Genomic DNA, 67,203 nt, shown 5'->3' with positions numbered 1-67,203 from the left:
CAAACTTTATGGCTTTTCTGTAAATTTTAACAGCTGTTAACAGCTGTCATGGTGTGAGTGTTTCACTGCAGATATCTGCCAACTCTCCCTCTACTCTATTGCCTTCTGCGATATGATACCATGTTCATCTAAACATGACGAGTCCTGAAGATTTTGATACAATTAATTACATCGTTAACACCAAACTAAGCATGTGATTAACTCAGGGTGGATGTCTCCTCTGACAGAACACGGATGAACCTCACTGTACCAGTGTGAAATAATATATTCTCCCCTTTCCCCCCATGTTTAAACCCTGTCCACAACACAACAGCGGAGCATCACTATCACACACTGGATTGGTAACTTTCCACTACATTTGAAAACCTCTCATCTGTCGTGTAAAAAAAGTGACTGTTTCTGTGATTTCCTGTTCTACAGACGGCAATTTAAAAAGGTTCACAACAGATTCTGTTCCCTTACAGCTTTCCAAATTTGGCTTCATAGCGAACCACTGTGTTCTTGTAGCCGCCACACTCCTTGCGAAGGTCAGCAACCTCAGTGCGCAGTGCTGCGTTCTCACGCTCCAGGAAAGCTGCTCGGACAGTGATCTGGTTTTCCTTTAACCTGCGAGCGTCACGTGACCGTTTGGCAGCCAGATTGTTCTTCTTCCTCCTCTGCCAGTACTTCTCATCCTAAGGAAAGAGAGAGGAGAGAAGCAACAGGTTTGACAGGAGTCCAAGAACAAGTAGTAGGACTTTTGGAGCATTTCTTCCCTATTGCCAATAGCATTTTAAAATGTCACATCACACACATAACCAACTTTGATAAGTATGATATATAAACACGAAATATTAGTGGCAGAGGAGGTAGCGCAATCGTCTTTGGAACCGAACATTCCTGGTTTGATTCCCGGCTCCTCCTTGTCTGTATTAGTGTTGCTGAGCAAGACACTGAACCCCTAACTGCTCCCCTGGTGCTGGTGACCGGCAGCCTACTACTCATGGTTCATCCATGATGGGTTAATTGCAGAGAATGAATGTCCCCAAAAGAGATAAATAAAAGATAAATTGTTATTAAAAACAAATTTGAAATTGTGACGGCAGTTGAAAGTTTGTATTCTAGCCTTTATTTGTATAGATCTGCAGCAGGGTTTCCACCTTCTTTTTCGCGGGGTCTGGTGTGCTTTGCTTAAGCAGGCACCAAAAAGCCTTCGTTTAAAACGGACAGCAAATCTGTTACAGAGAGTCAAGTAGAAGGCTTAGACAATTTAAGATGAAATGTCTATTTGAAGGCTGATGGTCTCATGAGGTTTAACTCAGTATGATAACCAAATATCTGAAGTGACCCTGGGATGACGGCTTCACATAGTGTTCTTAACATGACCTTGACTAATGTGTCAACAGTCGGACAAACCTTATGAATGGGCACTGAAAATGGTCAAGAGCTAACTTATTCAATTAGACTGCATGTTTACCAAATACTTCTGCAGTTCAAAAGTGCAGAGATTCTTTATGGATGATTTCATTTTTAATTCTTGTGTCAACAGGACTTTCATTGTTGACATATGAACAGAGTGTTTAATGGAGCAGCATTCTGGTCCCTGCCTGACTGTAAACAAACAATGACTGAAAGGAAGGAACACATCCATTTTGGGGAAGCTTTCGAATGCTGAGTCATAAGAGCAGATCCATCGTGACATGGCTTTTTTATCCTATCCTGCAAGTCATGCACTCAAATGTGTCAACAGGCCTTGCGCTATTCTTGCCAGGAAAAACTGACTTAAAAATAAAACAAGCTCTTTCAACCTGGTAAATGAAGATGTCTTAGCCCTCTTCCTTAACTGCACTTTAGGTTAATATCACAATATTCAGAAAATCCACATCTTATTGATAATTATAACACTGGATTATGTACAATGGGTCATGGTGTCTGAATCATATCAAAAGTGCCTTTGGAGTGGTTTGACTTTTTTAGAGAGGGGACTGAAAACAGCTGCAGACGCACACCTTTTGCAGGCACTGAAAAAAGTAGGGTAGAAAACTTCAGGTCTGATATTCAGATTTGCTCTCTATTCTTTAAGTCTCCCAGTTGTGACTGCTTCCTAATTTCTATCAGATTCTCAAGGACTTGAGGACTCAAGGACACCAGTCAGTTTTTTTTCAGATTTGACAAATTAGTAGCAAAAGTAGTGGCTGACACTTTATCTGGTTACTTATATTGATATAAATGCAAGGTTTTGAATGGTGGACATGTATAGCTCTTTGATGTTCTTCGACCCTAAGAAAAAAGGAAACCATGTGTGTATCTCTTGACACTAGATCATCGCACCAATCAGGTTCTTCTCCTTCAGCATACCTTCTGTTCTTCGGGAACAAACACCTTCTTGGCCTTTTTGATCATGGGTTGTGGCTTGAGCTCTTCTTCGCTGAATTTGTGCTTGCGTGGATCAAAGAGTTCGCCCCCCGGCACGCTTGACAGGACCAGGTCAGTGGGGTCAGGCTCATAGTTTACTTCGACCAAGATTTCATCTGGGTCAGCTTCCTCAGGGCTTGCTTTGTCCTTCTCGGTGGTCACTTCTGAGCAGAGCAGGAAGAGAAAATGTTATGCCCCTGCAAGTAAAATTGACACATGTGGCACTGACAGCACCTACTTTAAAAATAAATAAATAATAATTTTTAAACAACTTTTCCTCGGCTATTACTGGTTTTAAATCCATGTCGGGTTGAGTCGGACTCTGAAGGAAATAAAAACAGAAAATGTATTTCTGGTGTCCTGCAGTAGCAGGCTACATTGCCGTCATGACAACAGTTTCAATATCTGGATGAAAGCCTGTAATGAAGCCAGCAAAATACAATCAATTAACAATACACCATTTGTGAATAGCAGCTTTTTTTTGTATAGACACAAAAGGTAGACTCTGGAGGGAATATCAACAAACCTGTCCAGCCTGGGACTATTGCACAATCACTCACCTGCAGTAACATCACAAGTGATTTCAGTCTCGCTGCTTGTGATTATCACCACTTCCTCGCCACTCTTGTCTAACTCCTGGATGGGCAGCAAGGCCACTGGGGGCACCTCTGTAATGGCACAGGTGAGGGTCTTTGGATCCTCCGTTTTCACTACAGCGGCGTCCTCTGCATTACTCTTCATGGAGTCTTCACTGGGAGCGGTGGGGATGCCATTCTCCATGAGAAACTCTTCTAAGTCCATGTACTCCAGATGAAAGTTCTCCCCATCATAGGGAATGGTCTTGTCCCAGATAGCAGGGGTGAGGGCTGCTGAGGGCCCCATATCTCCAACGCCTCCAACAAGGTTGACATCATCATCCAGACACAGCTTTGCTTTGTCAGCGTCTAAGGTATGGGATAGATGCATAATCAAGATAGATTTAGACCATTTGGAGGACAGTGTGCCCTTTCACGTACTCTTTTAGGCATTTATCAACAGTAGAGATCCAAGTAATGGCTGACACTCATCTAATGTTCTAGAGCAAGGTAGATGTTGCAGATACCATCCATGAATCATTTAGTTATCTCCTTTAAGACCCAGATATGCCATTCAATGATGAAAAAAATGTTAGCTATTGTACATTTTTTGCTTTTATACATGTCACCTTTATAGGAATAAGTCAACATTGCCCACCATGACTCAATATTCAAAATTTTATTTATGATATATCATCAGTCTGAAAACATGTTTCGCTGTACAATCATCTCCTTTTGGCTTTTCCCTTCAGGGGTTGCCACAGCGAATCAATCTTATCCATCTAACCCAAGTCTCTGTATCCTCCCATCCCACTATGTTCATAAATCTTCTCTTTGGTCTCCCTGAGACTTTTCCCTGTACAATGATATTCTGATTTTGCCTAAGATAGCAAGCTAAAAAAACAACACTGCAAATACACATATTATTGCAATAAGATGTAAACAGTATAGAGAAATGTAATCGGTATTAACAGGATGAAATATTGCAGCACATATTGTGATATTTATCTAAACAAAGAAGCACTGATTGCCACGTAATGACATTTCAATGGTCACATTACTATTAGTTCCACATCTTCAGGTTTTGAGACCACACTTTTACCCATGACAATATAACTGGCAGGACACACTTAAACTGACCCACTTTAGCAGAGGGATTTCTTAATTTCCCCAAGGTTTAGATTTACTCAAACATTTTCACAAACAGTCCCTGCACAGCAACAAATATAAAAGAGGAAAGAAAAAAAAAACACCCCTGTCCCCTGTCAAACCAGCATGCGGCAAAGTAGTCAGTATGATCACTATTCATGGTATGTTGTGCTAGTTAAATACTAAATGCTGCTCTTCTGCTCACTGACTAGCTCCAAACAAACTTCACAAGGCGACCTTTATATGGGAGCCTTTCATTTCTTACGCCATTGAGTCTAGTATGTTTTTTTTTCAACATTTCGTAAACATGTAGAAGAAATAGAACAAAAACATTAAGATGGCAAGTGCTTCAAAAATAGCCGACTCAGTCCAGACACAGGGCGGAATTATTTGCTGACCTGAAAAGGCGATCAGAGGTGGCATTTTAACTCCCAGTGATAAAAACAAAAACAACAAGCTGGACAAAAATAAAACACAAAGTCGGTTGAAACGTGAAAAATCGGAGTTTTTATTGCTTTTGATTTGAGCCTTGGTTTTGGACTAGTCTCGTGGAAGTGAAAGGCTCAGTGTGACGAGGCGCGTCCCCGGCCAGAATCGCTACTCCGTGAGAGCCGCACCAACGTGATCGTCACAACTCGCTCTTACCAGTCTTATCGCAGAGCCCTAAATTTAATGAGTTTTTTATAGTATCATCCGGTATTTCCTGGCTATATGTGTTCTGACTCGACGGCCTTACCGTCGTCGCCGTCCAGTATGTTCGGCGGAGGCATTTCCATGACTTTCTTCAGAACGATCGGGAACGAGCAGGGGGGCCCGCTGGACGCTTCCAGCGTCGAGACCTTCGGCTCTTCGGACATTTTTCCTGTCGTTTTATAGATCAGCCCGGGTGGAAATCAAGAACACTTTGTACCCCAGCGCCAAGCTTTGTTTTCGGTCTGCGACGATAGCTTTCCGATCGCTTTCAGACTCCTTTTAACCCGCGTGTGAAAGCAAACGTCGAGAAGCTTTGGTCCACTTCGAAAATACCCCGGTGAGAAAAGGTCTGTTGATCGAACAACTGCACCTCCTGCCCCGCGCTCATTGGCAGGATGGTCCCGGGGGCGGGGCATCCGACGACGAGCCAATAAACGCTTCCATTTCCGCTAGCTGAGCTATCATTGGTTGACCGAGTTATATATGTTGTTCTGAATAAATTAACGTAACTCGAGTTCAGTACCGTCTTTCCGCCTCGATCATCACGTTTTGACCTCATTTTTTAAATTTATTTCAAGGTAAGTTCTTCAGAGTGTTGTTTTTAAATTTTCCATTAAATAAAAAAAAAACAACGATAAAACTTTAAAGTTTCAGACTTCACAATTTAATCCTGTTATCGTAAAGAAAGTGCATCAAATCACAAACTATTAAATACATGATCCCGATCGATTTCACCTCGATCGGATCCCTCCCGCCTAAACAATGCACTGATCATGCATGGCGCACACATGTTTGTGTAGGAACCAGAAATCACGTGCAGGAGCACGTGTACGCGGCCCGCAACGATGCCGTGCACGTCGGGCGCCTGCGGGGAAGGCGGCGCTGCAGAACCGAGAAGCAACTGGTGGAATCGAGGCGACGCCCTCGGGTTTATGTTACAGTCGTTAAGGACGCACTGCAGGGCCCAGTGGACGTCCCAAGGGCGTGCATACATGTGTGTATATCTCAACAACAGCTTACCTCACTGACATTATGACCAAATGGTAAGTAACAGCATAGGCGGAAACTTACTATAGATAGGTAGCAAGATCATTCATTAAATTTACTTTTGAAAAAGGGGTATAGGCTACAAGTAAACAACAGAGTAACAGGCCAAAAACAGCAAGTCATTGAACACCGAAAAAAAAAAAACACTAACAACCAAACATTCAATTTACTTGTCGCAAAGCAAAATATCTGCGCGATTGACTCTTTACAAAAACAGTTTGAAAAAAAATTAAATTGATCAAAAAAAAAAATGATAGGGAGAGTGTGCAGGTGGCGTAAAAAAAGGTTACAATCCTAAATAGTGTCATACTATGTCATATGATATGCATGTATGTATGTGAGATGAGGACAGGGAAAAAACATTGTTAAGTCTGTGATGTCATATGAAGGTAAACCACAGATATGTCTTTCAATATTGGTAAACAATAGTTACATTTATTTGTACAATGTAGATGTTTCAAACCTGCTCCAAATTTTATGGTATTTTGATATTACTTGTGCCAGCTTGAGAAAATTGAAAAAAATGAGGGGAACCTGAACTCTTTGTGCCAAACAAACCATCTTGTATATTTATTTTAATGTTATTTCTATTTATTCTTCACTGAGCCATATAACCTGGGTATACACTTGACACTTGTGTGGAAATCTACAATTTGGCATCGTATAGTGCATCCAGCACTGAGGATACTATAGTCAAAACATATATTTCCATAACAAACCAGGACGTGCAGGCAGTTGATAAGCAACTTCAAAAGCCTGGTCGATAATTCCTCCAACGCGTCCCTATTTCGGGTGAAGTGCTGACATCTATATGAACATGGGCATGTGGCCAGTGTAAATAAAGATGCCAGAGATGGGATAGGGCAGGCTAATACTCACGTGTTGTTTGGATGTGACAAAGAATCGCAACATAATGACTTAAAGGTCATCTCCAAACGCAGGGATCAGCAACCTTCACCACTCAAAGAGCAGTTTGGACCTGTTTCCCCTCAGTAAAGAAAACACCGGGAGCCATACAACTCTTTTGAAATTTAAAATGAATTAACACGGCATAGAACGTGCCTTTTTTCCCTTTATGCTCGGTATAAACAAAATGTGTTGCATTTTTTTTTAAATCAATGAACAGCTGCAGAGAAAACACAATGTAATTTCTGCATGCAACAAAATATTTTGAACTCTGAAAAAAAAAGTGTTGATGGTAAGCAAAATACTCAATGTCTATTTGAGTCCTTCTTGTATTAATGAAATAAAAAAGCTGACCTTAAATTATCAACCAGCTGCAAACCAAAAATGCCTCCCTCCTCTCTGTGTGCTGTCACCCTTTTATTACCGCATAAAGTCACTTATTAAGAGAGACAAAAATATGTTAAACACATTTCATTAAGATGTTACAAGATCGCTGAAAATTACATTTTAAAAATGAAATAACTAAAATAAAATACATTTTAAATGAATAACCATGATTATCTTCAAAAGTAACAGTCAGACGCACGTTGGCGACCCCTAACCTAAGGCAATGTAAAAATGTGTACAGGAGTTTGGTGAAGGTTGTTTGATTTATACACGGCATCACCTGTAGGTGCTGTTACAATCTAGGATCATACATCTCATAATTCATATGTGGGGATTAATCCAATGATCATAACAAAGCTAGACTTTGACAGCAAAGCAACCCCTTCAAGATGACATTTTTTGTTGGGTGAGCAGAGAAATCTGGATCAAATTGTTAAGTCTCTTAATTTAGTTTTGTGAGTCACGTCTCATATCTATAGCAACTGGACTATAAAGGAAAAGACAGGAATACCAATAGATCTATAAAAAAAAAAATATATCGCTATATAGGTACAGATGTAAAAAAAAAAAAGAATTATATTCAGGTAACAAAATCCACATATCAGACAAAATCAAAAGTAATTTGTCCCAAGGATTAATAGAGGTAATTCAATATCACTTTTATAGAATTTAAACCATGATTTTAAGGTCTTGCTGATTTTTTTAAAAGTAATTTTTTAATTTAAAAGGTAATCTTTTGTTGATTTTTTTTCCCCGAACTTATGAGAGGCATTTCACATAAAAAAAAGAGTGAAATTAAGAATTTCTATTTTCATGCCAATCGAGGAAATAAAAATCTAAGTAATTTCCACTTTGCTGATTGTGTTTGAAGTAACCAAAAAGGCATCAGAACACAAACTCAGAATGCAGTTCAGAATCACACCTCTTCACAGAACAATTCTCTCAGTGTGTGTGTGCACCCGTCCCTGCCCATAGGTTAACACAACCCCCTTCAATAAATACCACAGTTACAAATTGGAGCACATTCTTATTGGATGCGTTCCCTGACCCCAAACAGGGTCTCTGTGTTTGTGTGTGCCATGTGCCACAGTGACACGTGCTATTCCCTCAGAGATTGCACTTCCGCCAGCGATCCAATGTTGTTTTGGATCTAATTACTGAAGTTAAAAGCAAGGGGACCTCAAAATAAAAAGGGACTGACTCATTAATAACCCAAGATTAGGGAGCAGTGACAAGTTTGCTCCCTCACTGTCAGTGTATAGCGCGTGAGATGCAATTCACGGATCTTCAGTCACAAATCAGATTTAAGAGCAATTGAGATAATTTAACAACACATACAGATGAGTTAGTGATTACACTATCTTGTTAAAATGAGACGGGCAACCATCCTTCCTGTGAAATGAGATTACTGGACTGTAATCCAGAAGACTCCTATAATTCAGACCGCAATAGGGCAGCAGACAGAGCCATCTAGTGATCTAATTACAAAGCTACAGCAGATGTTCACGTACACGCGCACACATGCACATTTGTGATAAAAAGCAAGCCACAAAGACTGGGTATTTATCTGCACAGCGGTGCTCTTGGGGTCAAGCTTACAAAGTATATTTCAATAAGCAGTGTATCTGAGTTTGAATCAAATACACTTCTACAGCACTTGATGTTTTGCTGTCAGTCAACGGAAACTATATTTCAGATTACATTTGTCATTCCCCTCTTTGTAATTGAAAAACCATAAATGATGAAATGCAATTAAATGCATTAAAGTGTTTCGGATGCAGTGAAAGTTGCAAACATTCTCTTTGAAGGTCGTATGCGGTCGTAAGCATTGTTGTACCCCGCTTGTTGCCAGTTTTAGCGTGTTTATATTGGTGTATTATTGAATTTTCCAACTTAAAATATTCTGATATATATAGCTACATATATATATTTATATCGCTGCTTCTGAATTATAAAACTACCTCGACCGCTTTCTGCTGTGTGAATTGAAATTTCCCAACAGTGGGATGATAACAGATACACTTTATTTCTTTGACTTTCTAAGCCTAATTGAAAAAGGTCACACATAAAAAGGTAAAGAAAAGCTTTTTCTGGGTAAAAGGTTCACACTGTGATGACCTGCTTGCAGATTAAACTAGCCTCTGCACTATGTAGTGCAAATGATTGATTGTTTTTGCCAAAACAGAAAAATGTAACTACTTAATCAACTTTAGGCATTATCGTCTGACATAAAACTGCATTGTCTCTAATCTCGTACTATTCTGCTTACTTTACTCAAGCTTGGTTTTGAATGCATGACTTTAACCTTTACTACCTACATAGTATGCTATTGGCATTCTGCCACCGCAGGGAGGACTTTTGCAGAAGCAAAACCTGCTTTTCTTTTCTCCCCAGTTTGCAATTATCATTGCAATGACACTTCGTTCAACTAATAAACAAGCCTTACCTCAGGGGACATCCCCCTTTCACCCCAGGTATTATGTCACACTATCTTTATGATCCTGCAGACTGCGGCCACGTCACGTTGTGCAGAACGTTATGTTTGACATGCAATACACAACATATGCATTAGAAATATATTATATTCCCCAGTGACTGTGGCCTGAAGCAGCCTTGTGACCCTTGGATTCAAAGTGAGTTAAGAAAGCTGATCCTTGTGGCCGTCAGCTGATTTTAGTTCCTGCCAGCTCAGCTGACCAGGGTTATACAACACGTGTTTTAACGTGGAAAAAAGGTGTAGAACCACTGAATCCAAACGTGGAGGGGGGGGGGTGCAAATATCCAACGGGCTGTTAAGACTTTGACCAAACAATAAACTTACCTTCGAAATTTGGAAGAGTAAAAGGATGCTCCAGGAGAGCCTTGAAAATCTCCGGCATGTCTGTACTCATGTTTCTCTCCGTCGTTGACTTTGAAAGCGGAAAAACAGGTGGATGTTCGAGGCTCGGAACAGTTTGCAGGTGAAAGGCGAGGTGAAGAGTCTTTGCAGACGTTCCGGAGGTTTCCGGTGGTCTGACACCCTTCTAAACCGTAAAAAAAAGAGCGTCTAAAAAAGTTTGCGGTGAAGTTACTTAACGACGGCCGCCCTCTCCTCGGCGCTACGCCCCGGGCCAACCGGTTACACACGTTTGTCTTGCGTTCACGGAAAGAACGCTGATTGGTTACCGAGTCTGTCCATCTCAGCGTCGACAGCCAATCACGAAGCGGAGCTGAGGTTACCTAAGGAGAGAAAATGCGGAGCCGCTGAAGGGAACGATTACGCAAGAAATAATTACAATGCATAGTTATCACCAGTCCAAGTGTAAAGAGTTAATTATTGGGTAGCTAATTAAATTCTTTACTTATTAAATTCTTCTTTTTTTTTGGCTTGTGGGGAGGGGCCAGAAAAACGTGAGATTGCATTTGCACGTGCAGTTTGTTTGTCACACTATTTTAGACACGTGATTAAAACGCGCTCAAAGCCAAGCAGGCTCCAGAGGTGAAGTTACTCTCCAGAGTAGCAAGATATCCAAAATAATGAGTGTTTTATAACGCTCTCATTGTTGAATGGTTCGACAGAAAACTTCATTTACACATTCATTTCAGACAAAAAAAATCTACTCCTCCATGCAGGTTAATGCTATATATTTTCTTAATGGAAAAAGCATATCCTTGCATTAAGAAGGCACCTGTCACTTCTCTCACAAAATTCCACAGCATGAATGTGAAAACATGTACCTGACTAAATGAGTTGGGGGGTTTCCAATTTGCATGCCGTGCCTATTGACCACTAAGCGCTGGAATAGAATCGGCTTCCGTCCAATCGAGATGTCAATAAATCAAGCTCACAAGTCCGACTGTAAAACAAGACTGTCAGTCAGCCCACAGGAAACATGCATGTTTACACGAGCATGTTGAAACATCTCCTGATTTTAAATGAATTGTTCTCCTCTGACGCTCAAATATCAACTCAAAAGGACAAGGAGAAAAGCACATTTCACCTCGGTGACATCTGCTCAAGCATTCTGTCTGAGCCAACAACACACTTTTAAGACCTGGATAAAGTCCGATGAGCAGTTTCCAGGCATTTTGTTTTTTTTCTCCAAGTTTGCTACCGTTTTTTTCACTTGATCTGACAGATGTGAAATTCCAGGAGGGTTTTATGGAATACAAAATCTTCACCTGACTTTCTCTTGGGATTCAGTCAGTAGACTGAAGTATCAAGACCAAGAATTTCAACAAGAAAAACTCATCTTCAGAAGAAAGAATAAAATCAAACACTTTCTTGATTTTCTTTTAAACAGTCTGTTTATTAAATGCTTTGAAGAGATTTGGTCCATTTAAGTAATTATGAACGTCCAACCAGGGAGGAGAGAGGATAAAACAAAGTCGGTAAGATAAAACATAAAACAACAAAATGTAAAAATACAGTACAAAAAGAGGCCTTGTTTTTTCCACTTCATACAACCCTGGTTCATCATCGCAGTTGCTGAAAATAATTCAAATAATCCATAACTTCTAACTGACTTAAAAATCGACTCTTAGAGGATTTCAACGTGAATGTGAGAGTGTGTGTTGCTGGCGATTTAAATGACAGATCGTTGGTTCAAGGAGGACGCTCATGTGCCTGTTGGCTCAGAACTCAGAATGAACCATTAAACCGCAGTTGGGAGCTATTTTGCTGAAAGATAAAATATATTCGAGCGTGGTCTCATCAATTGATGGTTTTTAATCCATTGGTGGTCTGACACACACAGTGCCAACAGGTATTATGTGAAAATAACAGAGCCCGCTTATGCTCAAGATACTTCAAAGCTCTATGTCTGCATCATGAGGAGCACAGCAGGCACTAGAAGACTCTGCTCCAGTGTATCTTTATAGCCCAAAACTGAATACTTCTAATTCAGGCGGCCAGTTTCGGCAGCCGAATTTACATCCCACACATACACACACACACATGCATACACACACACACATGCATACACACACACACACACACACACACACACACACACACACACACACACACACACACACACACACACACACACACACACACACACACACACACACACACACAACAGGCTCTTGGCTTGCAAAGTGTTTTGTCAGTTAGATTTTAAGTACAAACTGTAATAGTACATTCAAACAGGGCTTGAGACGGTAACATTGAGTTCTGAACATTTACCCCTGCACATGAATCACATGGCGTGATGCCTCCCTTCTACGTCTGGAGTAATAGCCTGCCTTAAACGGCATGCGCGAGCACACACACTCTCACATAGAAAATGCAGCACAGGTACCCACTGGTAGTTTTGTCTGTGCATGTCTGAGAGAATGCTGGTCTTTTTTTTTTCCCAAAAAACAGAGCAGAAGCCTTGCCTCAAATGCTTCACATTTCAGTTGGTTATTACGGTTCTTTTCATATCTTTTAAGGCAGGAATGCACACATTCATTTTTTTCCCTCGCTGCAGCTTTTTACTCGCAATTCATTTCATCTGTCTAAAAAATGGCCCAAACCAACCTTTGAATTGAGCATCTGAGTGTGGCAATCCCTCTTTACCACTTCTTTTCAACTCTGAAAAACAAGATGGGGACACATTCCTGACCACAGCAAACTTTTTTTCACAGCCACAGAAAACAAAAAGAAAAACATCTCCACCATCTCTTATCTAAATTACCTTACAGGGGTGTCTAAGTATTATTATAGGTATCATGTATCATATACTGTATATAGTAAGCAGGATTATACATTAGGGGTATGTATCGTTTTATAGGTGTAGTATATCGAATAAGGCGCCATACGAGAGTATATAGGCCTCCGTGTATGCTTCGGTTTCCAGAACTGTCCTTGTCAACTGAGTCATCTCAAACAATAAATGTGCAGCACAGGCAGTCAGTTTCTCTTGTAATATCACTATCACACTCTTCTTTGACAAGCATCCATTATTTCCTCAAGAATATTAGCAGAGCTCATTTAGCAATTATATAAAGGGTCTACCACGCTGAGAAAAACGTCTGGATCGCTGTTGCTGCTCTCCAAACAGAACTGTGCACGGCTGCATACACAGACGCATATTTACTTAATTATCATATTCATACATGGATACATATATAAAGATAGAGTTATACATTGCAATTAACATACATATATCAATAGCATATAGAAGAGAAATAGAAATAGTCAATAGATAGCAATCATTATCGTCATTATATCCATAATACTAGGAGTAGTAATACGATCCCTCAAAGAAGCTAATAGCTGGGCTGCTCAAGACAAGGGCGTCCTATCAGTCATCCCTGAACTGATGCTGAGTGATCAGAAAACTGATCAAAATCTGCATATCCAAGTCTAAATCCTTAGACGGTATGAAGTCCGGTGGTGGATTTAGTCTATGCGGCCTGAAACCACTGAAATCATTCATGTAATATTTGGTTCACTAACAAATCAAATAGGCTGCAGAGTAAGATCACAACTAATGGGTCATCTGAGCTTTTTGACTTATCTTCAGACTCTTAAACAACATACTCTCACCAAAGTAATTACATTTTAAATTTGTAAAATTTTCTACAGAAAGCCAATTAACCTTCCAACTACCTCAAATACAATGTGCAGCGCTGCGTCTCTTGAAATTATATTCCAAAACTTGCAAAAACAGTATTTCGTTTTCTCTACTCGGACACTAATTTAGCGGTTTTACCCTTTTATCAATTTCAATACTTTCAACCTGAGACAAAAATCAAAACTCACCCCTGTCTGGAACAACCCACAGAGAAGGAAAAATTACAACATAAAGAGAATAATAAAAAAAAAAATTAAAAAAAATCACTATATTCATCTAGTTCAGCGATACATGTCATATAGCAATACCTCAATAACAAGAAGTTCTTCTATGTAATCAATACAGGTTTTTCAGGTTATATAATTATTAAGCTTAACTGCTAATTTATCAATTATCATTAGTAGTATACCATTATTTGCAAATATGTATAATATGTGTGTATATGCATCTGAATATAGACAAACCTCCATTGTTTCTCAATCTACAGTGAAGGCAAGATAGAACAAGATGGCAACAGATATCCTACCTCCAATTATGTGTGTATGTGTGTGTGTGTTTATGTGTGTACATGTGCGTTTATGTCTGTATGTGCATATTTATGTCACATGTGAATGTGTTGTTTATAGGCACAAAACGGGGTGTGAATCCCTGTCTCAAGCTAGCAGGTGTCCCGCAATGAAACCGTTCTTGGGGCTGCTGTGAGCTATCAGGAACACTAAAATTTGGGAGCACGTGAGGAACAGAGGTTCTGTTTGAAGGCTGTGGGAGTGCGACTGCTTTTTAGTGAAAAAATGACCCCAGCGTGACTGAAAGCGTGACGGCTTACCTTTACTTTCCAATTACCTTTCATATTTTAGCAATCAAATGCCTTAACAAGCTGTAGTCTATTCATGAATCACTTTATCCAGCAGCTTTTCAGGGTATTCACCGCTGCTCATCCATAATGAAAGTCTCAGGCATGCTAACATTTACACTGGGCTTCAGTCACAGTGAGATCAAAATTTCTTAATGGGCAACTGCGGTCTAAATGGATCTATTGCTGAGAGCAGCTTTAGTTAGGACTCGTTTGGTGGCCTTCCGACACCAACTGTCAGCTGCATGCCAGTACAGATTAAAGTATGAGATGATGGATACTCTATGCTGTTCTGGCAAACACTTTTAGCCATTAGCCTTGTGTGTGTTACTTTAGTCACAGGGGATGATAATGATCCAAAAAAACCATGTTTTTTAATCCCGCTTTTTGTTGACTGCAAATAAGATATGCATGTGGCTACCTGGCTGTGCTCATTCGGTGCAGAAACAGTTGGTGTGAATCCAGCTCAATAGAGGGGGTAAAACTAATTTATCACAAGAATTGAGCATGCAAATATTCTCATGTATGTCTCGACCACAGTGACAGGATTTTAAATGACCAATTTTCTAATTTTAAAGGCCCATGCAGGCATTACATTCATAGTGCTCTACCAATATGGCAGACAAAATAACAAGGAAGTACAACTCCCACTAAAAAAGTCACACTCAAAATTACCTTGACCCTCTCACTGATTTTTCCACAAGGGAAGGAGAGTAGGATTTGGTTCTATTGCAAACAAGGAGTGTCCACGCAGACCTCTTTTAAGAGATGCCTCGTCAGTCTGGACCGCCATCGACAGCACCGTCAGCTTGGCTTTTTTTGGCACTCAAGTTGAAATGTCAACTTTTAGCATAAGAGCTCCATGCTTCAAGTGCGTTTTGAATTACCGCCAAGCAAATCTTGTGAATCACGACCAGCGCAACTACCTAAGAGTAACTTCGGTGCTGTGAGGTGTCCTAAAAAGAGAACACTAAGAAAAAAAACTAAGAGGTGCCTGGTGGAGAGTAAGATGTTCAGGTCCGAGAGGGAACACGAGTGGATAATTTTAGTCAAAGCAAAAAAAACTTGTTGACTGCGGAACTCCTGTGGTATAATCTCCTTGAGTGGAACCTAAAGGTGCTGTATTCAACTGCACAGTGATATGAAACAAAATGTTAAAGCCAGGTTCTGCTTGCTTCTACTGTCAAAGCTTTCCCTCTGGTCATCTGTGTACGTTGGGCTGTGTGAATGTGTGAGTGTGAGTGTATGTGTATGGGGGTTCTCATGTAAGTACATCTGCGCTCTTACTGCTGGCTCAGTGCTAGAAGAGGTCAGACTGGCATAGAGACAGACTGTTCGTTTTGTGGCTGGTGTGGCTCGACTGCCTCCACCTGCAGCTCAGCAGCATTCAACCGTCTGGAGTCACACCACTTAACTCAGAGGTCGTCGCCATCTGACATTCTCCGGCCTCCCTGGAATAACACGCATTAAAGAGTTGGATTTCATTAAACACAAATTGCCATGAAACACACATTACTAAGAACAAACCCATGTGTTGACTTATAAAAAGCCTATCAGAGCACTTGATGACAGAATGCACAAAATCGACATGCACACTCGCGTATGTGATGTTTCAAAATAAAGATGGAGGATGAATTTAATTGTTGATTACAAATCACAGATCAGTTCTCCAGTATGAGTGGATTTTGGGTGAAATATTAATTTAAAAAAATAGGAAGGTGAAACTGTTGTAGCTATTGAAAAAAAGGGAACATTTCCAGACAAAAACAAAGCAGGTTTCATTAACTTGCAGAGGAGCAATCTCACCACCACGTTGATACCGCTGCAGTACGAAGCCACGCGTTCCCACTCTGCCATTAACGTAATCACTCACCATGCTCTCTGTGTAATCTGCTGTTATGGTGACTTGTTTGTCCTCTGGGGGCGGGGTCACAGCCGAGCTCTCTGTTCGTCTACTCTGATTGGTGAGCTGCAGCCACAGTTCATACATCTGTTGCATGTCTCTCACTGCACAGGGCAGAAAAAGACAATATTTGGTAAGAAAATTTCACAAGGGCCAACATCATTTTCAGCTCCCATGTTTAAATATCAGAATAGGTGTGTGCATGTAGAGCACTACAATGGATTTAGCATACTATACTTATTTATTGCTCATGTTGATTATCAGATACTAACAAGGCATCAAATAATAGACTACTGTAAAATAAAGACTGACAATAGACCCCTGTGCAAAACACATCAATAAAGTATTATCATATCTTGCAAACTCATGGCAATACAGGAAATGATGACACAAAATCTTACAGCTATTGTTCTTCATGTATGTCCAGACATCCCTCTCCTCCAAACTGTGTGCGAATGAGCAATTCCCAATATAGTGGCACTTCTTTTGCTTCATCACATGTACACACATCTGTTTGAAACACAGGTGAAACCGAAGAGTCTACAATTAATGCAGATTTGTCTGTGTTCAAATTAGCAAGCAACGATTGTTGAAACTTCACTGTTGCTTCAGACAACTGTTGTGTTGTAGCCAGAATTAAAAGGACATTTGTTATTGGAAAAGAAGACATTTCCGGGTTTATTGGCTTAGGTAATGTGTTACTCAACATTTCTTTTATAACCAATACGAATACCTCAAGGGTATAAGAGGCAAATACAGAAAAACAAGGTGAGCAGCTTTGAGAGTGAAGAGTTAGTAACAGCAACAGTCCTCCGGGGCAAAAGCAGAGTCAGCTGGAATCAGCATGTGAGTGGGGGAGAGTGTGGAAAGGAGGGTACTCACATCATATTGCTGTGGATAGGTGCGGGAGAAAGGCAGAGGTCGAACTACAACCCACTTCTTTTTCTCAAATGATTTCACCAGCAAGACTCGACGCTCTTTTGTCCAGCTAAGGAGACGCAGAGCACAAAATACAGTGAGGAAAATTGTGTTTTGTAGGTAATGGACTTTGCTTGGGCTTGCTATTATTTAGACAGTTACTCTAAGTTTACCAACAAAACACAGTTTTCCTTGCACAAGCACACAGTACCAGGAGGATTACATGGCACTATTTACATGTACATATGAATGTACCGTATTGAGGGCACCTGAACATAAGCCATACCAGCACACGCACGCACGCACGCACGCACGCACGCACGCACGCACGCACGCACGCAAGCACGCACGCACACACACACACGTTTCAGTGGCATAAAGCTCACTCGCTCCCCCACCAAAAAAATCCATAAATTAGGCGCATCATTGTTTAAGCCACAGTGTTCAAAGCATGAGGAAAAAAGTAGTGTCTTGTGGTCTGGAAATTACAGTACATGTAAATTGTACATTTTAATTGCAGCAATGAAGAGTTTGGATACAGTCAAAGCAATGGAAAGTGCATAATTCTGATGCCAAATCAACTTATTGTTGGTCTGGAGTAGGAAATCTTAATAGGCATTACCTTGAAATGCATGGCTTTACAGACACAGTCATTAACTGAATAATTTTCAGGCTTATTAATTTGAAAATCGATTAAATGAATTGCTTTCATTATTTGTTGCGACAGTCTTTTGCATACACATACCTCAACTATACCAGAGCCACTGTGGAAATGCTCTACTGACCTGTGTCTTGCTTTAGCGGTGCAGTACTTGAGGTTTTTGTCAGGCTCGTTGACTTGTCCCTCTCTCCAGCACTGGCCGCACACAAACTTCATCTTCAGGTTAAGGGGGCGGCCCCTGCCCATCCCTGCACCCAGCGCTCCCACTGAGCCGACACCACCTCCACCCATGCTATCGCCTGCTGCTCCTCCTGCACCGCCACCACCCATCCCTCCCAACCCTCCAACAGGTGCACTGCTGCTCGGATGGGGAATATGGATGGGCTGCAAGATAAATGAAAAAGAATTACAAACGAGCCAGCGCCGGTAAAATTATTAAGAGTGTTGGTGAAAAGTGACTGGGTGTCATTTATTTCCTGCTTCACCTTCTGCTGCTTCTGTGCATTCTGTTCCAGTCTTTGCCAGTGCCTCTTAGACTCCTGCACCATCTCTTCATGGGTGATGCCTGGATGAAAAATTCATGAATGTTTAGTAAGCAGAACTTGAATGTTGGTAACACAACATGTTTTATAAATGGGACTGATAAACACCATTCCAGAGACTGCAGTGCTCTTTAATCAGTCACTGAATGCAATATTGTGCACTGGATTAGAACTTTTTTAGAAAAACAGTCAACCGTAATCATATTAAAAATCCAGTTATGGCATTATATCTATGACAGACAAAGCAAATGTACTTAAATAAATTAGGTTTAACATCAGTGTGTTCAACCCACCGGTGTCCTGCTGCAGTACCCAGCATTTCAGCTCTATAACGGAGTGTGCAAAAGAGCAACTGTCCTCCCGCTGGCAGCCATAGCGAACCTCGTGGCGACACACATCAAACTGGCAAAGGGGGTGTAGGGGACGCACCTTGCTGTGGCGCACATTGGCTGACCTCACTACATGCACCAGGCACCTGTGGTGAGTGTTGCTCCATTAAAACAAATTCTCAACATTTAAAACTACTGACGAAATGATATCACAGTGTGAAGATTCTAACAGGCATCGCTCACTTGTTGTCGTCGAATGGGTGTCGTGCTGTGAGGTTTGAACAGACTGCTAAGTTTTCCTTGCTTCGCTTGCTAATAATGCGAGGCTTACTGTCAAAACATTCCTGTCGAAAACAGAGAAGTGTACAGGTGGCCCATATTCAACTTCTCTTAGCATGCAAAGTGAAAGAGCAAGAGGGTAAGTAGAAGAAGATGAGTGCTTGAAAAGACAGAGCTCACCTCACAGAGGAACATGAACATGCCCATGTGGAGCTGCAGCAGCCTGGTGACACTGAGTGCTCGTCTCTCTGTGCTTCCCAAAGGATCAAACAGCAGCTCCCGGCTCAGTGCGCCCTTCCTCTCCTGGGTCCACACATCAATTTCTTCCTGGCAGTAAGCAAACGTGCAGTTCTCCCCATACTGACACTCCTGACGCTCCTGCACCTCTATTGGACCCAGACATGAAGGGGTGTGTGAATTTTAATAGAAACTTATTTGGCCTCTCAAACTGGATTTTCAGAATTCAGTTTCAAAATACTAACATACCTTTACAGAGAACAAAAGCCCCTAAGAAGTTGTTCCTTGCAGGTCGGGGCCGAATTCTCTTCCAAGTGGGGTCTTCCATATTCTTGAGGCGACACAGCAATACGTCTCGCTTACATCGATGCGCTGCCTCTGGCTGGTATTTGTAGTCCATCACTCGAGGACCTAAAAGCAAGGAGAGGACAAAGTTCTCTTGTGGTAAGAGTTAAATTGCCTTGAACACCTTCACTTCCAACTCAAAACATTTGAGATGAAAACAAAAGACGTTCACCGATTCGGCTATAACAGGCATGGCAGGCCTGGCGAAACTCGTGTGTGGCAACCAAAGGATTCCTAGACAGTAGGGAGAGGTTGGTTCCCGCTGGACCATTCTGAGGATGAATCAGAGCATCAGGCTTGAGATGTAAGCCAGACATGGCTGTATAGCTACACAATCAGAAAAATACCTGATGGAAACAATATTTAACGATACTGTCCTTACGTGCATATAACTTACGGCATGTGCAGCACTATGGTTTCGCATTCCAGGGATGAAACTGTGACAAACCCGTCCCCCTAGAGACCACAGACACAAGGTCACAGATGTCAGACGCAGTATGTTATGTTTCTGTGGGACAGACAGCAGCTGAAACAAATTTCAGGTTTTAGCCATATCATGAAGAATGGTGATCCGTAGGAGGATGCAGCAGGATCATGAAGAAGCGGAGGTATTTTCTAACCAGATGCAGAAGTAATAAATATGGAATTCTTCACTCAAAAGTGTTTGGTATGCCAAGCACACATTCTGGGCTCAATTTTGATTTTGTTTTACCCAAAAATGCAGCTAGGGCCTAGGTGCTTGGTTCATTTCTTTATGAATAGGAAATAGCGATAACACATCCTTGCGACAGGCTTGGCTCAGGTAGTTGATCGACTGTCTTGAACCAAAAAGGAGCTTTGATTCCCAAGCTCCAACTTGGCTGCCTAAGTGTTGTTGAGCAAGACACTAAACCCCGAACTGCTACCCTGACACTGTTAAAAGGCTGCCCGCTAATCATGGTTCATAAATGATGGGATAATCAATGGAGAAGGTAAACAATATCCTGCAAAGGATAAATAAAGAATTCTTAATTCAAAATAAAAACACAATGCTGCTGGCTGAGCTCCTGCCATTAAGTAATTCTTCACACGAGTTGAAGCACCTTGTGCTTTTTGTCCAACAGTGTTGATTCTAGATCCAAATTGATGTTTCCCAGTTTTTCTAACCATGCTTAATATCTGCAATTTTCTACAGATAATAAATCATTTGTAAAAGAGAAGCTATAGGTCTGATATGTGAGAATTCAGCTCAGACAAAAGTCTTTCAGAACATACAAACAAACAGACGTGAAGCTTTTCCTCACTCTTTTCTTGAAAATGTTTTTCAAGACATGCTCAGCTTTTTCAGCATACCAGACAAGTTATCACATCATACACCAATACACTAATCCATCTAGAGACACAATATGGTAAATGGTCATCAGAACAGAAATCAGACACCACTACAGTTCTCTGCTGCTCCTGTGTCACTCAACAGAGGAGAAACAGAGAGGAAACCGGCCACGGGAAAGAAAAACCTCACTTTCAGGGATCAATATGAGCAACAATTCATATGAATGTGGCTATGTAGTCTTGAGGCACTTCTTAGGAAAAGATGATTCCTTACCGGGGTATGAAAAGCAGATAAATCTAGCAGCATAGTCAAATGGAAACACTGGGTAGCAGGACTACACTGGGGGAACATGCAAATTTGATTTGCTGGTAGCGTCAAATGGGATGCCAGCTAGAAGCAGAATAGTGCTGTCTCAATGTTGCCCATTGAAGACAGTGTGAGAAATGACATGCATGTGCATAACTTTCGACCCATTTCTGTTCCCTGCCTCTCATAAGGCAGAGACAAGCGGACGGAGAAATAATATTGCAGGACAAGTTGAGCTTTTCCAGAACATTTGACTTTTTTTCTTGTTTTCCATCACTGAAAAATTGGCCAATCGTGGGAACCCTGCAACGGTTTAAATTGCAATCATCCGATTTCTGTGTAATTGTATTTGTTCTTTTGACCAACAATGCCCAAAAATATCTTGTCAGCTGTCTGACCATGAAGATTTAAAGCAACATAGAGCTCATACTCACCAGGGAGAGTGTACTCAGACAAGGAGTCCAGACCTCCAACAATGACACCTGGCTTCCCATCTCCATCCAAGGCCCCAGTGGAGAACCCACCCAGTGCGTCCTGCGCCTGGGTGGAGCCTTGGTCTCGCTGGGCTAGCGCCGAGTACGGCTCCAGAGGGGACATATCACTGATGGAGGAGCTGAAGAAGGTAGAGGGAAGCTGGGGTGATGGAGCAGGAAGGTTCGGGGAATAGGGGGGCCGAAGACCGACTGCAGTATTTGGAAGGTTTGTTGGAATAGCACCTTGGACTGGACTCTAGATCAGAACACAAGCAATAGTTGACAGTTACTTATATTACTCCACTGAAAAAAGACACACGCACAACCCTACCAAATGATGAAAGTCTATCTTTATGTATTCTTTACTTTTGCCTGACCTTCTACACGTGACACATGCTAAAGGGATGGCATTACAGGGATTAGCCATGCATGATTTGACAGCCTTTTTCTCACCTCACTAACTTTTTTAGGAATGCAATCCATTAGACTTCCCAGCTCCCCCTTTATGGAACTGCATTCATCCATGTGCTCCGAAACAGGGACCGAATATGGCATTGGCGGCAGCGACTGGCTGCTGGGGCTCTCAGACAGGTCAGTGCATGGAGTTACCACTGAGGTTGCAGGGTCATCACTGACTGGGATGGGTGTAGCCAAAGGAGCTGGAATGCACTGTGCATTGGACAGGTCTGCTGAAAAAAGGATGGGCAGAAATAAAAAAAAAAGGAAGAAATGTGTGTTAGCCAAAAGGCTTGAAGAGAGGAGATGTGAAAGGTGAGCAGGTATTGTCCTACCTGGTCCAATGTCACCAAGGGATTCCAGCCCATTGGAGGACAACTAAAAGAAAAGACAAAGGCCTTCACCATTACATGTCAGCTTATTACAAATTTAATAAAAACTGATGTTAACATATAAACTCTGTGCATTGAGGGGTTAGGATTTGCTGAGACTAAGTAGTGTATACAGCGTGGGGTTCCACATTGGTAATTCATCATCTGAGGCAGACAACCACCAATTTTATGCCAGTGCAGTCACAACTATAGTGAGATGACATAGCCACTATTAAAGTGATTATAACCATCTTAGTGAAACCATTGTTCTCTAATTGTGGTTATTTAGCTCTTTCAACTGAGCTTACTTAAAAGTTATATAGGATTGTTGTACCTACTTTATGATAAAATCCTGCTGAATCTCTAAGTATTGTATTTGACAGCTGCATCCCAATATTTTTACCATTTGTAATAACACAAAGTATTTAGTTGATTATGAAACATATTTGACTTTTTTTTTCTGACCAAACACGGCCCATCTGAGTAGCCCCAATGCATTGTAATGGTGAATGTCTACCATGACATACATGTCAAGACATATACCTGACCACTGAATGTAAGCCAATAAATTCTCTTTACACCAATGGAGGTTGTCTGAACTCAAAGTCTGCAGCACGGCAATGCTACCCACCTCTCCAGTCGATGCAGGCGCTTCTCCATGACTTTCCCCTTCTGTGGCAGTGGACTCTGTCTGAGGGCTGATGTAGGCTTTACGGCCCTTGAGGCCCAGTTTATTCGCCAGCTCCTGGGCCAGGTCACTCACCTGCCTGTCCTGAAGGATGTATTGTAAGAAAAGTGGGAACACTATACAAGTAAGAGTGTGATCACCACATGCTCAAATTTAAAAACCCTTTAAAATTAATGACACAGAATCAATGTCTAAACACACTGAAATTTAAATTGAGCTTTCAGAACACTTTTTTTAAGCATCAACATACATGTGGTGCAGTAAGAAGACATTTTGTTCCACATTCGTAGGCTTCTCGGAGTCGTCCCAACTCCCTCAGGCAGAGAGCCTTGCGGTACAAAGCTCTGCGACTGCCTTCTGACACAAACAACGCACTGTCACAGTCCTGTACACCACGATCATACTCCCTCTGAGGAAACAAACAAATAATGCATTAACAGGCAGACACAGAGAACGTCAATTGAATGCACAACATAAATTCACATTTAAAAGAAAAATAAACTGCTTCAGCTTTGTGGTAAATTGCTTTCATTGCATCAACTGGCTACTTAACCACATTAATATGAAGTGTAAACATTGGAGAAAGGCATATTAATTTTCCTCTTTCCAACTTCAAATTTACTGTGGTTAACATGGCTTTAAAAAATCTTTTGTCTAAAGGTGACTTTATCTTGTAAGCGCTACAGGGAATCAAGATTAATTTAGTTTTATTTTGTTTTGTTTTGTTTTACAAATCAACTGAAATGGGAGCCACATCCACAAATGGAAGGAAATAAAACAAGCTAGGCTGTGACCGTATGTGCCTGGGCTGGTAGGCCCAGATATTATGGGTCCCACCTGAGCTATAGACACACACAGCTGCAGATGACACCTCCTTCTTCCATACCGTTTGATAGAAGGCAGCGGCCCTGTTGACATAGAGACTCTCGAGCAGCTCGTGGGGGATGACAAGGGCCTCTGCCTGGGCATACCGGGCAACACTGATGCCCTCCCCGTACTGCTGGGTGGCCTGACGGCTGTCCCCGTCTCGAAAGCACGAGTTGCCCTCATCCAGTAAGTTACACACCAACTGGGTCAGAAAAGCCTTGGGAGAAACATGCCAATGAAACAAAAGAGCAGAAAAACATTGAGGGGACATAGGCAGGTTCAGAAGGCCCCTGAAGATGTTCAAAATAAGGATGCTCTGAATTCCAAACAACTTAACGATTGATGTCACACCTCATAACTCTCTGGCTCTGGGAAAGGCAATGAAGACCTGAGGAGACAGGAGAGAAAGGTTTTCATCACTTTAAAGAACAGGTCTGCACATTGTCAGGGGGTTGGGTGTGAAGGTTAACGAAACACAATCACTTAACTTCGAGTATTACTAAAGTACGTACTGGATGAAGCTCATTGCTTTTTGAATCTCCTCTCTCCGCTTGAGGCGATCAGGATCCATAACCTGGGAATGGAGACAACGTTAACTTGCACCGGAATTAACGCCACCACTTCTTGAGTAACGGCATCAACGTGTTTGACAGCTCCGATCAAAATGCCCCCCATTCATCCCATTCATCTCGACTATCGCGACATTTGTTATGTAAACGCTGTAAATACAGCATGTTACTTTTACTAGGTCTTCTACGGCATGTTCGGGCCTGCCAATAACACAAGCCAAAGCATCGGACTTGAGTTAAAACCCAGCAGAGGTTGCTAACTGCAAACGGGCTTGTTGTTGGCGTTGGAGCAACACCGGTCTGACGACGTTGATGGAAAGACGAGACACATTTACTTAAACAGTGGTCCCGGATGGGGCAAAGCAAAACGATTACTTACATAAGGAGTATGGACTTAAGCGATACCCGTGACAATGTTGTACAAATGGTGGCTAACATTAGCATGTGATGAGTGGGTTTCGAGAGGGCGCATTCCACCGTAATAAGACACCAGCGTGTATGTAAATAGATTGTCGAGTAGCATCCGGTTAATTGATAAAAATCTAAACGTAGTTTACGCTAGCGAGAGGTCCCACACACAGGTCAGGATTAACGTTGCCTGCTAACCCTCGGCTAATGGCTAAAGTTAACTAATGCCACAAGGGTTCGATTATAAAAGTAAAGTTATCTTGCGAAGTATTAAGGTTTGAGTCCACTAAGCAAACCTTGTTGACGAGTCATTTCTGGTATTAACTAGTCAGACGGAGTTAGCTTGTTTTGAAGGATTCACTGGTGACTCCCCAGCTAACGTGAATTGTCAAGCTTCCTTCTATTAACTCACCTATAGTTAAGTTTCTGCGCCCTTTCAGATCACAGATAGCTTCACAGATTGCTAGCGATAAAGAAAGGAAACAAAAACGGCCAAATATCAGTCAATATCCAGGCGCATATTTGAAGGTTCAGTGTTTCTGTCATTGATATGCGGACGGTCCACGAGTTTTTTCTTTTCTTTTCCTGAGCTACGACTGCAGTCGTACACAACTGAGCGGCTAATGTTAGCGACCTCGCGGCTAGCTAACCTAACTGTCCGAGACAGTGCAGCATCGCAACAAGTTTCCAGGAGAAAAGCCGCCACGGGACGGCAGCAAAACTGCGTCATGTATTGTTTTGGTTGAGCCTTGTTTGCGGTTGCCCTCAGCTGTAGAAAGTGTAATTGCTGTTTGCCCAACTGAGCTTGATTTTTTTTTGCCTCAGTAATCCTCGAAAAGGCCTAGTTGCTTTCCATCAGCTGTAAGTCACACATTTTCACTCGAGGGTTGCACAAATGAGTCACATGTTACTCAAATACTCAACGCCAGTGACTCTGAAAGCTTAATATTTCATTGTTTTTAATTTTTTCCGTTACTGGGTGCAGGGTCACAATAATTCATATGAAAATACATCCCACGTAGCATTTATAAATCGACTTCTGTCAGGATCAAGTGAAAGCACGTCCATTGAATTACATGATTTTTAAACCTTATTATGCTTTATTGACAGTTTTTCAAAAGGAAAGTAGAGAATGAATGATAAATATCTTGTCTGATCATAAATCAAATAAATACATTTTATACTTTTCAGGATGAAAACCAAGATTGTCAACATCATGATTGCACACATGTTGTGTCTTTATTCATTTTTCCTGATATTAAGTGTTAAACATTGCTTTTGAAATAATTGCAAGCCAATAAAACCATACTACATTTATTAGAATGGGATATCTTCAGTCCTGAGACATTTACATGTTTCTTCTTCTCCTTTCGGCTTTTACATGTTTCAAGATTTATAATACGGACTAAATTCTTAGAAAAAGAAAACGAGAGATGGAAACATTGAATCAGATTCAATGTTTGTGGTCATAAAGATTTCACAACATAAAATGTAAGGACTTGTAGACACCCTGTAAGGATACAATGCCCCCAACAAAACAAGCATGATCTATGAGGCATATTCTGGCATTAAACAGATTCTTGGCTACAAAAAGAGCTTAACTCAACTGAAAGAACACTTCATACAAGAGTGCTCAGCTTTACTTCTGTCAACGTTGAGTCTTTATCTCGTCTACTTCTTTCTCCATCAGGTGATACTCAACTGTTGTTTCTGTCAACTTCGAGGGAAAAAAAACAGCTTTGTCAGGACAGTGAAAGACACCACAGGTTCAATTGATGATTATATGCGACACCAAAACATATGAAAGCATTTCTGTATTCAGACAACACACCCCATGCTTACCATGTCCAAGAGAAGTTCAATTTTCAGTTTTAGCAGATTGTTCTCCTCCTCTAGTTGCAAATTCCTTTTTTTAAGTCTCTGCATTTCTCTGCTGGACACATTCCCACCAGATTCTAGGTGATGATACCACAAAAATACAAGATCAGGAAAAATGTTCAATTGTCATAATTTTTATGTCATTTTTTTTTTTTTTTTGGTTTTAACCTGATGTCCATTGTCCATCTTCAAATTTCCAGGTCTGTCCTCCAATGTTCATTACAGGCGCTCCATACTCAAGGCCAAGCTCTAGTTCTCTTGTTGAACGGTCCAGCTGCAAGAGATAAGAAGGAAAAAAATCCAAGTCTTTGATATACTATAATTTATACCAGATTTAACTCTCGTGATGTGAAGCCGCACTCTAATGAAATATGCCACATTTCAGAGGCACCAAAACACGAATTCTCAGTCTGCAGTGCCCTGTAAGTGGTGGGTAACAGCTTCAACTCACCGTGTGAAGGCTAGACAAGGATGAAGACTTTCGAGGGGGTGTTTTCTTTGGACTGAATGCTTTTCCAAAAAGGGGCATCTTTAATGACCTTTTGAGATCCTAAACGAGAGGTTATATAGCGGTAGTAACAACAGACAAGAAACGAAACCACAGTAACTTCTGTGTTTGTTGTTAGTAGAACGGTCAAGCTAATGCTAATGCTAGGTCGCTAACCCACATCAGTTGTAGGTAGCAGTCACACCTGACATTTAATTCAAACTGTCCGTTGTTTCGGGGGTTAGTAGTTGTTGTATCACTGAAACTATAATATATATTTACCTCCATATAGACTATCAATTTCGTGCCTTAAAAAGTAAGATGGGTATCCCCCTTGTCCAGTACGGAGACGCTTTTCACGTCGCCACTGAGAAAGTTCCATGTATTTTTCTTACGTAGTGCCACTATTTCAACATTGCATCGCTACAGGTTCAATACATCTTGTGAATTTGGAAACTATTGGGCAATTTACATGTAAATAATCAAATAGCTTCGAGTACCAAATTCACACATTCCTGATGATAGACGAGTAATCAAATGATTCGTGCAAATAATACACGTGTGCCCCTGTAAGAGACAAATAATGGAACCATCCAATACTGTGTCGCCATGGTGACACACCACCATCGGACTCCTCGTTATTATTGTTTTTAATGTGTTCGCACAAGAATAAATTATTTTAAAATTAAAAAAGCCTGCTTATCGACAATGACATTTCGGTAGTGATGGTAGCACACAGCATACAATCAGATGTGTCAGGATCTATTTAAATTTTTGTCCCGTAATGGCAGTGTGCACCAGTGGTCTGCAGGATAAGGTTCTGACCTTCTAGGGTCAGTGTCCGGAATTTTGGGTTTGAGTCCCGTCTTGGCCAGTGAAAATTTTCTTTATCCAAACTAAAACTGGACTCTTTAAATAATGGAGATTCCCGAATGAACTACGTTCAACAGTTTGAGTAAAACCACTGGGGGGGGCAAGGGCCAGTGTCTCCCCGAGCCGGCCCCAAGCCCAGGTAAATGCAAAGGGTTGCGTCAGGAAGGGCATCCGGCATAAAACTTGTGCCAAAATCAAAAATCCGAATTGAAACTGAGAATCTCATACCAGATCAGTCGAGGCCCGAGCTAACAATCACAAAAATTGGGCCACTGTGGGTAGAGGAAGGAGCAAAGGAAGGCATGTTCAGAAGCAAAGAGAGAAGAGGAAAGGCAAGAATCTGGGACTGAGAGTAAGGACTTTGAATATTGGGACGATGACAGGAAAGGGTAAGGAGTTGGTTGACATGATCCAGAGAGGAGAGGTGCTTGTTGCATATACCTGTCGGTGCTTTCCTCGGCTACCTTAGATAGCTGTAGCTGTAGCCTTTGGCCAAGAGCAAATGTCATCAGGTGATGTACAACCTTCACTAGGTGTTTCGGCCCTCAACCACAACACCCTCCAGTTGGTGGACCGGCAGTAAGTGGCCAGCTTACTGCCAATCTGCCCCTGGCCTCCAGCATTGCTCCTCTCTCCTACGCCATATCCAACACAAAGCACCTTCTGCCTCATCCCCCATCCTACGAGCAGCTTGCTACTTGCTTCGCTCATCCAAGCCAAGGGCAGAAAGTAAATGCCATGCAGACTTAGCTGGGAAGCCTGATGTATGGAGAAGTGTGATGGTGCCCATTTTTAAGAATAAGGGGGATGTGCAGAATTGCGGTAACTATAGAGGGATAAAGATGATGAGCCATACAATGTTGTTATGAGAAAGAGTGGTGGAAACTAGACTGAGAGCAGAAGTCAGCGTTTTTGAGCAGCAGTATTGCTTCATGCCTAGAAAAAGTACTCCAGATGCAGTATTTACTTTGAGAATGTTAAAGAGAAGTATAGAGAAGGTCAGAGGGAGCTGCATTGCACTTTTGTAGACCTGGAAATAACAAACGACAAGGTGCCAAGAGAGGAACTCTGGTATTGTATGAGGAAGTCTGGAGTGGCAGAGACGTATGTTGGACTGGTGCAGGACATGTATGCTAGCTGTGAGACGGTGGTGAGGTGTACTGTCGGTATAACAGAGAAGTTCAAGGTGGAGGTGGGACTTCATCAGGGATCAGCTCTGAGCCCCTTCTTGTTTGCACTGGTGATGGACAGGCTGACAGACGAAGATAGACAGGAATCTCCATGGACCATGATGTTTGCGGGCGACATTGTGATCTGTAGTGAGAGCAGAAAACAGGTTGAGGAAAATCTCGAGAGTTGGAGGTATGCGCTGGAGAGGAATGAAGAATTAGTTGCAGCAAGACAGAATGTGTGAATAAGGAACCCAGGTGGAACGGTGAGGCTACAGGGAGTGGAGATCAATGATTTGGAGGATTACAAGTACTTAGGGTCAACAGTCCAGAGCAACGAAGAATGCGGAAAAGAGGTAAATAAACAGGTTCAAGCAGGTTGGAATGGCTGGAGAAAAGTGTCAGCAGTACTATGAGATAGACGACTATCAGCCAGAATGAAAGGAAAGTCGTACAAGACAGCGGTGAGACCAACGATGCTGTATGGACTAGAAACACTGACACTGACAATAAACAGGAGGCAGACCTGGAGGTTGCAGAGATGAAGATGTTGAGGTTCTCTTTGGGAGTGACGAGAATTAATAGGATCAGGAATGAGTCCATCAGGTCAGCACATGTTCGATGTTTTGGAGAGGTTAAAGAAGCCAGACTGAGATGGTTGGGTCATGTACAGAGGAGGGATAGTAAATATATTGGTAGATTGCTATATTGGTATGAATTGGAGCTGCCTGTCAGGTATGGAGGAAGACCAAAGACAATATTTATGGATGTAGTGAGAGAATATAAAGTTAGTCTGTGTGAGGGAGGAGGATACAGAGAATAGGGTTCGATGGAAGTTGATTCACTGTGGTGGCCCCTGAAGGGAAAAGCAGAAAGAAAAAGACTTCTACAGGAACCCATCAGGTGATAATGGAGTTGGTTAAATGGTGCCTATTACTGAGCATTTTGTCAGCAGCAGTGCATTCTTATCCTGAGTAACATTGTGACCTAAGGAGAGCCTGTTTGATTACTGATTTCATCATCTGTGTTTTATCCAGAACTGAATATTTGATTGTTTTCTTTGATTTATGTTCTGCTTCATATGAGTATGTATATGTTAGTTGTTTTTCCAAGTAATAATCAGACAAAAACCCGTACTTATTACAATTGCAAGGTTTCAATTTGCTTTCATATACATGAAAAAATTGAAAAAGTAACGTTTATGGCCTTTTATGTATATTTTTATTGAATGTATTTTTTGATCCATGAGAATCAGTAATACTACTAAAAAAAGGACCATCCGAGTGCAAATTGGTGAGTTAAAATGGCCAGTAGATGGCGCTATAACACAAAGTCGGTTGTAATGACGTCAGGCAGACGAAAAAGAACCGGAACACTGTGACGTCACACGGTTTAGCAACCGGCGGGGAACGGGTCGCGTGTTGGCCATCATACCGTGGAAGGCTCCCCGGGTATTCCGGCGCAGCGTCCGTTAACAGGTTGTCTTAAAATAAAAACACCGACCGCGCGGCCGAGAGATGTTACTATATTTCCTCAATTCAATCTAAAATTGTCAGTCATGTCAGTTAAACGTTAGCTAACGTTCGTGTGCGTTAACCTGTGAGAGATAACCAGCTAGCGCCGGTTACGCTAATAGCTAACGTCATTGTTGTTGTTAACCGCGCTTGTATTTAAATCCAAATGATACTGTAGTTTGTCCCGTGTCACAGAATGCAACAGCAATAAGTTGATATCAAGTAAGCTATCGATTTTAATGCTACTTTTACGCAAGTTTATGTTGCGGAAGTGGGTCAGATCTGATCCTTCCTACATCAATAGTGATCAACTGCTGCTCTCTGTCTCTATAGATACTATGGCTTCAGAAGACATTGCTCAGCTGGCTGAATGTCTTTCTAAGACGCATGTCGGAGACGCAGAGTTGAGTTATAAAGGCCTGGGGCTTAAGTTGGACAGCGCAGAGTCAGGTAAAAACCTTTGAACTGATCTTTTTTTCTTAACATCTGGGCTCCCTGTTTTTCCTGATGTGTTCGATTTGCTTCCAGTGAAGGAGCTGGTCCAAGAGATAGAACAGTACCATGGTCTGAGAGCTTTGTGTTTGGAGGGAAACACTGTTGGGGTGGAGGCAGCCAAAGCCATCGCTAAAGCCCTGGAGAGCAAAGACCTGCTTCAGGTAGGCCTCATCCAAGCAACCTATGACCCTTGAAGTTGGAAAAAAAACGGGTTTATTCATATTGAAAATCTGTACTTATTTTATGTCATCTTTGTCTAATAACAATATTGTCACATTCAATGTTAAGTTACATTTTAGGGCTAATTTCCCAAGTGAATATACTTTGTTGTTTATAAAGGAATGTGGATATACAACAAGTAAGTAACTAACAATTATAGATTACTCATTTCAACAGGCCATTACTGTTTTATTTACTGAACTGTTAAAAACCCCTGCTTGACTTGCATAGTTGCTTGATCGCTAGATTGTCCAGGCCAGTGATGGGTAGTGCTTCAGTCTGTGAGTTTGTCCTCTGACAAATGTCTGAAGCATTTACGACATGTTTCACAAACTTGCAGTCCATTTAAAAGTTGTGGTAATACCTGAGTAATACCAGACACAACCAGCTGTGAAGTACTGTTACAAAACAATCACAACAGCAAAATACAACCAGTCCAGGAAATGTTTTCATCATACAACTGAATTGTACCCACACAGATGTGTCATAACTATGATGACAGTTCTTACCCAAATTAAGAGCTATTAAGTAGAATTAAACTACCACACTAATGAAGATTGTAACATGCTAAAGCAGATATGGTGATGATTTTTTTCCCCATATCGGTCGTCCAAATTTGAATGTTTTTGTTCACAATCAGGAAATAACCAACAAGGCACCAAGAGAACTCAGTGAAGACCAGTAACATTTTTCTAAATTTGTAATATTCCCAACTTTAATGGCTCAACACCTATGTCTACACAATAAAAATGGTATGATTGCATAATGATAAGTTAATAAGAGTTTAATAAGAGTTTTAAAAGATGTGCTTACAAATAACAACTAATTAGAGGTCTAGTCTAGTGAAATATTCAATTACAGTTACATTTGAAACATCACATACCATCTAGATGTTCCAGATTGCAGCAAACATAGGACTGCCATCTTTTAGCCATATCAAAATGGTAAATTAACTTATTCTATGATCTAAATTTCATTATGACTTTGAAAGGAAAAAAAATTTTTTTTTTTAAATCTGATATTAAGATTTTACAGCAAAGCAAGAAGCCTCCAGGGTCGGCAGGTCAAGGAATGCTATGAAATTATAATTTTATTTAGCAATTTAATTTGGAATTTTAAAATATGCAGATTTTGTCGCTACTCAGAGTTGAGATTTATGTTGTTGTTTAAAGAATCATGTCAAAAAACGTTATAATAATTTGATTTGTGTCTTAGGTGTGTATATTCATTTGTACATATTGCTGATTTTTTTTCTAGTGCATGTTTGTAAAGGAGTTTGAGATAAAACAATGCAGATGGGTACAATATGAATATTTTTTTTAAAGTTCTATGTAATTGTCTATTTCTTAATGGGAGCATTTCTAATTTATTGGTTTTCATATGAAATAAGCAAAGTTCTGGAAGTAAAACCGAATACTTCAATACACACTGATGGGACTTTAAAAGAACAGGGGTTTTTGATTATTTTATAGACATCAGAGAGTTTTTGTTTTGTTTTTGATTTAGCAAAAGGAAGAGTTGAAATTTTAATTCATTTTCTAAATCCTGATCTTTCTTCCAGAGATGCTACTGGAATGACCTTTTCACTGGAAGACTGCGTTCAGAAATCCCAACAGCTCTGGTGAGATAATAAATACATAACTTGTCAAGTTTATTTTGCTGTCAAAATCTATTTTTGCAAGATTATTTAAGATACTAATGGTTAAGCATTCATTCCAATTTTGAATGTCTTTTAATAATCTTGAAATAATCAATGTTCACAACCCCCTTTTATTCTTATCTGATCATTTTGTGTTTCTCAATAAGCGCTCCCTTGGTGGTGGACTAATGAGCGCCGGTGCCAGACTGACCGAGCTGGACCTGAGTGACAATGCCTTCGGCCCAGACGGCGTGAAAGGAATTGAGGAACTGCTGAGGAGTCTTTCCTGTCACACCTTGAGGGTGCTGAGGCTCAACAACTGTGGGATGGGGGTTGGGGGAGGAAAGGTGAGCCAGTGGTGGCTGTCATGCTCTCTGCGTTACACACTTCCTTTTGGCGAAGTTTACAGTTTGGATGCATCTGTGCACAAACCGTCAGAAAGTGAGGCAGCGAACCACAGCTGGATTTTTCGACACTGGATGTGATTGTAAACAGTATCATAAAGTAGGCTGAATGATCGCACATTAAGAGACTGCATTTTAAGATACTTCGGATATTTCAAATACAGTAATCATTTGTATGTATTGTTATTTGTATTGGGAACCTTTGGCACTTATCCCAGTCACTCTAAATTCAAGCACAGCAGGGAAACAGTTGAGGAGCTATAGCTATTCAGCATGATATTCTGCACTTTATTTTAATTTTAGCCTTGTTTTCCCAGGTCGTTTTATCATTTGTGTATGGTTTTATGGGATCAGATGTGTCTTATTTTGCTTAATTTGCTTGATTCGTCGGTTTACTGAGGACTTATAAGGTGGAGCCTCGACCTCTAAATCTACTTTTGTGGAATTGTAAAATGGATCTCTGTCAGAATTCAGTGGTTTGCGCTTTGTGCAGATCCTGGCAGAAGCTCTAATAGACAGCCATGAACAGTCTTTGGCCCTTGGAGCGCCATTCAAGCTGAGAGTGTTCATAGCTGGAAGGAACCGCTTGGAAAATGAAGGCGCCACCGCCCTGGCCAAGGCCTTCCAGGTAAAAAACACCCATCAACAAATCTGAATACAAACACTTGAAGTTGACAGGACTTATAGTTGTTTTGGACTGCGTCTTAAATGAAGTTAATGGTTATCACAGCGCTAGAGTGAGCAAGGTCAAATATTTAACACTTAAGTTGTAACTGCTAGCAGATAGTTCAGTGATTGATACACATATTTGTCATTGACTAATTGAACCATTGTAGCAAATAAGGCTGATCTCGCAAACGAGCTTTGTCATTCTGCTAACATCCTATAAATCAGCAAATCAAACATCTCCTTTGTGGGTGTAGCATAAAAATGTATTTAACACCTCTGCCCTTTCCCGCCCCCCAATAAAAGATGATGGGCAGCCTGGAGGAGATCCACATGCCTCAAAATGGGATCAACTATGCAGGTGTGACAGCGCTAGCCTCCGCTATACGACAAAACCCAGAGCTCCGTGTCCTCAACTTCAATGACAACACCTTCACAAAGAGAGGAACGCTGGCGATGGCGCAGGTGACACCTCTTAGTATGCAAACACTCCCTCAAAAAGTTGTTGTTAAGTGACCAAGTGTTTTGTTTTTTCTGATTTATCTATTTGTTTATTTATTTTTACCCCCCTCTGGCCCTGTAGGCTCTCGGGCACCTGAGGAACATCCAGGTGATCAACTTCGGTGACTGTCTGGTCCGTTGTGAAGGAGCCATTGCGCTTGCTGCAGTCCTGAGAGATGGCCTGCCAATCCTCAAGGTATGAGCGTGGGTGTGTGTATGTGTGATGCGTATTTTAATTCAATCATAGCTTTGTGTATCTACAATGGTTTAAGGTTGGATTACTATAACTTGAAATTACATGCTTGTGCTTATGCGAGTTGTAGTTTTCTCCTAAGTTCCTGTTGTAGCATAATTTGGTTCAGATTTTTTAATAATTTCTTGATGGCTTTGTGAGTTATAATTAATCTATGCCTATTTTCCTTTTATTTCAGTAAGTCATATGTTAGGTGATATTTTAGATAATCGCCTGTGTTGTGTAACATATGTAAACATTGATTGAATGCACTGAGGCAAAATTATGTATCACAATTTCTAGTTTAAAAAACATTAATATATTGCAGTCATACTACAGTATATCTAATATCCACTGCTGTGTTATTGCTCAATCCTTGTTTATTGTCAGGGTTCTAGTTTACTTACAAGTGCTTGTTCATGTTCCTTGTTCCCAGGACCTGAATCTGTCCTTCGGTGAGATCTCTGAGGCAGCAGCGCTGGTGTTGGCCAAGGCGCTCCTGGACAAACCTCACATGGAAAGAGTGGATCTGAATGGTATGCAACAACCACTAAAGCCGTCCCACTCTTTTAAATCATCTCCAAAATATTATCCAAAGGTTCTCTCTGAATTATTTGAACTACTCTAGAGTTCTAGAATTACAAAAGTTGTTTTCCTTAGGTTTTTAATAATCAACACACATTTTTATATTACACAATTCACCTCTAAAAATGTAAGTTTTTTTTCGTTCATTTGGTTCAAATGTATGTGAAAGTATATGTGTGTGACTTGCAGGTAACTGCCTGGGTGAGGAGGGCTGTGAGGCTCTAAGGGAGGTCATGGAGAACATGAACAAGGGAGACATGCTTGCATCTCTCAGGTATGCTATAAAAACACAAGTTTGACTCTTCAAGCCAGGAACTGATCTTTCCTGGAGGCTTTTGCCATTCGGTAAAGATTACACAGCCTCAGACTCCGTCGATCTGACCTCACTTCAGTGATGATGAGGGAGAACCTGATGAGGGCGATGACGAGAGCGACGGCTCCGATGAAGAGGATGAAGATGATGTTGACTGTGAGGAGGAAGACAGAATGACCAAGGAGGACAGTCCTGCAAAATCTCCGAGCCCTGTATGAAAATCAAGTTTTATAAACCTTTTCGTTACGCATAGTTCTTGTTTCTCAAATTTATTTGCTGATTCCTAACATTGAAATTCATAATATAAAGCCTTCAGCTTGAAAAGATTTTTGTGCTGCTTTATCCACTGCTTTAAGGTAAGATACTAGTTTATTGATCACCTTTGGGGAAATTTGTTTGTCACAGCAGTGCAACAATAACAATATCAATAAATATGAATATAAATAGAAGAGACAATTGAAGGGACAAAACAATGAATAAATAAAAAGACAATAACAAGGATACAGTATAACAACCAGGATAAAAATAAACATTATGAGAATGGAATAACAACAACTTTCTACCGCTTACATTGTTGTGTTGTGGCTCCTCAGGCCGAGGTCACATCTTTCCTCAACTGCCCATCTGCCGAGAAGCTGCTTCTGCTGGGGGAGATGAGAAGAAATCTGCAGCTGGAGGTCAGCAATAACTATTCAATTGCTTTCAATTGTCTGATGTCTAGAGAACATTGCAGCAGTAGTGGATAGAGGAGGTACAATTTAACGGCTGCTGTTCTTCTTCACCAGGTTAGAGCGTGTGACCCACAGACGGCTGCTGAGATCCTTCTGAAAATTGCCTCTGTGTACAATGAGGACCCCGAGATCAAGACGGCTGTTTTAGAGACAATCGGTAGAATCTGACTTTCAGTCCCCTTTTCTTATGTTATCTGTTACCCTGACCATGGATCCCCAGCCATTATTCAATGTCTCAAGTAATTGTTGGGCTTTTCCATGCATCTTCACTGAGGATCACATGTCCTCCTCTATCCTTTCAAACCCACCCTTTCTGAACAGATGCTATGCTGAAAAAGCTTCTGTCTGGTTCCTCGCTGCAGTCGTACCGCTTTCTTACCATTCTTCTGGTGATGATGGGACTCATGAAGGTACAGTGATTCTGCTGCTGTTTTTCACCCTCCCGCATGTGGGTGCGCAGTTGGTCTGTACAGCTCTTCACCTTTTGTGTTCTGGTTCAGGGTGAAGGGAAGGTGAAAAAGGTGTCGCCGGTCCCGGGTTACCTCTATTGTTTGGAACACAGCGTCCAACAGGGCTACTTCCACCAGCACCACGCCATGCTGCTCCACACCATCCTGTCCAAGTAAGACAAATCGGATCCGTGCCATTACAGGATGTAAACAGAGCCTTCTATCAGCTGCTTTGTTCCAGCTCTGTAATCATCAGTCTGACACTTGTATCCATTTAAACCTGCAGGAACGGCGAGGCTCTCAAGTCCTGCAGCAGCAGCAGGGAGAAGCTAATCTCTGCTCTAGAGAAGAGGTGCCATGACAACAACTGTTAACGTCAGGAACAGACAGACAGACAGACAGACAGACACAGACAGACAGACACACAGACACACACACACACACACACACACACACACACACACACGAACTGTACTGTACCTTATTTGACTCCAAACAAGGAAGGTTTTCCCTGTGTGAAACAAGGGATGAAAACACCCAATCCTGTTTTCTGTATTTGATGAAGAATTGTATTCCGATTTTTTTACGTTTTTTTTTACTCATAGTTACAACTTATATTTTTTTAAAAATATAGATACAAGTAATAAAAGACAGAACAAACTACCAGTTAACATGGTCACAGTGTTGAGCCAACGCTAGACTTGAAGCTGCAGTAACTCAGGGCACCCAGCAGGTGATGTAACACACCCAAGTAGACAATAGTGATATTTTTTTTCCTTTTTTGTTTTACAGCCGCTGCAGACAAACAGTGAGCTCACCAAAACAGCGTATGTGTGTGTGTGCGTGTGTCCCTCTCAGCTCTCGAGATGTCCCAACCACAGAATTCAGTCCAAGTTCTGACTTTGTCCAAAATTCACCATGCGAACTTTAAAGGGAAACATAATGTGGCCATAAAGGCAGGAGAAAACCTTGGAGCCTGGTATTGTCTCAGATCTGCCCAGCTCAAGTTTTCATTCTAGTTTCATTCCTCATTCATTTAACCTGATTTCCTCTCTTATGACTGCCACATTTATCAGAACCAACCCCCCCACCTCCAAAAATCTAATCCTGAATCCTGACCGTTGTGCCTTGACAAATCCCAATAGTGGAGTTACCAATCTGAATTAGAAAGACATTCAGTAGAGATGAAATAAGGATACATATATTTTTGACAATTTCTAATTTTTGTGGGGATGGTTAAAACATTGTTTTGCTCTCAGGAGAAATGCCCTGAAACAAGGATTTGTCGACATGCAAATCTACTAATATTTCAATAAACTGCAAGGTTCCCACTGAATATGAGAATGTGTCCAGATAGAAAACACCGCATGCTTTGCTTCATCTGGCAAAATTTTGGAACTGGTTTGTCCGGCCCCACACACTTACCAAGCGGCAGCTCACAAGGTTCAGTCAAGTTGGACCGCCGTGTTCATCAGACTGTGATCAGGAATGGGCTATCCACACACACACACACATGCGCGCGCACCCCCCCCCTTCCATACACACACACACAAACTTGAAAACATGGCATTTGTGCATCAGCCTGTACCGGGCAGTGAAAACACTGCTGAGCTCAGCTTTACCTCTTAGTTTTTTTCTCCTCCTTGTGATCTCTCATCGTGGAAACAGCGCTGGGATGTGACAGTGAAGTGGCTCACGCAGCTGTTTGTTCGTAGGAGGTGTCACAGTTAAAAAGAGGATGAGAATGGGAAATTTCATAGTAGAAAGTGAGGATTGCATTTATATTGTCAACCCTGTTTAAATGTTTTTTGTACTGAAATCTATCTTAAATATAACTAATCAAGCAAACCTGCCTGCCTTTAGTGTGTGTTTGTGTGTGCATGAGCGTGCGTGTGTGTGTGTGTGTGTGTTGCAGCAGCCAGTGTTTTCATAACACGCCTGCTGTAACTCCTATTTACATTTTGTGACCACTAATATTAAAGATTTCAACTTACCCCGTTTGATTTTTGTTTGGGGGGTTAATACTCTGAGGTGGGGTTGAACGTGTGTGTGTATCTGTGTGTGTGTGTGGACAGGGAGGTGGGGGGGGGGCAGTGAATGGAGGGATAAGCAGGAGTTTTTTTTGGATGGGGGTCAGCCAGGGGAAGAGTGGCAGAGGGACCAGAGACCGTGAGATTCAGCGACCGGCAGCTGGACGGAGCCACGGTGAGTGAGAAACAGTCTTCTGGTCTGCATGCAGCCAAAATAGTTGTTAGTTTTAAATATTTAAATTCATTTCCACTGTTGGGGAGGGTTAACATGTACTTTGGGGATTCCAAGCTGGGCAGATTGAAGAATCCCAGCATGGCTCTTTTTAAACTAGATTATACTTTACGTTTTAAACAGAACAGTAAGAACTTATAAATGTGTTCTTTTTAGAAAGTCCCATCGATTCTTACAGCCAGGTAGCCTTTCCATCCAGGCTGCTGGGTTGGGGGGGGGGGGGGGTGTTGCCTCTGGAGGAAGCTTTCATGGGATGAGAGGGAGGAGGGGGGCGATTCCTCGGGCCTTCTTGCACAGGGAGTGTTTTAGCACACCGGTCGGTGGGGGGAAGACACTGGACGTCTTTGTGCTGCTCCTCTGCGGTTTGGACCTGAGTGTGTGTGTGTGTGTGTGTGTGTGTGTGTGTGTTGATGGTGTTGAGCATTCAAGTCTGAGGAAATTCCTCTGGCTCCAGTTTCTCGGCCCCCCTCTCTCTGCTTCGAGACCTCGACAACAGAACAGTCAGAAGAAACACCGACTGATAAATTTCTGCAAACGTATCCATCCCTCAGTCATTTCAACAGTAGTGATCAAGTCCCCGGTGCAGAGTCGCAAAGTTTTCCGCTTCCAGTCCTGCGGATCAAAGGGGTTGATTCGACATGGGAATGTGGTTTTAAGGGATTCCAGTGAAGTCTGTCGCAGCTACAAAAGGAGCTAATCCTTCCAAAAGGGACGAACGATGGGGATATTCTTTGACAAAGTCAAGCGTTCAGTTCAAGAAATGCAGTCAACACTTTACCTCTCATAAGCTGGCGTCTGGAAGAACCGGGTATCCTGTTTGTGCAAGAGAGAAAGAAAAAAAAAATTTGAATGAGTACATATTCTGCCTGGAATTTGTGAAGACTGAATTTAATTTTATACACATAATGAAAGGTGGTTAGAGGACAGCAGGGGGGGAGAGGGAGTGCGACACACATGAATAACATAACATAAAATAACATAACATAAAAGGGTGGATGTGAAAGGAGTGAAGGCGCCTGACAGTTTACGGTAGAATTTGTGAAAGATGGTGATTCAACGTTTCAAATGCTGACAAGGGGGTCAGGAACCCCCCCCCCAATAAAACCCCCCTCCCCACTTCTTACTCTACAAGATGTAACTGCAGTGTCTGTTTCTACACATTATAATTTAATAACCTTTAAACATTTTTAAACATTTGTGTGAATTAGATCATAACAGTCTGGATTATGTCTGGTAACCGGGGCATTTCTGGAGAAATCTAGTTTAAAACACACAGACAGACACATGGACATGATCTTTTCAGGCATACAAAAATCCTATACAATGTGACTTTACATTAAAAAGATTTCCATCGCTTCAGAAGGCTACAGGGTTTCACATCGGCTATATTGACCTTTATGTACTTGTTATGGAACAAATGTGATTTTAAATTATTATACAGTCATTTTTCTTATAAATTGTTCATACATTTACTCCAAAAATGTTGCTAGTGTATATGAATAGAAGTTCTTAGATTTACAATCATTCCATATTATTGCCCTCCTCTCTATAGACATCAAGTTCACCTCCTGTACAAGTTGTTCACCTTGTTCATTTTTTCTATGGAGGTACATGAGAGTGAAGGAAAATGAGTGAAGACCTCCCGTCTGATGCTAATTGAAAAAAAAGAACAGTTTTGCGTCGGTATCCGGCTCACACTCTTAAGCAAGCTCGCCCGTTTCCGAGACCTCGCCGAGCTATCAAAGACCAGCCTTGTAAACCAGCAGCGTGCCGCTTCCATCGCACGCCCCCCAACATCCGGGAGCGACTCCGAAGTAAAGGATGTTATTCGGCTTTTCAGATGCACTCCCATCTCTCTCCGGACGTTCTGCGGATCCCACTGCTCAGCCTGCTGCTCTCCATCCCATTTGCCCTGACGGCAAAATGTCCACAGCAATGCATCTGCGATCAGATCCAGCTCACAGTGACCTGCGTCAACAAGAACCTGACCCAAGTTCCCCCCACAGTTGACGAGGTTTCCTGTTCACACAAAATACACGTCTCTGAAAAGTAAAGGGAAAGTCTGACATTTTTGTGATTTGGTCTTTTCTAGATTACCGTCAAATTGGATCTACGGGGAAACGACATCCAGGAACTCCCCAGCGGCGCTTTCAAACACACACCCTACCTGACTCACTTGTCGCTACAGCGGTGCAACATCCGCACGGTGAAAGAGGGGGCTTTCCGAGGCCTCGGACGCCTGGTCTTTCTCAACCTGGCTAACAACAACATTGAGATCCTCTACCAGGTGAACACAAACTTCCTATAGATGATGGAAAAAATGTAAAAACTTGACGGGTTATGAGAACGTCAGCTCTTTCTGCTCTCTGTGAGTCCAGGAATCCTTCGACGGCCTGTCCTCTCTGAAGCAGCTCATGGTCGACCGGAACCGCGTTGAGGAGATCCGACCCGGAGCGTTCACCCAGCTCGGTTTCCTCAACCTGCTTTCCCTCACGCACAACCAGCTGGTCTACATCCCCAACATGGCCTTCCAGGTAGGTGCACGAGCGCTTGCAGGACCCGTGAGCGGGACGCCTTGAAACGCATGAGCGCCGATGTCGTCGCCTCAGCGGCTCTTCTCTTCCTACAGGGATTGCAGAACATCAAGTGGCTTCGTCTCAGTCACAATTCTCTAAACTACCTGGATACAGAGGCCTTCGCTGGTCTGTTCACGCTTAACCGTCTTAGTTTGGACCACAACGAGCTGCAGTTTTTCCCCACCGAGACTATGACAAGGTTTGTGACCTGTGAGATGAACATTCAGGACGTTCCTTCCAGAATTTCAGTGATTCGAGTGCCCTGCTAAAAAGAGCTCACTTTTAACTTCCAGTACGTTTGTCAGCCATAGGGAACTGGATTCCTTTGAAAAAACTGGCAGTTATTAGCCAACGTGCAGTAAATCACAACCATCAAGTCAAACAACTAGTGCATAACGACAAAAGAATTTATTACACAAACTGCAGCCGAATATACATCGTGAAATCCTGTCGACACTTACATTTGGCCAGGTTTTTAAGAATTTCTTTTTATCTCACGATCATTTTTTTCAAAACAACCAAATATTAATGACACAACTATTGATGTGGATATGTATCATAAGCATCTCCAGCATATATCACGATTTCACACCCGCCTCTGTATCCAGACTGCCTGAAGTGACCCGTCTGGATCTGAGCTACAACCCCATGACCTACCTGGGTGAGGAGGCGGTGTCCATGGCCAAGCTGACCCACCTCTTCCTGGACCACATGTCCCTGCAGGACCTGGCCAACACAGCTGTATCAAAGTCCCCCGGCCTCACGCACCTGGACCTTAGCCACAACCAGCTGCGTGTCCTCCAACCGTTCTCCGAAGGCTCCCCTAATCTGGCGCGTCTTCACCTGACTGGGAACCCCATCTACTGCAACTGCTACCTGCGTCCATTGAGGTACCTCAGCCAGTTAGAGAAAAAAAAAAAAAAACATGCTGCCTTCAATCCAACACGGGGGATCAATGTCTCGCTTTTTGTTCGTTTCGGCTGCAGGGAGTGGGCGATCCAGAGGAAGGTGAAGCTGGTCGGAACCTGCGCTGGACCGGCGCATCTTTCCGGAGAGACACTAGAGGCCGTCTTTCCTTCAGAGCTGCGCTGTCAGAGCCAGGAAGCCATGCTGAAGGCGGAGTTTGAGGAGGCGACCAGGGTCACACCACCACCAACACCAGAACCAGAGAGCAGGGTCAAGTGTCCCGCTAATTGTGTCTGTGAGGTGAGTAAAATAATTCAGCATGTTTTTTTTTTTCCTCAATTGGAAATATACTTTTTTTTTCCAGTGGGGTTTCAACAGTATAACAGTATAACCAGGGGTTTGCAGACTTCAGGTGCAACACAGACCCCAACAGGTGGGATCTGGGATACGGCTAATGATACTGAATTACCTCCTGAGTATTTTTACAATGATTTTCACACTCATCTGGTTGCGCTGCGTTTTAGTATTTTCAGTCAATTCAAAGTTCTTCCCCGTAGATCCAAAACAGCAACACAAGTATTTACTGCTTGGTGTAGCTGTGGCACTGCTCGGGTATAATTAACCCCAGAATAATTTGAAGCAGATTTATGAATACAGCTCAACAGTAGTCAGAACCTACACTATTTCCTGGAGTGGTATTCTCTCTCATTACGTATGTAGGCCTAATGGTAAATTTTCCAAGGTTTCCTGTGATTCTACTCTAAAAGAATTTTGAGCATGATTTTTGGTCAGTTGATGCCAACATTTCTCCCCAAATCCCGAACACTGATCCTTTAAACCCCAGAAGTATTTCCTGCCACTGGTCAGCAAAAACACCTCACTGTTACCTCAGCTTTGCTTATCTATTGAAATAAAGATGGAAGATGTCAGTGACATGGGGGTATACTATTATAGAATTCGTTTACATTTGCAGAAGTTAAATGTTCCTACTCTGAAAGTAATAAAAATAATAATTGTGGAATATATTATCAGTAAACCACTTGTACCACCTTGCATGTGAATATTATTGTGATTATTATTTTGTTTGATGCTTATTACTTTGTGCTAATGGATCATTTTTAGGTATCCGGCTCTAAAAGTAACTGAAAAAACAGAGCCAATAACAGATAATAATGGTTATGTTTGCAAAGAGCATAGAAATGATGGACATTTTGCCTGTGCCATCCAGATCATGGATCCATGAAAAGGCAGCACTATCACACTGTTGTCTCCGCTCCTCTCCTGTCTTCAGGCCGAAACCCACCACTCCTCCTGTGAGAACCGTGGTCACACCAAAATACCGCGGGGTTTCTCTCCCACCACGCGCCTCCTTGACCTTCGCGGCAACAACTTCCACTACATACCCAGCAACAGTTTCCCCGGCGTTGCCCAGGTGGTTTCACTGCATTTGCAGCGATGCAAGATTGTGGAGGTAGAAGGCGGAGCTTTCAGCGGGATGAAGGGATTGATCTACCTGTATCTATCCGAGAACGACCTCTCTTCTCTCAGCCCAGATGCTTTTAAAGGTCTCTTTGTTCAAGATAATATACATTGTGGGTTTGAGAATGCATTATTTAAACATCCCAACATTGTGGTTTCATCTACAGGCCTCACTCAGCTGACTTACCTTCACCTGGAGAAAAATCGCTTCACCGTCTTTCCCAAAGATGCCTTCAAACTACTCCCAGGCCTCCTGGCTCTTCATTTGGAGAACAACTCCATCGCCAGGCTTGAGCCGGAGATCTTGAGTGGAGCCAAGGGTCTCAGAGCCCTCTACCTCACCGGTAACATCATAGACTACGTGTCATCCAGGGCTCTCGACCGAGCCGGCGACCTGGACACCCTCCACCTGGCGGGAAACAAGCTGAAAGATGTGCCCACCGAAGCTCTGAGCAAGGCGCCAAACCTGAGGGACCTGAGACTTTCGGGGAACTCGATTCGCTGGATCGCACCGAATGCTTTCCTGCCGTTGGCGGCGTCGCTGAAAGAGCTGTATCTGGATACGATGGGACTGGAGAAAGTGAGTGAACTGATATCAGCTTTCATGATGAAGACACCCAACCGTGTCAAATTTAAAAAAAATAACACCAACTGAAGAATTAATATTTTACTTCTATTATTCACTCACACTGAAGATGTCGCAGAACTCCCTGGCGGGCCTGGGGCTTAGGAGTCTCTTCCTCGAGGGCAACCAGCTCGAGGAGGTGCCGGACCTCCACCCGCTAACCTCCCTTGAGGTCATCAATCTCGCTGACAACCCTCTGATGTGTGACTGCCCCCTACTGCCTCTCCGCCTGTAAGTCCAAATTTTGACCAAACACGAGTGTGCAGGCAGTATTTTGTATTTCTGTTTAATATTTTTTTCTTTTTTTTCTTGCAAATCTGTCAAGCCTGCAGGAGTCAGTTGTTAACCTGGCACGATCGAGATGGCGCGTAATTTCTCATTACACCCGCCTCTTATAGACTATCCTAGTAATGAGGAAAACCAAAATGCCTTATTTTTAATATGGATTACATCAGATGTCATTTTAATAGTAGTGGCATCTCACTGATTTATGCAAACCCCGCAGCTTGATGTCAACAGTCTCATATTATTCACATATTGCAGGTGCTTAAAACAAAGTGAAGCGCAGAAGTGAATTGAACAACTTAATCAGCTATTAAATTCTAGTAACTGATAGCACTTGGACTCCTTTTTAATTCCCTCGTTCCTCTTCATCTAGCTGGATTGAAAAGGTCAACCTGAAGGTACGAGCCACCTGTGCCTACCCCCCTGAGCTGAAGGGCCGTCGTGTCAAAGACGTCCATATTTTCAAGGCTTGTCCGGGAGGTGAGGGCCTCCCGTCCGCCCCTAGCGTCTCGCCAAAACTCGCCAAGGCGCCGAAGGCGACCAAACCCAAGCCGACACATCTGAACGCCTTTCGCCAGGTCAAAATGCTCAAAGCCAAGTCCAAATTCCGCAAGGCCCCAAACAGCAAACAGACAGCTGCAAAGAAAACAACAAAGAGACCCAGCATGGCTTGAACCTGCTATCATGTGGCTTCCATTTTGAGGGATTGATGCTTCACTTCCTGGAAACTGCTGAAAATATTAAGCTTATACCAGAGAACATGCATGTACTAACAAATGAGACGTAAGCTGTGGCGATGATTGGCCGCTTTTTAATCATATCGTCTTTCCACATGTTCTCTAATTGTGTTTTGATGGGTTTCATTACAGTGTTCAAATCCAAAGTTGTTTTGTAAATACAGGAAGTCTAGATTAAGCAGATGCGTTCTTTAATCGGCACTGATTAACATCCATAGTGTTAGATACACATTTCCACTAATGATCATGTTGGTCCAAACTTTTAGCTCTTGAGTAGCTTTGTAACGACAGCGTTATCAGTTCCGTGTTTGTGATCCTAAACCACTACACCACAGTCTGAGGTCGTGACGTCAGCATGCCGTTTTAAATGGGTGCGACTGACATGTACTTAAAAGTACACAATGGATATGAAGAGAAAAATAAAATACTCCCAACAAATATATTTGTCCGGCGTGTTGTTTCCACATTATAACATGAGGTGACCAAGATCTTTGAATCATCGGGTGATTTATTTTTAACTCCACAAATGTAGTCAAAGGAAACTATTGATGCACAGCTTTTATGGCGTTAGCTCTATTTACACTACATTTTCACAAGGCTTTCAAGCAACTATTTTAAACAGAATGTAATTGTGAAAATGTGAAATACCCATGGCGTGACTGGGGTAAGCTTCTTCAAAACAATACGATTACAAAGATCCGAACCTATCAGTGAGTCGACTAGCTAGTTTGTAACTGTGAAAGTACTGGTGTAGTGCGTTTGAGTTTAGGATATTCAAGTATAAAAACCAGCAATAGATTTGTTTTTTTCCTCTGACCATTTTAATCATTACATTTGCTCAATGTAGCTCCATCACCGCAACAGATTTGATCCCAATCTTTTCCTTCTTTGAAAGTCGGAAATGTTCCTTATGCCTCCATTCCTTTGTGTTGGCTTAATATGTCCTGCTCGATTTGGCCATTAAATGTTTCATCCATGCCATTTAGTCCCTGGGTCATCTCTTCTTCTTTCAACAGCTCACATTTTACCTCCACGTTGCCGCTCGATATGTTTTCGCTCAGCGCCTCCTGTTTGACGACACCCTGTGAGACTTGCAGAGTGTTGTCCGGAGGTGCAAATGGCGTCTCCATCTCGAACTCCTCCACTTTCACCTGCACCATAGAGACTAAAGAGACATTTATTTTAAAAGATGTCCAACTTGAGGTGTCCAAAGCCGGTCTTGTGAGTTCTGTACACTTACTTTCCTGCTCTTCTGGTTCAGTCTTGGGGTGAACGAGGAGCACCTCTAGAGGAAGAGGTGGATCTTGGAGCGCAGGAGAACGGTTAATATCTCCCGGATGTTGGTCATCATCATTATCCCCACCATTGGTGAGGGCGGGCAGGATCCTACTTGGACACCTCCTTTCTTGAAGCAAAAACACAATCATTACCATTTGTGCTTCACATAATGCCCAATGTGGCACGGCACGGGGCAAAACTCAGTGCGCATCTGAGTGGAACTTACTGTTTTTCACGAAACTCAAAGACTTGCATCTCTTTTGCTGGGTCGCCTGGATGTTATTTTCATTGACTTGAACTGAAAACAAACACATACATATATATATAAAATTCAGTCCTTCCACCGCAGGAACTTGTGAGCTCAAAACCTCAGTACAGCAATTATTCTGCTTTGTGCTATGGTAACACAAAGCGGCGGACCATGGATTTTACAACTAGACCCTCGCGTTGAACCAAAGCACCGACTAATACCGAAACGACAATGCTCCGTTTCTTGAAAGCATTGATATTCTACAAAAATCCATAACAAGGCGTTGCATCACAAAGCATCTTGTGTAGCAAGAAAATGAATGCCGGGCGTTGGGAAAGAGGAGGATGGTAGCTGTGAAAGACAATGTCTCCCAACCTGTGCAGAGCATCCATGCAGAACTGAGCAGCTCCTTCAACCCCTAATGAGTAACTAACTTATTCCTCCCGAATATAATGTTAATACATTCCACTCACTCAGCTCCCAGGCATTTGTAAATGCTGCATGCAGTCCCCATTTTAAATACAGACACATCCTCAAGTCGCTACGTGAAATGAAAAGGATTTCTGAAGGGAAAACGACAACACGCCAAATGCGTCGGAGTTGCAACAGAAATCCTAGTACAGAGAAATGTGCCATTTGCCACAAGTGTGTGTGTGTACATTTGTGTGTCTCTGTCAAAAAACAAAACAAAAAAAACTCACTAACCCAAGCTTACTGTTCTGTATATTTCCTGTGCATCGTGTATTTGCAAGTGTATTTGCAGTCCCTATGTCCTCTATTGTAAGTCGCTTTGGATAAAAGCGTCTGCCAAATGCAATGTAATGTAATGTAAAAAGTACACCTGTAGGAAATGTAGAAAAGGATCTCCATTTGTGTGTAAAAATTGCTAAAAAAATGCTAAAAACAAAAAAAAATTGTAGACTATGCTCACAATTTGTTTTCAATGCAATTTATTTGGAATAGTTTTCCTTACGAAATAAATGTTTTTCTTATTCACTCAAGTCCTTTGATTGCTCTCTCATCACTTTTACCCGTTTTTCTCTTTCGACCAGAGGGAGGGAGGGAGGGGGGGGGGGGGGGGGGGACTTATGGAATTTGTAACTGCAACGATCAAGTGATAACATTAACACTTCTTGGAAGAGGAGGGGGGGGGATCTGCAGGAGAAGCGGAAATTTCCAGGACTTCCGAGTGTTAAGTGTGTGAAGGAGGTTTGCGTTGTGCTCAGTTACTTGCTTTTCAAGAAACTCACGGAAACTGTCGACGTTGGCTTGGAAGTCTGCTGGCAGTCGTTGGGACATCGTTGTCCGGGCTCTTATAGAGAGGTGGTTGCGTTGCATGAAGCGGTAACACCAAGAAGGTCCTCCCGCAAAATCGTTTATATTCATCGCCTTGGCAACTACCTGGGCGTGGAGACGTAACTGCACCGTAGAGAAATCTCTCCCGATAGCACGTTGTTCAAGCACCCATTTGTGAAGTTGTTCCTCTAGCTGTGGCCATCTAGCTTTTAGCCCGCGATTAGCTTTTTTGGTTTTCTTCATTGCAATGAGAATATCCTCCGCTTTTCGCCAGTTCCTCGCGAGTTTCTCGCTCACTCCGAACTTTCTTTCCGCTGCTCGATTCCCGTTTTCGGTTGCATATCTCACTACTTGCAGCTTGTAGTCTGCAGAATACGATTTTCTTTTCGCGGACATTTGCGTTCGGTCTTTAAATTTTAAATGGTCGATGGTGGTGGAGTAATAGGAGTAGCAGATACTGGCGCACTAGCCTAGAGCGCCCTCCCACGGCCGTCAGTGTGAAAATAACGAACACGAGAGATCATATCTTTTAATATATAAGTCGCACTTGAGTATTAGACGCGGGATCGGCCAAACCAAGAAAAAAGTGCGACTAACAGTCCGAACAAATACGGGTACTAGACATACAGAGGAATCGAGAGGGCGTTTCTCACGATCCCATGGTGAGATGAAATGAACATAATCATAATAATAGAGCTCAAATTAAAGCGCGCTATTACATTAAACAGCAAACAAAACTACGAGGCGTTGTTTGTCAAATAGGGGGACATCTTCGGGGGACATGCTTATCGTTACTGAACTAAAATAAAGTGTAATTGCACATCCACGGTAGGTGGCAGTGACGCGCTCCTGGTAAGCGTGTGTGCGGAGTATTAGCTCTATGGTGGGGGGTGGGGGGTTGCACTGCGCCTGCGCAAACGCAGCACAGAGCAGGAAGAGCGCAGTGAACAAAACCTCGAAAGACACTGTGGTATACTATTTAACAGGGATGATTATATATTTAATAAGATAATAAAAAAGGCGGTGAGAGATGAAGATAATGAGACATATGGAGCGCTTGGCTTTACTGTGTCTACGACGGGAGACGAGGAAAGACCGGTGTGTTTACTGTGAGCTACATCACCACGCTTCGAAAAGCTGTGCACTGCAAAACCTGTTCATTGTTGTGCCAAAATCAGCAAGTTTGTTTTATTCATTTCGATTTTGTAGGTTAAAGTGTATATATATTGTGCTCCTGGGTTAATTTTGCTGATCAATTTGAACGTCTTATCATTACCTATTGATCTTATTAAATGTTATTTTTCAGTATCAAATGGTTCTGTCGAGTCAAAAAATGTTTAGTTTCAATAAAGATTTAGTTGTTTTTTTTTTTTGTTTCAGGCAAACTGATGCACTAGTATTTTCTTTTACAGACTAAAAAAATAAAGTTATTTCAAGTCATTTCGTTCTTTTTTTCTTTAATGTTAATAAGGATGCAATGTGATAAAGAGGTGTACATATAACAATCTTATTGTACTTTATTAATCCTTTGTGGAAAATTGCTCTCAGCATGAGCAGCTGGCATCTATCGAGCTGCGCCAGGGGAGCAGTTAGGGGTTCAGTGTTTTACTCAACAACACTAGGTACAGTTGGACATTCAAGGAAGAGGTAGGAATCAAACTAAGAATGTTGGTTCCAAATGATAATCACTCCTGGAGCCCCCCTTTCTTTTTCAATAGAAATATACCACCCCAGATGGGACTCGAACCCACAATCCCTGGCTTAGGAGGCCAGTGCCTTATCCATTAGGCCACTGGGGCCCAGGTAGTGGTTGTGGCGGTCTGACATGTGTTTCTCTGCCTCGGGGGCGTGCAACAGAAAGCCAAGAAGCACTGCTATGAATGGTATGAAGTATGCACAGATACAAACTACTTATAAGGTGAAAAGATGACAGACATTAAACGACATTAGGACAGAAGTGTATAAATGTGTGTAATTTTCATATGCTACCGTTTTCACTTGTAATATTTATTACTTACCTCTGTGTCTCTGAAGGTTCTCAGTCATCTTATTGTTGTGGCAACTGGACTTGAATTTCTTCACTTTTAGAAGGGTCTGGGTTATGATGGCTTGCCATGTAAATGTAAGAGGTTATCACCAGAAACTAGGTAGAAAAAGATTGTTATGCTAATGGCCTTCTGCTCGTAGTTCCTCCGTGATGGGTTAAATGCAGTGGTCAAATTTCGCTGATGTTATCCTCTACGTAAAACTGTATGTGACAATAAAGGCACTTATTTTTCTTTCTTCGATTCGGAAACTTCGAAAACTTCATTAGAACTGAAGAAGCCTCTCGGATAATGGGTGAACTATCTTCAAGTGAACAAATTCAAGTCCGCTTGCCACGAGAAGAAGATTCCAACAAGAATTAACCCACTCAGATTCTGTGTACAGGAAAGGAATGAGCGGGCTCTACTTGTCACTTTGCTCCTGTGTATTGATAAATATGGGGACTTTTTTGTAATAGATTATACTTTACACGTTTACACTTCAAAAGTATTGTTCTTAAATTTATTTTAGTACTTGCATATTTAGCTAGCTTGTCACCGTCTTGTCCTTGTATGCCTCGCTGCTGCTAAACAATTTCCCAAACATGGCATCATGTAAGTACATCTCATCTCTACTGCACTGTCCACTTTCTGCCATGTGAACTGAATAGATATGCAACTACAGGTGCAACTACATTTTTCATAAGTTTTTTTTTTCTGTGATATTCACTGTAATATTTACATGGGATGTTTCCCATTTTTAGTCACGAGCTGTGCCAGATCATTTTCAAAACTGTAATCTTCAAAACATACCTGAGGTCTTCTATGTCAACTGACTAACCTGGCTTTAACAGGCATTGAAAAAGAATTTCTCACCGGTTATGGGAAAAGTTAAGTAGTTCACATGTTTTTTGACAGGAGGCATAATTTGGGGTAGGGAGCATAAGAAATGTGATTGATTTGTATTGAAATAATTACAGATAATCATGTTAAAATTTGTGTTTTATCTGTGCTTTTATATTTCTAATGTTTCCCTTTCTCATATTTCCAAGTAAATTAGGCCTTATACTTCTTTGGGGAGTCTATGGGGCACACAAGGTTTGCCTGGCGCGTCACCAGACAGAGGCATTAATATGAACCCAAAAGGGAATACAATTCATTTCACTCACCAGAACATGACTGTCTGAACACAAAATCCATCTTCATTTCTTTCCTCAAAAAGGCTTCAATGACTCTGTTGTGCAGGTTATCCGTGCGTTTCAACTCCAGCAAGAGCCCCTTCTCTATTGCCATGGAAGCCACAGCAGAAGGCCGAAGTTGCCCGCTCGTGTTTCTGCTGTAAGCCCTTATTCTCTCCAGGGCCGAGAAGTTCCGATCTACGGAAGCCGGGGCCACTGGCATGGTCAGGGCCAAGCACGCCAGCGTGTACAGCTGCCCCATGGTGTCTGTCAGGTTCTTTTTGCGAAGGAAATCCAGGAGATCGACGGGACTTTTCCCTTTAAAGTCCACCATGGCGTACAGGACGGTGAGCTCCGTCTTCAGCCGGCACAGGTCAAAAAGCGCGCCGTGGCTCTGCGTTAAACCGGCGAAGGCTGCGTGCGGGAAACTCCTCCCGTACGTCCGAAACTGCAGCGGGTCCAGGAGGGAGAGAAACATTAATTTCTCGTGATCTTGAAACCTGTCCTTCATCTGGCAAAGGATGTTGTTCAGGATATCGCGATGGAGTTGCTGGTAATACGCGCGGCGGTCTGCTTGCGCCGAGCCGCTCGGTAAGATGCGCTCGGTGGCTGCAAAGATCTCCTCGAAGCGGTTCTTCTCTCGTTCGATCGTGTCACAAAACTCGCTCACTCTTTGCTGACAGAACGGCACGTCCAGTGTTTTACTCCGAAGAGTCGAGAAAAGCACGTCGGAATGCTCGAAAACCCCGTTGAAAGTGTGAAGCAGGAAACAAAAGTCGAAGTCGTCCAGGCGCGCGTTGAAGTCGTCCGCGCCGCGCACGGATTCCGCGTCGTATTCATCGTGGTGTTCCAGGATGTGGTGAAAAAGCTCTTTTAGATGGACCCTCTCCTCCAGGATTTCACCGATCATCCGAAACGCGTTTTGCCACCGTGTCGGTGTTGCGCGTTGCAGCCGCCGCTTGCAGACATCATCCAGTAGTTTCGTGCGCCGCGGGGATCCGGAGAAAAACGCGGCGAGCGCATCGAGGTGCGCGAAAAAGATCTTGCATTCCCTGATCTTTGCAGCCCCTTGGCTCAGCACCAAACTGAGCCGATGTGCGTAGCAGTGCACGAATAACGCCATGGGTGCTTTCTCCTTAACTTTACCCTGCGTTCCGACCGGCGCGCCGTCGAAACACTGCGCCACCGTTTTATCCAAGCATTGGAATTCCTGCAGGAGGCGGACGATGACGGTGGAGACGTCCGATTCGGGTTCTCGGACGAATCGGACGAAGCGCTCCCGGACGCCGGCGTGCGCCACGTAGCGCAGCGCCACAGCCAGTTGCGCCGCGTTGCGTGCCTCAGCCGCCCCGTGCACCATGACGCACACGAAAGGAGCGTCGCGGATCTCCGCTTTAATCGCTTCTTCCATCACTTCCGCGATCGCATCGATCAGGTCGTTCTGGATTTTCCCCGACGTCCCGCAAAACGCCGTGTTCGTGGTCAAGTGATAATGCAAGTCCGTGTTGTTTTCGGCGAGCAAAGAAAGCAGCTCTTGATAGTTGCCCCTGTTCCCATCGCGTCCTCCGAACGACAGCTCCTGTTTCCCCACGAATACCACGCAATCTATCAGTCTTTTCAGGATTTCCCGATTTTTCCGAACTTTTTCATCGTGGATCTCGGCTTCCTTGCGCGCTCGCTCATCCAGCTGCGGATCCGCCGGAATTTCTCCGAAAGTCCTGGCCAGCACCACAGCCTGCAGGTGTCCGGCGGTGCTCTGGTGTCTCCCCGCCGCTTTGGTGAGGCAACTTAAGTTGGCGAAGCCGCCGCAGTTCCAAACTCCGAGGCGATTGGTGGCAAACAACAGACAGTCCCAACAATATAGTTTACAGTGCTCCTCTGAGGCCGTGAGCCACGGGTATCGCTCGTAGTTGCTGTATTGGAAATGGCGGATGAACCCTTTCCCCGACTGAGACAAACTAGCTAGCTTCGGGGTCGGCCGGCCTTTTCTCACAATGGCCAGCTTTTCTGGAAATGTCCGATTCGAAAATGGTTTTGTAAGCAAATCTGCAACCACACCGACTTCTTCTTGTTCTCCTCCTCCTCCTCCGCCTCCCGCCATTATAGGGTAAATAAAGACCCTTATATCCATTCGAACAACGGTTTTAGCTAGCGTGGATCGATTCAGATCGCTAGCTGACTCGGCCAGCCAATCAAAAGACGCGAAGACGCAGATGAAAGCGTACGCCTGCAAGATGGCCACGGAGTCCCAAACTCGAAATCTGATTGGTCGAAGGGACAGCCTCATTGTATTCCGAAGGCCTTGAGGCAGACGCTTTTAACCTGGCAACACACGATGGCTGGAATTTGATTGGATAAAAAACACTAACGTTAAGATACGCTGCACTCAAGAGAAAAACTATGAAAATAAGAGAATAGGCTATTGGGATAAATCAAAGATATATAAATGAAAACAAGATATTTAAATATAATTAATGAATTCTGATCATGTTAAGGCCAATGGGTGTTGACAGCTTAACACCAGCGTTTCTGAAAATAGTTTCATCAGTAAAATGTAAAATAGGGCATTCTGATTTCTTCCCCTCCTCTCACAATTGTGGGTTATAGAAACTCAACAAAATCCATACAAACAGCATTGTAGCTGGTGTAGGTCAATTCAGATGCATTTTACTAGCTCTGACTAGGCCAGCCAATCAAAAGATGCGACAACACAGACGAAAGCGCGCGTCTGCTAGATGGCCAGTTTCACCAACTCAAAACCTGATTGATCATAGCGACAGCCTCATTCCAATGTATTTGAAACGCAGGGTGCGCTGTTGATTCCGAAGGCCTCGAGGGAGACGCTTTTTACCCCGGTAACACACGATGGTTGGAATCTGATTGGATAAAAACACTACCGTTAAGTTGCACCACTGGAAGCAGAGTAGCCAAATGTAAAGCTATGCGATTGAGAGAAAAGACAATTGGGAGTAACTAAATATATTATTCAAGGAAAAAATAGGTAGTGTTAAGGTCAGCAGTTACCCCCCCCCCCCCAGCTTGATATCAAGTCTGATAACATCTACTTATTGTAGCAGATATGTTAATTTTACCACTTCATCAACAGTGGAATTTTGGTAACTGATTACATTTGATTTCTATCAGGTTTCTATCAGAATCATGAAATCACAATTTTCTTGTTACTCTTCATCTACCTTGATTGAAAGGGTCAACTTGAAGGTACAAGTCCCATGTGCCTACCCCCTGAGCTGAGGGGTTGTTGGATGTCCATTTTTTGAAAGCTTGTCGAAGTGGACAGAGCCTGCGGTCTGGAGATTCATTTGGCTTCCATACAGAGTGAATGATGCTTCATTTTCTAGAAAGTGCTGAAAATTTTAGGGTTATACTAGAGAACATGCACCAACTAATAACATATGAGATATAAGCTGTGGCTACAGTGGGCTACCGATCAGTCTTACTACCTTCCCTCATGTTCTCTAATTGGGTTTTGCTAGGTTTCAATACAGCGTTCAATTCCCGAGTATTCTAAATACAGAAAGGGTTTTAAATGGGTGCAGCTGAAATGTTATAAAAAGGTAATTCAATATGAAGAAAAATAAGACTAAAACAAGATTACACCATGAGGTGACCAAGATCTTTCAACATTTAGCTGATTCATTGTCAACTTAACATATCAAAGAAAATGATTTTTGTACAACATTTAGTTATTCCATTTACAGGACTTTTCAAGCATAATTTTAAGCGTAATACAATTATGAAACTGGGACACATCTGTGTTGCTGATGGGGTTAACTTTACAAAAACAAAGCAGTATTGCTGAGATGCAAACCCATCTGTGAGTAGACAAGATAGTTTGTCACAGGCGAAGAATCGGTGTAGTATGTTTACAATGTGCAAGGGTAGAAACCAGCAATAGATTTTTTTTTTCTCCTCTGAACCTTTTCATTGTTATATTTACTTTATGTAGCTTAATTCCAGGTTCGCCGCAACAGTTTTTGATCTCCACCTCTTCCTTCTTTGAGTAGGCACCGTTTCTCACGTCTCCATTCCCTCGTCTTCCTGCTCACTTTGACCAGCAAATGTTTCATCCATCTTTTTCTTTCCTTGGATCATTTCCTCTTCTTTCAACAGCTGACGTTTCACCTCCACATTGCCGCTCGATGTGTTTTCACTCTGCGCCTCCTGTTTGACGACACTTTGTGAGACTTGCTGATTGTTGTCCGGAGGGGCAATTGGGGTCTCCATCTCGACCTCCTCCACTTTCACCTGCACCAAAGAGACTGAAGAGAAATATATTTTAAAAGATGTCCAACTTGAGGAGTCAAAAGCCGGTATTGTGAGTTCTGTACACTTACTTTCCTGCTCTTCTGGTTCAGTCTTGGGTTGAACGAGGGGCACCTCTAGAGGAGGAGGTGGATCTTCTAGTGCAGGAGAACTGCTAATTTCTCCAGGATGTTGGTCATCATCACCTTCACCACCATTGGCCAGGGAGGGCAGTCTCCTCCTTGGACACCTCCTTTCTTGAAGCAAAAACGCACAGTCATTACTCTTTATGCTTCACAGCCATTTGGCATAAGAAAACACTCGATGTGACTTGGCAAAAGGTGAAACTCCATGCAAATCTTAGACTTACTCTTCTTCCCAAACATCAATGCCTTGCATCTCTTTTGCTGTGTCGCCTGGATTTTGGTTTCTTCGCCTGAAATAGAGAACAAATCATCTATCAGTCAAGTAAAAAGCTAAAGACAGCAGACCAAAGTCTCTGCAGTCACACACTCATCAACACAACAGGGGGGGGGGGGGTTTAAATGATTTATCTTGTCCACTGCAGGAATTTATGATCTTAAAACTGCAGTATAACAATTATTCTGCTTTGAGTTATACAATTTTAGCCTAGTTTGCTCCTTGACTCAGGAGATGAAATTCTGACCTATCTCAAAGAAAATGAGGAATACAAGCAGCTGATACAAAAGCAAGTTAATTGTAACATCACTGGACACATAAGCTGCGTTTTATCATCTTAATGCTTTCTAATATAGATGTTTTTGGGACTTCAAGTCCTGAGTTTCTGAGATTGATTTTCAGCAAGGCAGGTTTGAGGTTAGTTTTTCATTGCTTTAATGTTTAATTGTATAAAACAGAATGTGTTACATTATGGGAATTTAGTTGGTTTGATTTTCAGATTGTGCTAAACTGTCTTTTGTCTTTAAAAGTTTTAAAGTGTGTAAAAACATAACTTATTTTGTCACTCCATTGTAAAACACGTGCCTGAATCAATGTGGGGAACAAACTTGGTATTTCTATTACTTGCAAAGGCATTGACAGTCTACACTTGTGCAAATTCCAGAACACGTGGATAAGTAGACACTGTGGTAATGATTGCATCATAGCTTTGACCAGACACCATTTAATGGCCACTTTAATTTTATCACAAGTGTTGTGCCTGTCCTTCACTGTCATACCGCAGGCTGGAATTTCCTGCTCCACTTCATCCAGACTTTTGAGATTATGTCACATAGAGCGCCTGCAGAGAATTTTAGGAGCTCTGTGCCCAAGCATATGATAATTGGCTGGTAATGGTCAGCAAAAATGACACCAGATTCTTTCCAAAAATAGTCAGGATTTTTTTTTACATATGACAGGATGTGGTTGATAAATATGACCTCTGACCACAGGATACGATAATTTCAGCTTAACTAAATTTTAAATGTTTCCACAGATTTATCGCTAATCGGAATTACTTTCCCTTATTGATACATTATGTTTGTGCTAGAAAATACAGATACGTTAATAAAAGGAACCTCAACATCAATCATAACTGCACATTTGTAAAGTGCGTGCATTCTCTGATTTTGGATATAGTCAGGCATACAGTAAATCAAACACTGGTATTTCATTTTCTGGAATGAAAAACAAGAGACGGAACATCCCATGTTCAGTTTAGAAGCGCTGAGTTGAGCAGAGAGGGGTGATTTGGTGCTTACAGAGTCCAGGAGGCGGCTGCAGCGGGTAGCCTGTGAGTTCACACCAGCCAGTGGGGTAGATGTCTGGGGACTGGTGGTCGACCCACTGGTCGAATTCATCATCCCAACCGTCGAAGTGGATGAGCAGCAGGCGGCCCACGCAGCGCCTGATCGTGGCCACGCACACAAGCCGTGGCTCCATCAGGTCTGCTGCCTCAAGCTTCATGTTAGGGAAGAAGCCGTGACCGGAATAGTCCTTCAGAGAGAAACACTTTCCTCATTCCTTTTCACTAGAATACATTCATTTCTCATCTCTTGCAGTAGCAGTTATCAACGTCATCTTGACTGACTAATATAATTTAACAAGTGAGTAACTAGACTTCAGTGTCTTGCAAAACAGAAAATTTGACAACACAAGCTACATCATGTTTGGACTTCCTGCCTTACAGTGTTGAACAGTTGTGTAGGCGCAGCTTTGGCCTTAGTCTCCTTCAGGTAACTTTCCCAGGTGAAGGTCTTGGAGTCATAACCTATCGGGCAAATTCAGGTAAACTTTTGCACCCTGCGTTGTCTTTCGAAATGAACGGACAGTGCACCTGATGAGGAAACAGGGAGTGACGCACACACGCATGCACACATGTTGCTGAAATGTACCTTGTGGGACTGTGAGAGGAATGGTGTTTTTTTTGCAGAAGTTTATGGGAAGGATGGCGTGGGAGGAGGCGTGGTAACAGAAGCAGTCTGAGCCATTGTTTGATACAGTGCCATCAATACAGACCATCAAGTAGCCGTCGTACAGCACCTGTAATGAGAAGAGGCGGCAGGAAAACACAAAAACTCACCCAGTCTGAATAACTTTGACGTACAGCTAAAAACCAAGTGTCAATACATTTTAGTCTGATGACACAAAAATTACAGCATGATGATCTCGCCTTTTGTATCGTGGCAACACAGATGCTTCCCAGGTTGAGAGGGTCGATGGCCTCCAGCTTCATTCCTGCCTCGAAGAAACTGCCCTCCATGTAGACAAACCTGGGCTATGGATCACGCAGTGACAGTCAGATATGTCACTTTTCACACGGTTAGCACTGTGCCATTAAACTTTTATCATTTTTTTGTAAGCTACTGACTTCTGACTAAGAGTGACGGCAACAGTGAACTCTTAACGATTTCAAGCGGAATTGGCAAAAAAAAAAGTTGTTGTTCAAGTGTTGCACTTACTCTTTTAAAAAGCAGAAATGTGCTGTCACAGTTACCACGGAGCCCAGGCACTGTCGCCTCCACTCCACTTTCTAGGACAAAAAAGCAAACATTTTAATTTTACTACTCTGTTTTTTTAAGTTTGAAGTTTGCGTGTTCTCCCTGTGTCTGCTTGGCTTTCCTCTGGTATCCTCTCAGAAGGTAAATCGGGAGACCCAAAATTGCCCAGATGTGTGAATGACAGAGTGAGTGGCTGTTGGTCTCTGCGTTCGACTTGCAACCTGTCTGAGTTGTGTCTCACCCGATGACAGCGGCAATAGGCACCAGGAATCCCATGACACCAGAATAAGCGGTAGATAATGAATGAATTAAGGTCTTTTTTCACATTAATATTTCATATTAGTCACAAAAACTGTTTCAGCTATTTTGATCACTATTTGAGAGTTTTACCTTCCTATGATTCCAGCAGTTTTACCTGGCTGGTAGAGCAGAAAGTCACGGTATTAGCGTTCTTAATTAACCTGTGTGCATGGCAGTTTGGTTTCCTTCATTTTTCTGTCTTAAAACTCAAAAACATAAAAGCAAATAGTGGATCGGCATTTGAACACGGTTATGTTACATTACTAAAAAGAACTGCAAGGGCCATTTTGCTCCTGATATGGAAACGTATGTATAAAAAAAAAAAAAAAAAATGAGAAAAGAATCAAACACATTTCCACCTGATAAATATGAAATATTGTAATATGCTCTACATAACGGTCGCCACTCGTGTTCAAAACACTTTATATTGGATAACATTCACCCATAAGCAAACATTTACATACAGATATAGGCAGAGCTCCCACTCAAGGCGCAAAACAGGAGCACCTGGAGGGTTCTGTGTCTTTCCTGAGGACATTTCAGCGTGCAGACGGGAGGAGCCGGGAACCTACCCACTAACCTTCTGATTGGCAGGACACCCGCTCTCCAGTCCGAACCACAGTCACCTTCCACATATGTACTCAATTTCATATGAACGTTCAAATATAACACCAGTGCACTGACCGGATTTCTTGATGTCATGGCCCACTTTGTTGGACCACCCAATCGGATGGAGCAGTGGACTGCGCATGTGGCACCAGAAGTCCAAGGTAACATCGTCGGGGGCGTCACTTTGATCTGTATACACCAGTCGTAGGCGCCCGCCAGTGATGGTGTGGATGACGGCTTTGCGAGTCCGGCTTACGTGTCGCGGGTCCACCACCTCGACACGCATGCCCACCCTGAATGAATGCTTCATGCTGTCAGCCAGCTGGGTGGAGGACAGAAGGACAGCACGGGAGTAAATGCATTGAGATCATTCTTTATGTGCACAGAACTTTTCCTGACTATTTCAGTATTGACCCGCATGCAATCGAGTTTTCATATCCTGTAAAAACAGAGTACTGTAGATACTACTACACAAGGGATCTAATTGTTTTTCTTTAAATCTTATTCTGAGCGACACTTTGTCTAATAAAAATTATTAAAAAAATAAAATTAAATGATGAATAAACAATAACCGCTCATCCTCTTCCTCATTGTTTTAGGCAGTGTTTGGATTAGTTAAAAGACAATTGCATCTTTGTGCTTGATTTCGGAGGTAGATATTCACGGGTGCTTTGGATCCACCTCAAGACCAGCTGCCACAAAAAATATCAACAAGAATTAACCATGGGCTGGATGACTGAGAACCTCCACTTACTTATAATTGACACTTAGATTTAGGAATAAGGTCATAACTTAGGATACTCAAAGTGAAAGAAGGAAAAAAATAAAATAACAAGATTGGAAAATGTTTTGCAGCGTCATCCCTGAACTGGTTCACGTTTCAGGTTCATCAGTGAAACTAAAAGCTGGAAAGAGAGGAAAGATAAGGAAAAACATCGACTTTACCCAAACAGCCAAGTTTACCTTCAGGTAGAATTCTACAGGTAGAGTGTGAGCCCCCACCAACTTCTTCATCAGATATTCTTTCCAGTCTGGAATGTTCTGTTTCACATCTAACATAATTTTGAGGGGGGGGAAAAAAGTACAATGTCTGAAAACAATTCAGTCCATGACAATTATTGTCGTAACACAAAAGTCTCTCCAGAGTTTTTGTGTGTACGCACTTTGCGGCGGCACCAGAAGCTTGCTGGTCATGGCGCACCATCCAATGGGGTGCAGATCTCCCGAAACGAGGCTGCACCAAAAGTCGCAGCTGCTGTCGTGCTCGAACCCTTCATATCTCAGCAGGGCTTTGTATCCTGGAGGAAGATGAGAAACTCCTGATTGATACCAGTGAAGACAACTCTGTGATATCTTAAGATCGATGGGATAAAAAAAAAAAAAAAAAAGACTGACTGCAAGAGTAACTCATCAGCTGCACACCTGCGATTTGGATGACAGTAGCGATCCAGTAAACTTTACTGGGCAGGACCGCATTTATGTTCAGGACCTCCACCTTCATCCCGACCGAAACGTCATCCCATTGGACACACAGGGGAGCCTGTAGAGTGCAGACGGTTTCAGCGAATCACAGACGACATCCATTCCCACTTATATTACATGTATGGCTGCGCGCACCAACCAACAATCTACTTTACTAACTTTCAGAATCAGAAAAACTTTATTTGTTGTCCCTGAGGAGCAATAGGAGGGCACAAAGGGTAGCATAGCAACCTAAAACACATTCAACATCTATGAATAAATAAAAACAAATATATGAAAAAAAAGGTGAAATAAAAATAAGATAAAAGTAAACTGAAAAATAGAGTGAAGTGACAGCAAAATCTGTAAATTAACTGTACATCTGTGTAAATGGCTATTCATCTGTACATCTATAAATAGCGGTACATCTGCACAAGGGGGAGAAGAAAAACTGTATAGTGCGATGCGCTCTTCATTTATAGAATAATTATAACATGGGCTTGATCTGTATTTATACAAAAGATCATTTTGTTACCGTTGAATATTTGTTCTTTCTAATCTGAATGCCTGGTAAATTACTGAAAAAGAAGGCATTCATTGTTTTTTAACTTTCAGGAGCAGAGGTCATTATTTATCGCATCATCAAACAGTTAGAATTCTAACATTTTAAGTATTTTAAAGTCACTACCGTATACATCCTTTTAGTGTGCTAATGGTCCTCAGATGGTCAGAGATGTTTGTGTGTGCGGAAGTTCCTTATCGAACCCCTAACACCCGGACTCACATGTCTGAAGCAGGAGACTGACGCAGCCACGGAGGTCTCCTTGTCCAGGTAGGCTCCCCACTCGAACCTCGCAACAGGCGCTGGAGAAAGCAACAGGGGAGAGCGTTTGCCAAGCTACAATTTCAGAGAGCAAAATGAATCAAAACCTTCAAAAACTGTAAGTGGAGGTTTGATTGTTCCCCCCCCAACAGGCCAGAGCACTATTTCATGGCGCTCGAGGAATAATCAATTTTTGAAGATTATGGATAGTTGTCCCGATAGACGATGTTGACAGCTGACGGGCACGGGGCTGATCAGTGGGTTTATATAACCTTTATTTGGGATTACATTTTGATTTTTTTTCAACAGAATATTGTGATATATAAATTTCTTGTCAGCATCTAACGACTAGAAAATCGAAATGGAAAAATAATTGTTTCTAGCCATAATTGACTCATTATGTAAGACAGGAAGAAATGATTATCAGTATGAATGACCTTAGATTAACAAGAAATAAAGAATACCCCAGGGTTGAAATATAAGCAACGGGAGCGCCAGCTGCTGGACAAAACTTTAACACAATCTCTAAAACGCATCTGTTACAGTTGGACACACAATCAAACACATCAGACAACGTGTGCTTCATTTCCTGAAAATGATCAACAGTCAGTTGGAATTTAGAACCGAAAACACAGATTGGGGGCAAGTATGAGGCGGACAGAAGTTAGTGGTGATGATCCTGAAAGTATATCTCGGGACATTTCATATAATATTGAGCTGGAATAGCAGACGAGGACCTTCTTCCTCTCCGAAGAACAGCATTTTGGTCAATATTTGAACTGCACATATCAGTTATTTTGTATTCTCATTATAGTATTGGTATTTTAACCACAGCAGTGCTGATTAAAGATAGCATATGTCTACATTTATTTCATAGATTCAGCTTTTGACAGTAAGTGTTCAAAATGTAAATGAAGCAAAGGGAGTTTCATGGAAAACTTACTGGATACATTTTCAGAACAATATTTGTCTTTTTTTATTGTTTTGATGATGTTTTTTTAATTACTCAATTCAAAACACTGTGGTCCATAAATCATTGTTACCATACTGAATGGGGAAAGGATCTATCACCTTTGCCCTTATAGAAATAACTTTCCAGGGTAATATTACATGTGCACATTTCCTTAACTTTCTCACTTTTGACATGAAAACAAAATTAGGTCAATGTTTTCCCATTTTTCCAGCACATATGTGATCCCAGACAGAAGACTGCCTCCAGACACCAGAGTATCTAATAGTATACATGTAAATACTACACTTTAATTTCAAATGGAGGTATTGAAAGTTGTCACTTGAAATTCCAATGTATCTCAAAACCTTTGATTAACCAGTGGACACTGTGTAAAGCAAAAGAGTTTACAATCTTAATGCTGCGCTTCTGTGTGTGTGTTTCCAGTGGAAAGGAGCCCTCACATTCCTGTACTGTTGGTGTTGAAGGAGTTTTGTTCACTTTGTTGAGCACTGTGGCCTTTTTTGAGGGAGGTCTTCCCTGCAGAAAGAAACACACATCAGCAAGAGGATCAAGTTGAAATACATGTCTACATTTCTATTCTGATATGTATTGTGGGCACATTAGGGATACATTACATAAATTCTGCTATCCAAGTTGGACAACGTATCCTCACATGCAAAGGCATGCAGGAAAAGAAAATGTTACCATGTATCGTTGATTTGGTTTTCAGTGTAAATTACCTTAAAAAAAAAATGCAACGCTAAAGAAGCACTGGATTACGCCAGGTTCTGAATTAAAACACATCACACTGCTCAGAGCACTGATTTCTAGCATCAACTTGTCTTGCTTTCTTCTATCTGTAGAATGATGGAAACATCGCTACCTAGTGGTGAGGATATCTACAGGACAGAGATTGGCTGAGAAACGATACAGCGTACTACATTTACAAAATTTACATTAACAAAATTCTGTAATGAATAGACTTATGAAATGGAAACATTTTGCAATTAATTCATCAAAATACCCATCTAGCTTTCTGATAGTTAAAACAGAATCCCAAAGTACAGAAATGTAATGACAGTTTTAATAATATCCACATGATAAATATCTTATAGATTAAACAATAGAGGGGGCTTGCAGCTCAAATACGAATAATAAGATGCTATTGCTGAACAATTTTACAACTGTATGCACCGCAGAAAAAATGACAGTCAGAGTTTGTCATTTAAAAGTTCAAATTTTTAAGAGGTCACCATTACAGATAATGGTGTCCCCTCAAAAAATTTAAGGTTGTTTACATTTTACAGGAGTAACTGTAAATTGGACTGGAGTTGCAGGTCTACCATTTTGTTTGCGTCCAATACAGAAATGTATTGTGCTGTGTGTATTCATCACTTTATTCATGTTACAAAGATGAGCTTTGGATGTGGCGTAAAATTCCCCCCCAGTGATCATAAGATGATAAATAATGTTTAAAAAAAAAAAGCAAGCGCCCACCCTTTGACTCGATTGTCCATCTCAACGTCATACACAATAAGTGAATGAGAAAACAACATTGGAGGCTGAAAATTGAAAGTTTGCCTGGACTTTGTGATCAGAAAGATAAAAGTTGTTTCTTACCTTCAAACGGGCCAAGATGGACGCCTTCTTGGAGTTAGATGAATAGGAGCGAGAGCATGAGGTACTACAGAAACGCTTGGTCTTTGAAAAGAAGCTGCTACTAGAGCCGCTGGTGCCACACATCTCACACACCACTGTCAAGAAATTGTGTGTAATATTACAAAGTATATTTTTGGACTGTCAGTCTCTCTCTACCTAAATCTTACCTGGTCGTTCTCCTTTCCGATGTTCCTTGGTGGCCTTTCTCTCCTGATTATCGAACTGAACGGACGCCATATCATTGCAGTCTACCTGTTGGGGAGCAAAAAATCCGCCAAGTGAGGAAAAAAAAGGATGGAAAAAAAAAAATCACTGAATTCACAATATTGACAAGATTTTTTGGCCTGTGGGCTTCATCCAGCCCGTTTTGCTTTTTTATCCGGCCCGCAAAACTATTTTCTTTGAATATTTTAACAAGTATTTTCAATCAATATTGAATTTAGAAACTTATTTTTTCCTAATATTTAATTATGTATGCATGATTACATACAAAATAATGTCAGTCAGTACATTTAAATGATCATTAATGATTTAAGAAAATGAATTAAAATCCCCCAAAATTGAAATATTTGAATTGGCATTTTCATTTTGTTCCCCTAATTGGCCTGCCAGCCAAAATAATCCCCCACCCCTGATATTTATAATTAGGAGGCTCTTTTTTTTCCGTTGACATTGAAAGGACCTTTCACGATCAAGATTCACTACTTACAGTAATGGTGCCCTCCTTTGGCTCAGTGTTAATGCTGCGGCGTTGGATTGCAGGGAGGCAGTTGCTACAGCCAACACCATTACATGAGGAGCAGTGCGGACGGACAAACACTGTGGGAACTGCTCCAGACCTCAGCTTCAGAACCCCTGAGGCTGGTTTGGACTCAAAATACTCTTTGCCAAAATGCTCACTGCAGAGGTGAGAGTTTGGCGTGGCTACCCAATTCCTGCGCGTGCGTTGCACCTGTTTCTCCCATTTCCGAAACTCGTCGGGGTCTTTTGGGAATTTGAATAGCATCACACCATTTTCAGCAGTTTTCCCGCATCCATATGCCACACAGTGATAGGGCATCTTGTCTTCAACCCAGCAAGAGGATGGTCAATGCAGGATCTGTAACAACATTTGCAGCATCCGTTCTGTACTGTTTAGAGGTCACACACAGGGAAACAGGAATGAGAAGTTGTTACAACTTCTCATCTCCATCACGAGGTTCAAGCAAATAGCGCACTTAAACAAACAAACAAACAAACACAAATACATATACACACACACACACACACACACACACACACACACACACACACACACACACACACACACACACACACACACACATTTCGTTTATGATGGAAAAAACAATAAATGAAATAAATATTAATACCTATACAGCTTTTAGAATAATTATCCGCATTAGCATTTTTTTACTGTTTCTGCAAAGCCAAGAGCTAAGTATTTCGTCTTAGCTACAAAGGCTAAGCTCGTCAAAACATCAACAAGAAGCTTGGCTAGGTCATATGTTTACAGTAACTACTTAGCACAGTAAGTTCAAGAACCTTCTCCCACAATTGTGTAATTTTCTTTGTTGCAATAAAATCGATTTTTATAAACACGTGTCTGAAATATCGGTACTCACCAGAGTGATTGTTTTCACGAGCACCAAACTTGAATGCGTTATAGTAAGCCCGCGGTCGGGGTCGCCTGACTTTAACGTCATGCAATTTTGCAACGCAAGGCATGATGGGAGTTGGGGTTTTAGCAGAATCAAGATTCATTCTACCCAATTTTTAGGGTGTTAGATAATAATAAATCGGTAGAAATGTTGGTAGTAATCCAGTACCCACACTTTTCAATATTATATTTTGAACCACAATCAATATATTCACAACAACTACAGTTACACACTTATTTGCGTCATTGCAAAATGGG

At 42.0% G+C, this 67,203-nt stretch overlaps 7 protein-coding genes and 1 non-coding gene across 16 annotated transcripts in view; 2 read left to right on the top strand and 6 right to left on the bottom strand.

The window, feature by feature from the left end:
* tefa (TEF transcription factor, PAR bZIP family member a) overlaps nt 1–10,253 on the bottom strand; it is a 12,700-nt gene extending 2,447 nt beyond the window's left edge. The window contains exons 1-4 of one of the 3 annotated variants that reach the window (XM_086140727.1): nt 9,973–10,253; nt 2,955–3,338; nt 2,338–2,558; nt 463–674 (exon numbers count right to left, since the gene is read on the bottom strand). In XM_086140727.1, the coding sequence (XP_085996853.1) occupies nt 463–674; nt 2,338–2,558; nt 2,955–3,338; nt 9,973–10,042 (887 nt within the window). In that variant the 5' untranslated portion in view covers nt 10,043–10,253. Of the gene's footprint in view, nt 1–458; nt 675–2,337; nt 2,559–2,954; nt 3,339–4,854; nt 6,216–9,972 lie in introns of those variants that run through there. The other 2 variants (XM_086140725.1, XM_086140726.1) reach the window with 2 other exon arrangements.
* A 5,483-nt stretch (nt 10,254–15,736) lies between these two features.
* Nucleotides 15,737–25,818, bottom strand: zc3h7bb (zinc finger CCCH-type containing 7Bb). 2 transcript variants are annotated; one of them, XM_086140749.1, is made up of 21 exons: nt 25,623–25,818; nt 24,746–24,807; nt 24,585–24,621; nt 24,253–24,450; nt 23,617–23,775; nt 23,310–23,450; nt 22,643–22,685; nt 22,305–22,540; nt 21,813–22,107; nt 20,158–20,216; nt 19,933–20,032; nt 19,665–19,826; nt 19,359–19,564; nt 19,143–19,243; nt 18,864–19,045; nt 18,514–18,593; nt 18,153–18,412; nt 17,332–17,437; nt 16,851–16,959; nt 16,420–16,553; nt 15,737–15,997 (listed from the first exon to the last, which is right to left on the bottom strand). In XM_086140749.1, exons 2-21 carry the CDS (start codon nt 24,802–24,804, stop codon nt 15,962–15,964), a joined length of 2,703 nt encoding a protein of 900 aa, XP_085996875.1. In that variant the 5' UTR covers nt 24,805–24,807; nt 25,623–25,818; the 3' UTR covers nt 15,737–15,961. The 2 variants fall into 2 exon arrangements, with proteins under 2 accessions (XP_085996875.1, XP_085996876.1); XM_086140750.1 differs by having other exon boundaries at nt 22,305–22,537; nt 25,623–25,754.
* A 338-nt stretch (nt 25,819–26,156) lies between these two features.
* On the bottom strand, nt 26,157–27,968 carry cby1 (chibby 1, beta catenin antagonist). 2 transcript variants are annotated; one of them, XM_086140591.1, is made up of 5 exons: nt 27,858–27,968; nt 27,540–27,638; nt 27,257–27,362; nt 27,053–27,165; nt 26,157–26,927 (listed from the first exon to the last, which is right to left on the bottom strand). In XM_086140591.1, exons 1-5 carry the CDS (start codon nt 27,861–27,863, stop codon nt 26,859–26,861), a joined length of 393 nt encoding a protein of 130 aa, XP_085996717.1. In that variant the 5' UTR covers nt 27,864–27,968; the 3' UTR covers nt 26,157–26,858. The 2 variants fall into 2 exon arrangements, with proteins under 2 accessions (XP_085996717.1, XP_085996718.1); XM_086140592.1 differs by having other exon boundaries at nt 27,781–27,911.
* A 3,030-nt stretch (nt 27,969–30,998) lies between these two features.
* On the top strand, nt 30,999–39,213 carry rangap1b (Ran GTPase activating protein 1b). Of its 2 annotated transcripts, none has more exons than XM_086140595.1 (17): nt 30,999–31,095; nt 31,465–31,581; nt 31,660–31,787; nt 33,407–33,466; nt 33,652–33,831; nt 34,382–34,516; nt 34,861–35,019; nt 35,138–35,251; nt 35,724–35,823; nt 36,062–36,146; nt 36,265–36,397; nt 36,779–36,862; nt 36,971–37,073; nt 37,238–37,326; nt 37,417–37,538; nt 37,652–37,717; nt 38,158–39,213. In XM_086140595.1, the coding sequence occupies exons 2-17, from the start codon at nt 31,470–31,472 to the stop codon at nt 38,294–38,296; spliced, it is 1,809 nt and encodes a 602-aa protein (XP_085996721.1). In that variant the 5' UTR covers nt 30,999–31,095; nt 31,465–31,469; the 3' UTR covers nt 38,297–39,213. The 2 variants fall into 2 exon arrangements, with proteins under 2 accessions (XP_085996721.1, XP_085996722.1); XM_086140596.1 differs by lacking the exon at nt 30,999–31,095 and adding an exon at nt 31,124–31,353.
* Nucleotides 39,214–39,493: 280 nt separating this feature from the next.
* On the top strand, nt 39,494–46,673 carry chadlb (chondroadherin-like b). Of its 2 annotated transcripts, XM_086141099.1 has the most exons (11): nt 39,494–39,570; nt 41,468–41,641; nt 41,720–41,914; nt 42,006–42,161; nt 42,257–42,402; nt 42,812–43,093; nt 43,190–43,409; nt 44,401–44,674; nt 44,756–45,168; nt 45,284–45,444; nt 45,872–46,673. In XM_086141099.1, the coding sequence occupies exons 2-11, from the start codon at nt 41,468–41,470 to the stop codon at nt 46,170–46,172; spliced, it is 2,322 nt and encodes a 773-aa protein (XP_085997225.1). In that variant the 5' UTR covers nt 39,494–39,570; the 3' UTR covers nt 46,173–46,673. The 2 variants fall into 2 exon arrangements, with proteins under 2 accessions (XP_085997225.1, XP_085997224.1); XM_086141098.1 differs by having other exon boundaries at nt 42,812–43,409.
* A 360-nt stretch (nt 46,674–47,033) lies between these two features.
* Nucleotides 47,034–54,450, bottom strand: LOC147214775 (zinc finger MYM-type protein 1-like). Of its 2 annotated transcripts, none has more exons than XM_086141096.1 (4): nt 52,253–54,450; nt 47,740–47,811; nt 47,476–47,640; nt 47,034–47,400 (listed from the first exon to the last, which is right to left on the bottom strand). In XM_086141096.1, exons 1-4 carry the CDS (start codon nt 54,390–54,392, stop codon nt 47,144–47,146), a joined length of 2,634 nt encoding a protein of 877 aa, XP_085997222.1. In that variant the 5' UTR covers nt 54,393–54,450; the 3' UTR covers nt 47,034–47,143. The 2 variants fall into 2 exon arrangements, with proteins under 2 accessions (XP_085997222.1, XP_085997223.1); XM_086141097.1 differs by having other exon boundaries at nt 47,262–47,400; nt 47,476–47,636; nt 52,253–54,449.
* Nucleotides 50,786–50,858, bottom strand: trnar-ccu (transfer RNA arginine (anticodon CCU)). Its single transcript has one exon. It is a non-coding gene; the product is annotated as a tRNA-Arg (tRNA).
* Nucleotides 54,451–55,897: 1,447 nt separating the features above from the next.
* Nucleotides 55,898–66,965, bottom strand: l3mbtl2 (L3MBTL histone methyl-lysine binding protein 2). 2 transcript variants are annotated; one of them, XM_086140619.1, is made up of 18 exons: nt 66,911–66,965; nt 65,998–66,418; nt 65,456–65,540; nt 65,250–65,383; nt 64,091–64,166; nt 62,639–62,718; nt 61,816–61,933; nt 61,557–61,691; nt 61,357–61,445; nt 60,469–60,715; nt 59,446–59,516; nt 59,157–59,261; nt 58,879–59,026; nt 58,672–58,754; nt 58,246–58,480; nt 56,895–56,960; nt 56,617–56,781; nt 55,898–56,541 (listed from the first exon to the last, which is right to left on the bottom strand). In XM_086140619.1, the coding sequence occupies exons 2-18, from the start codon at nt 66,346–66,348 to the stop codon at nt 56,297–56,299; spliced, it is 2,433 nt and encodes an 810-aa protein (XP_085996745.1). In that variant the 5' UTR covers nt 66,349–66,418; nt 66,911–66,965; the 3' UTR covers nt 55,898–56,296. The 2 variants fall into 2 exon arrangements, with proteins under 2 accessions (XP_085996745.1, XP_085996744.1); XM_086140618.1 differs by having other exon boundaries at nt 65,998–66,387; nt 66,911–66,949.
* Nucleotides 66,966–67,203: the final 238 nt, after the last annotated feature.

The sequence above is a fragment of the Fistularia commersonii genome, chromosome 33 (assembly GCF_037954325.1).
Source record: "Fistularia commersonii isolate RoL2024-O1a breed Wild chromosome 33, RoL_Fcom_v1.0, whole genome shotgun sequence".
NCBI classification, from domain to species: Eukaryota; Metazoa; Chordata; class Actinopteri; order Syngnathiformes; family Fistulariidae; genus Fistularia; species Fistularia commersonii.
Note: the sequence above shows the minus strand (reverse complement) of the source record. Positions and strands in the feature narration are given on the sequence as shown.

What these genes read in the sequence shown, in the direction of transcription:
- zc3h7bb (XM_086140749.1), bottom strand. Translation starts at nt 24,804, where the DNA reads ATGGATCCTGATCGCCTCAAGCGGAGAGAGGAGATTCAAAAAGCAATG. An exon ending in GGCTTTTGTTCTCTGTAAAG is followed by an intron (nt 19,565 to 19,664) that starts GTATGTTAGTAT and finishes TGGGTCCAATAG; the next exon opens with AGGTGCAGGAGCGTCAGGAG. An exon ending in CACCCATTCGACGACAACAA is followed by an intron (nt 19,046 to 19,142) that starts GTGAGCGATGCC and finishes CACTCACCACAG; the next exon opens with GTGCCTGGTGCATGTAGTGA.
- cby1 (XM_086140591.1), bottom strand. An exon ending in AGATGGACAATGGACATCAG is followed by an intron (nt 27,166 to 27,256) that starts GTTAAAACCAAA and finishes ATCATCACCTAG; the next exon opens with AATCTGGTGGGAATGTGTCC. An exon ending in TTGAACTTCTCTTGGACATG is followed by an intron (nt 26,928 to 27,052) that starts GTAAGCATGGGG and finishes TTTCCCTCGAAG; the next exon opens with TTGACAGAAACAACAGTTGA.
- rangap1b (XM_086140595.1), top strand. Translation starts at nt 31,470, where the DNA reads ATGGCTTCAGAAGACATTGCTCAGCTGGCTGAATGTCTTTCTAAGACG. An exon ending in CCCTGGCCAAGGCCTTCCAG is followed by an intron (nt 34,517 to 34,860) that starts GTAAAAAACACC and finishes CCCCAATAAAAG; the next exon opens with ATGATGGGCAGCCTGGAGGA. An exon ending in CTCCACACCATCCTGTCCAA is followed by an intron (nt 37,539 to 37,651) that starts GTAAGACAAATC and finishes TTAAACCTGCAG; the next exon opens with GAACGGCGAGGCTCTCAAGT.
- chadlb (XM_086141098.1), top strand. Translation starts at nt 41,468, where the DNA reads ATGCACTCCCATCTCTCTCCGGACGTTCTGCGGATCCCACTGCTCAGC. An exon ending in TCCCCAACATGGCCTTCCAG is followed by an intron (nt 42,162 to 42,256) that starts GTAGGTGCACGA and finishes CTCTTCCTACAG; the next exon opens with GGATTGCAGAACATCAAGTG. An exon ending in ATACGATGGGACTGGAGAAA is followed by an intron (nt 45,169 to 45,283) that starts GTGAGTGAACTG and finishes CTCACACTGAAG; the next exon opens with ATGTCGCAGAACTCCCTGGC.
- LOC147214775 (XM_086141096.1), bottom strand. Translation starts at nt 54,392, where the DNA reads ATGGATATAAGGGTCTTTATTTACCCTATAATGGCGGGAGGCGGAGGA. An exon ending in TTTGAGTTTCGTGAAAAACA is followed by an intron (nt 47,641 to 47,739) that starts GTAAGTTCCACT and finishes TTTTGCTTCAAG; the next exon opens with AAAGGAGGTGTCCAAGTAGG. An exon ending in TGAACCAGAAGAGCAGGAAA is followed by an intron (nt 47,401 to 47,475) that starts GTAAGTGTACAG and finishes ATGTCTCTTTAG; the next exon opens with TCTCTATGGTGCAGGTGAAA.
- l3mbtl2 (XM_086140619.1), bottom strand. Translation starts at nt 66,348, where the DNA reads ATGCCCTATCACTGTGTGGCATATGGATGCGGGAAAACTGCTGAAAAT. An exon ending in CCATCTTGGCCCGTTTGAAG is followed by an intron (nt 64,167 to 65,249) that starts GTAAGAAACAAC and finishes TTCTTTCTGCAG; the next exon opens with GGAAGACCTCCCTCAAAAAA. An exon ending in GCAGCCGCCTCCTGGACTCT is followed by an intron (nt 56,961 to 58,245) that starts GTAAGCACCAAA and finishes TCTCTATTTCAG; the next exon opens with GCGAAGAAACCAAAATCCAG.